Here is a 58311-nt window from a genome sequence, read left to right as displayed (position 1 = left end):
CACTCACTATAAGTAGTTCACAATACCAGCTTACATATAACAGTCAAGGTATATCTGTTTAGAACACACTTTTCTTTTACAATCTAAGTCTATAATTAACAATATCAAGTAATTAAACAGATAACAGTGTCTTTTCACTAAATAACTCACTCACAATACTTTCTTATAAAAGATAAAATATTACAGTGTTAACGCTATCGCTCCTTAAAACCAACTGTCGGAGGCAAGACCGCACCTCTAGTCTAACAACTCGCCTCTCAGGGACTTTCCCTTCAGGGGATTCACCGTAGGGAATTTTCCATGGTACACAACTAGAAGCTAGAGCTTTGTCTTGACATCGGTGAATCCCCCTCGGTACAGTCCCGTCTCAATTTACAACGCATAGCCAAATGTCTTGCCCCCTCTGCACCTCACCTCACCTCCTCTACACACCTCACCTCTACGCGCCTCTCATCTCTCCTCGTTACAGTCGGCCATCCTGTAACAATTGCACCGCAATTGGTGCACCAAAATTGCATTAGCTCTCCAGCAAATCTATAAGATCATCCCTAGTTACAACTTCCTCATCACTACTAGAATCACTATTTTGGGGAACAGAAGTGTAAGCTCTAAGAGAATCTGCAGCCACTATACCAGTGAACTTTTTATAGCCTCTTATTCCTTTGATACTTTTAATTTCATAGCGACCATTGCCTAGCACTTTAATAACAGTATAAGGTCCTGAATATAAAACTTGTAATTTAGTATTTACACCTTTAACATGACCACCACTAGGTGCCTGTTTCCATAAAACCAAATCCCCCTTACTAAATACTTTCTCTGCTTTATGTCTACTATCATATTGTTTTTTCATTATTTCAGCTTTTCGCTTTAAATTCTTACTAGCATTTTCCCGCTTCTGTTCCACCGTGTCTGTTTCATCACAATTTGCATGTAAATTAGGTAAAAGGCGACCCTTTTGACTGAACATAATTTCATAAGGGTGGTAACCTAAGCTTTCATTCAAGGTGTTATTGATTCCCCAGACAACATCAGGCAAACAATCAACCCACATGCTTTCATCTTTAGCACTAGTCCTTAATGCATCTAAAATAGTGCGATTATAGCGTTCAACCTGGCCATTCGCACGAGGGCAAGCAATAGCATTCAAAGTATGATGTATCTGATGTTTTGCTGTAAAATCTTTGAAAATTCTACTAGTAAAAGCAAGATTACGGTCTGAGACTATACGCTTTGGATATCCAAATAAACTAAACACATCCCTAAGAATGTTTAATGTTTCTACTGAATTCACTGTTCTACATGGTCGTGCTACAAGAAATTTAGAGAAAGAGTCTACCATCATAAGTAAGTATTGATAGCCTTTCTTTGTCTTAGCAAAAGGCCCTAAGTGGTCAATATGAATTGTGGCCATGGGAACATTAGGTTTTGGTATTGGGTGTAACTCACCACTTCGTTTACCATAGTCATTTTTACTATATGCACATTCTATACATGAACTAATGTATTTTTTAATAAAGCGGGTCATTTTTGGGAACCAGTAATCTGCTTTAATAACTTCATTACATCTTTTCAAGCCTACATGACCGATTTGATCATGAAACTTTTGTAACACTTTAAAACGAGCAAATGTGGGCACAACTAACCTGTCTCCATTTAGTGTTTTTCTATATAATCTTTCATCTTTAATTTTGTAATTACTAGACACCTCTGTACTACAATTATTATGTTTTAACTGTTCAATAATATTATGAAGTTTACTATCTTGCATTTGTACTGTCAAAAACCAATCATTCGCCGATATCTGACTGATATTTAAAGTGTCAAATTGATTATGGATGGGATCACATTCATTTGTTTCTAGTTGTATCGGACTCCGACTTAATGCATCGACGTGTTGCATGCGTTCTTGTGGCCTATATTCTATACTCAGATCGTATTCTTGAATTGTTAACCACCATCGTGCTATTCTCGGAACGATCTCTTTTTTTAATAATGTATAACGAACTGCTGAACAGTCTGTGACAATTTTAACCGGTTTCCCTATAATGTATACTCTAAAATACTTTAAAGATTCGACAACCGCAAGCGTCTCTAATTCATAACTGTGATAAAAAGATTCTTCCCGAGTAGTCACACGACTATAAAAATAAACAGGTTTTAATTCTCCATTTTCCTGTTTTTGAAAGAGAATACCCGCTAGGCCGTTTTTACAAGCGTCAGTATGAACTTCGCAATTTTGTACTGGATTAAATATCGCGAGAACTGGTCTAGAACACAATTTCTCTTTGAGCTTAGCAAAACTATCGGCTTGTTCACTGTCCCATCTCCAAGGCTGATTTTTTTTTGTTAAATTAGTCAATGGTTTAGCAATGATGGCAAACCCAGCAATATATTTCCGAAAATAACTACATAACCCTATAAATTGACGAATTTCGCGAACGTTTTCGGGTTGTTTAAAATTAGCAACAGCTTCGATTTTAAAGTTACCGGGTCTTATACCCTCAGCACTAATCTCATGCCCTAGAAATGTCACTTGTGACTTAAGGAAGGAACATTTTGACATATTTAATTTTAGGTTAGAATCTCGAAATTTTATCAAAAATCTTCGAAGTAGATCTATTCCTTGTGTAGTTGTTGATGTTGACAATAATATATCATCAATAAATGCTATTATATCGTTACTATTTACGGAATTAACTAGTTTTTGAACAATGCGCATGAACACGGCAGGGGCATTTGCTAAACCAAATGGAACCTTCATAAATTCAAACAGACCATCCGGCGTAATAAAAGCTGTTTTGTGTATAGAATCAGGACTTACTGATACGTTATGGTAACCTGAGTACAAATCTAGACTTGTAAAGCAGAATTTACCATTTAAACAGGCGATTTGGTCATCAATATGTGGCAGTGGAAACCGTTCTTTAACAGTGACAGCATTTAGATCGCGATAATCTACACACAACCGATAATCTCCATTTTTCTTTCGGACTAAAATAATTGGAGAAGCATATTGTGACGTTGATTCTCGAATTATATTACCTTCTAACATTTCTGATACCTTATTCCTAACTATCTGTCTCTCGCTATGTCCTAATCGGTATGGTTTCTTATTAATAGGTTTGTCTGTAGTCAAATTAATCTGCATTTCACCTAAATTAGTACAACCTATATCCTTATTAGAACCAGCAAAACAATCACTATATGACTTCAATAAAGTAATCAATTCATGCCTCTGAATGCTATCGACCTCTCCTATGTCAATGTCAGCAATATCAACACCACCAACACTCTCCTCACCTCTTAACGCACAGCTATTAACAGTAAGTATGCTCACCTCTGAAACCTCCACAGCATCACACCTCTCCGCCCTTGATATAGTACTGTCCCTCTTCCAGTGAATCTCTGCGCTCCCAAGATTGCATACTCTCACATAACCGCTACCATCTCGAATCATGCTACTTGCTATTGCATACTCCACCTCCCCAAGGCTGAACTGTCTTGATCTTGAACACATCATGCCTATTGGTTTGTCTTCTATGTAAACCTTCACCAAGCTATCACCTCTTGGGATTGTTATATCTTCTTCCAGCAATACCTTATAACTTGCAGTTGCCTCAATAGCACAGATAGTGTTCACTGGGTTAGTATTATTCATGCTTAATTCAGCTTTCAGTTGAGAAACATTCAAGTTGATATCGCTTCGGTTCAAGATTGTTTGTCCAATAATGAGAGCTATACTTCCCATTTCTACATCTGCAACTAATGCACTTGTATTCATTTGTATCTGATCAACTTTTATGTCAAAATTCACCTCTCCTTTTGCTTGGACTTGTGCACCAGTAAAACCACTTAGTCGCTTGAATGAGGGTTGCAGTTTCAAATTCAATGTTTCTGCTGCGGTCAATGACATGACATTCACCTCACTCCCTGTGTCAATATATGCTTTTGTCAATATGTTGTTTACACATACAGTTTTCACAAATGAATTTTTTGTTTCTGCTAGTATTTGTATTTTCTTAGTCATTTCTCCACCTGTCTTTTCTGCACACCGATTAGCTATGTGCCCAGTTTTACCACAGCGATAGCATTTTCGCATAATATCTGGCATAGTACACTGTGGTGCTGTGTGCCCGGGTTCCTTACACCGATAGCAAATCTGGGATGGATCTTGGGTTCCATTGTTCTTTGCAACCATTCTCTGTGTGCTCACATAATGGCCTTTATTAATAATTCTTGAAGATTGAGGTATCAATGTAGAGTTAGGCTTTTCTGAGGGTTTGTAACTGTCTAAAGCGGACAAAAATCCTTCATATAGGTCATCCGGGCTGCCACTCTGGAATGCTTGAGCATTAGCTTGCAGCTCTAAGGGGAGACCCCGGATGATACACGAAACAGCAGCTTGCCCACTTATTTGGCATCTGTAGCACATTGCTAGCTTCTCTTGATAGTACTTAGTCATGCTTTCACCCGCTTGTTTCTTCCTATTCATAAGCTCATCTAGGAGTGACGCATAGTCATGATATCTAGGGAAAGCTTTAGTTAGCTTCGTCTTCCATTCACTCCATGAATACTCGTATGAGTCCAATCGGTTGAACCAAGTGCGAGCTTGTCCTTGTAATTTTGATTGTAGATGAAAGGACTTCACTTCATCGCTCCACTTGTAGATCTCTCCAAGTTGTTCAATCTTTTTGATCCAACTAGTGACATTCATGTCTTTGTTTTCTGGATCAAAATCCGGTATAAGACGGTCTGCATTCACTTCACTGTTCTTAGACTTGGTCATTTTTTCAGACGCTAGATCATTTAGCTTCTTAGTCACAATAGACTCGACGACATTACGATACAGAACCTCCTCATCTTCATCACTTACTTGATCCTGATAAGCTTTTGGACGTTTCATCCGTACGAAGCGGCCGTTTCCTGACGACCTCTTCATCCCACCGCTGTCACCAAATATAATGTCCAAAAGATATAAATAAAACACTTTGATTAATTAATCTGTCTTTAATCGCAGATCACTCACTATAAGTAGTTCACAATACCAGCTTACATATAACAGTCAAGGTATATCTGTTTAGAACACACTTTTCTTTTACAATCTAAGTCTATAATTAACAATATCAAGTAATTAAACAGATAACAGTGTCTTTTCACTAAATAACTCACTCACAATACTTTCTTATAAAAGATAAAATATTACAGTGTTAACGCTATCGCTCCTTAAAACCAACTGTCGGAGGCAAGACCGCACCTCTAGTCTAACAACTCGCCTCTCAGGGACTTTCCCTTCAGGGGATTCACCGTAGGGAATTTTCCATGGTACACAACTAGAAGCTAGAGCTTTGTCTTGACATCGGTGAATCCCCCTCGGTACAGTCCCGTCTCAATTTACAACGCATAGCCAAATGTCTTGCCCCCTCTGCACCTCACCTCACCTCCTCTACACACCTCACCTCTACGCGCCTCTCATCTCTCCTCGTTACAAATTATTATCTAGTTATGTACTTACCGATGAAAGTTATTCTTTTGCACTTTTCCGTATTATTTGTATTATTTGTGCAATATCGTAACACACACGAATGCATATTTGATGCGTGTCACTATAAAACCATTAAAAAAAACCGCTCAACATACGCCATATGGCGTATGTTGAGCGGAACATAAGTGATGTAGGCGGTGTCGTCTCCATATATATTATATCTCAATGGATTTCAAAGTGTTTATACGCATTGTTAATACGAAGTAAATTAAGCGCTGCCCTATCATCTTAAACATATTATTAATAATTATTAATATAAAACATATTTTGTCACCATTTTTTTAACTGAAGAAACCCTTTAATTCGTCTATTGAAAAACAAAAAGTTCACAAAAAGGAAGTCGTAAAGATAGAATCAGTCCATAGCCAATTAACAAATTGCCGCCAATAAGTTTGGTTTGGCGCCAATTTTCAAGTCAACTGTCATTGTCAGTCAGCGAGTAGCGGCGCGGCGCAGCGCACGCGTACAAAACAGCTAATAAAATTGTTTACATTCCGTACATTCGATGCTTTTCGCCCGTCGCGTGTAGAACATGTATCAATAATAACATAAAACTTGCTTTTATAAATGTGATTGATATATTTTGTGGGTTCTACTGCTGTCGGAGATAGAATAGTATTGCTGGACGAAAATCTGTAAGTATTATTCAAATTTTAAGTTTGATTTTCACGTAGTAAAGGGATAGATAGATATTTTCTAAAGGAGCGACTTGTTGGATGTTGACTTATAAGATTTTATTGAATGAGACTTTTATTAAAAGGTTCGAATAACTTTCGTCGCACGTATTTAAATAATATTTCATTTTAATTTTATAAAGCATTAAAATAAATTTTATAACTTGAAACTTAATAGTAGCTATACTTATTTATTTAGGTACTGAGATGCAAGGACTCGTAGTGAAATCTTGCAAAGATAAAATTAAATTAAAACCTTATTTTCTTTCAACTTTCTCTCATATATACCTATAGGAACATAATATAATAGAATGTAAAAAATAAAAAATTACTTTAAAACCTTAAATTATTCTATTTATTTTTTTCTCTTTATCCATAAAAAACTGCTAAATAATTTATTGGATAAATTTGTCAAAAAAATAATGATAGTCCAATTAAAAAATTAACTATTTAGTATTTACTATATAGTTATTAACTTCGAAATGATTATCTAATAATACTTTAAAACATTTGATAAAACTGTAATTTTTTAAGAGTAGTAACTACCTATTCAGTACATATTCTACAATCTACCTATATTTTCATGGAATTCACTTGTCCTTATCGAGGAACGTTAGTTTCCCCTATTTTCCATCCCCTTTCCATTCACGCACTCTTTGAGGCAAAAAGTATTCTAAGTCCTTCACAATAGATTTTATAGTGACTCTTATGTGATTACGAATTTGTTAATCACATTCTTACTACCTATCTACTTGAGCTTTTCGTTATAATTCAACGATAATTGGTTGGTATTTACTCGTAAAACCATGCTATACATTACTTACTAGCTTTCCGTTGAGACGATATAAAGTTTCAGATAGGTAGAGTTACTTTAGTAGGTATTAACATTATTAATGAACAAGCCACTCCTCCCGGATATATCTAGGATAAAAAATAATCTAAATTAAAAATGGATAATGTAGCTTTTGACTCAGCAAATAATTTACATAATCTTTCGAGTTTAAACATTACGACCAATCTTATAAAAAAAATCATTTCAATGTTATGAAAATCGCGAAACTTTCGAATTAAAATAATTACCTAACCTTGACAATATCGCAAATGAACAAACAAGAGTCGCTGTCTAGCCAATGTTTCAGCTAGCTTAGCACATTTAGCAGCAGTTGAATTATTAGTGCAGATAATATAAAACAATACTAATAGTTATTAGCACAAGGCTAAAGACTCTCCGCCGAAGACCATCCAGCCACTCGCCTCCACTCGAGAGCTTCTCGAGGGCCAATCAACATTGTAAACGTTTTTTCTCTAGCTCTTAATAATCTATTAAGACTGACTTTGAATATTTTTAACTGAGGCTTTTGGAAGGACAGGAGAAGTCGCAATGAAAGATTTTCGATACGTTTATTTTAAAAGTTCAAATTGAACAAGCTAGATTTAACTGGGAGGAATTAAAGTGTTTCTTTACTAATGAATTACAAATTCGTATTTTTCGATATAAATCTCTCTATCATATATTTGGAAAATACAAACTATTAAGTTTTCGCCGAGAAAATGTAACGTAAAATTATAGTACTGTATAAATCGAAAAATTGGATTAATTACATAGTTAGTTGTAATGCATTATGCAACGTAAATTTTCCTGGTTTTCCTTAAAAACAAAAAAAGCTTTGCTAAGTTTGACGGAGGTAGGTAACTGTGCTTTGGCTTACCATTGCATTGTTACGCTCTGATAATCACTGAGGACACTTATACCTGATTGATAAAAAGCCTTCATGTCGAGCTATTTCACATTTAGATAAACACTAATGTTATTAAGCATTCGACTATTGCACGCCTCATAAGCGAAGCGTTGAGGTGGGTACTACTGTCACTTCGCGCAAAACATCTGATTTTTCAAACTTAAAATGTCTTTATGTATCATACATTGCACTTGTAAGATAATACATACACACACATATTAAGAAAAAACACTATTTTTAACATTCATGATATTTTTGATGTCATTTTTGTTATTTAAACTAGTTAAAAAACAGTTTAAAAAAGTTCTGTCTTGGACGTCCGTGTGTCGACGCCCCCCGCGAATAATCCGGTAATCGTAAAAGTGTAAATGTTCAGGAAAAATAAAAAACCATTTTTCCTTAATAACTCCATTAAACAACAAGTATCAGAGACTTTTAATATCGCATATGGAAGCTAATTTTTTCAGCTATCTGGTTATTTCAACAAAATTTAAGTAGTCCCAAGGGCTTCGTTATAATTTAACTGGATTCATTTTACTATACTAGTGTAGGTCAAGCTCTGGTCAGTAATGTCACTTACGATATTGTTCGTGTAAATTTATATTTTCGACGGCAACAGTAAAATCTTGTTGCGCTAATATTCGTGTTATTTGTTTTGTATACTGAACATTTGTAATAATCTATTATTTGGTTATTCGATTGTTTAACAGTAACGTACATTTTATTGTTATAACTATTACTGTTTATTCGAATAGTTTACTTAAGTATTATTTGATGATTATTATAGTATGTTTTATGAAATACAGGACATTTTAGTAAATGAAACAACTATGGATTGTTTCACAAAACACGATAGTTATTATTATCATAGAAAATAGACACTGCACTGAAAACACGACTATTACACATGATTACACAGTCATGAAAATTATACTATGGTCCTATTACAGTTAAAAATGTAATCAGAATCCTCATCAGAACCTCACAGAAGGCGAATCCGCCGTGACCAGTCAGTACTTGTGTGGTGTGGTGTGTGATGTCTTTTTCGCGACTACCTTGTATACAGCAGCAGCGCTTGGGAAAAAGGGCTTCGCGACTCCGGCCGTTCTTCCTACATCGTTTCTCCTGTCCCATTCGCTGATCGTATCCTGTCCCAAAATACGCTTGACGAATGAAACAGGACACAGATCGTAATCCGGTTTCCGGAAAGGGCGGCTCCGACTCGACGGCCGCAATCTTGCTGCCGTTCCTATAGACCCTGAAGACGTGGCTGTTCACCACGTCGGTATAAGCATCTATCAAGCCAAACCCCAGCTCTACTTGCTCTGCCGTATGTGGGTCCGTATCGCGGGTGCCATTCGTTCCATCTCCCTGTCCCTCAACACCGCCGGGTGCGACACACCACTCTTGATCTCATAAAGCGTCGAAGCTTCGAGTATCCTGAGGTCAAGAGGGAGAATCCCAGCCAACAGCATCGCAGAGTTCAGGGAGACAGTCCGATATGCTCTGCAGATCTTCTGGGCAAAACCCCGTTGAACGGTGTTAAGCCTCTTTTGGACCCCCATCTTTCCCGCTTTGGGTGCCCACGCTGCTGATGCATACAATATAGTCGGTTATATAACTGCGATATATATAGTCTTAACTACTTGGGGGTTAAGCCCCCAACTTACTTTAGCTCCTCTTGCTAATAGCTTATAAGGGGCGATTGCCTTTTTGCAAACGCTCCCGACATGGGCGTTGAATGTCAGGCCGCCATCAATAGTAAGGCCCAGTATCATCTATCTATACTTTCGAAATATTGGATGTCCACACTCCCCATTACAAGTCGTGGCCTGTCAAATTTTAATTTTCGTGTCGAGAGCAGGGCACATGTCTTGTGTGGCGCGAATTTTAGTTTATTTCTGACACCCCATTCGTCAATTTTCCTCAATGTGCAGTTTGCCTTCGTCTCTACTTCTAAAGCAGTATCTCCATCAAACACTAGCACAATGTCGTCGGCAAAAGCTTGACAAAACACATCCATCTCCTCTAACATCCACAGCAGAGGATCCAGCAAGAGGTCCCACAGGAGCGGCCCACCTATGGAACCCTGCACGCGCCCCTTGTTGGTCTCTCTACTCACTTCCACACCCGCATACCTAACTTTCACACCTCTTCCACTCAGGTATCTGCTGATCATCCGCCTTACGTTCCCCGGACACCCAACTTCGGCCAACCGAACCTTTATGGCTGGCCACCAGGCGCTGTCGAAGGCTCCCTCTATGTCTAGAGATACCACAACAGAAATCTTCTTCTCCTCCCTCTTATTTCTGATGTGGCTACCTAGTCTATAGAGGGCGTCCTCGGTGCTCCTCTGTGGCATGAAGCCATGCTGATGGGGGCTTATTTTGGGCAGCAGGTAGAACCTGAGTCGGACGACCAGCATCTAATGAAGATGAAGATGAAGGTTTCGATGTGGTCTATTCTGATGCCTGCCTCGTTTATCTATCAAACTTTCATCTCTTTTAATTTTTTCTAAGGCTGTGTAAATCATTTGCTCAGTAATAGAAAGAGTGTTTAAAAAAATACCTTGCATACTTGCACTCCATAATGAAAGTAGCGGGAAATCGATTTCTTAATAAAACCCCGAATAATCCTGTACTAGCACTTAATTAAATAATGTAGAAAACTTTTTACCTGAATAATATCGTAACAACGTTTACTGTCAAATCATATTGATATTATTTTTCGTAAAGATCTAAAACCATATTATTCGTTTCAAATACATTTTAATGTTATTTTATGGAATAAACGCGTAGTTTTTTATATCTTCGTAAATAAAGATAGAAAAATTCTGAAAAAAATTTACATGGTGTATTTTAACTTCTAGATGCCGAAAAACGCATAACATGAAGAACCCCGTAATAGGTCATTACCGGATTATTCGCGGGGGGCGTCGGTGTCTGTATGTGCGGATCCTTTTTCTTGTTAACACGATAGCGACCGAAATACTTTACTAATCGAGTCTTTTTTTTTCTCTTACGCTTGAGTATGCTCAGGAATAGAACCCTTTCATTTTTCAGGGTCTGATTCGATGTGGTTTAATTGTTATTAAATAAACAAAAATAATAATTAATAAATATTTATTAAAAAAAAATTATGAGGCGTGCACTTTTGGATTTTCCAAATTATTTTTTACACGCTTCATAGTGTAACTATCTATTCATACCATGATCCAGTTGAAAATATCTTAAGAAAATGAGCCAAAAAATTCATCAAATCAATTGAATTTGGCAATAGCATGAAAACAGGGAATTTGCTTTATAGATAATTGAATAATATTGTGAATAATAATATGATGTAGGTCACACAATACACAATATTATGTAAAAAGTTGACAATAAAGATTTTAATTGCGAGTAATTCAATTCTTTCCCGAGTTAATTATCTGCAAGCGCCATTAAATTATTGATTTGTTTTATAATAAACACTTTATTTTTATATTTAACGCTGAATATAAAACAACCTTATAAGTTATAATAATACTAGAGGTCCGCCCCGGCTTCGCCCGTGGTACATATTTCGCAATAAAAGGTAGCCTATGTCCTTTCTCGGGTATCAAAATATCTCCATACCAAATTTCATGCAAATTGGTTCAGTAGTTTAGGCGTGATTGAGTAACAGACAGACAGACAGAGTTACTTTCGCATTAATTATAATATTAGTATGGATGTTCATTTTTACAAAGCCACATCACGTTTCCTATAATGAGGGGATTAATAAAACCATTGCTAACGCTATAACAACATTAATTATTATTTATATTGTAAGTTCAGTTATTTCTAATTTCCAGTTTCGACATACACATACTAGTATCCTTCCCTTCCTGTAAAAAAAACCGGAAGAATATACCTAATTCAATGACAGATTATTCAGTCGTATAAAAAAGTATCTTGGATACTTACTATGGGTTTGTGTATATAAATTTGATAAATCAAACCTATTTTCCTATCTAATACGTATACATTATATTATTATGCCTTAGTATAAACACAAAAATCCATAATTTTAAGTTGAATACTTGAATACCTCTACATTTTTGAAGTACACTAAAAATTCCACTGCCACGTAAGTCATTCATTCTGTATCCCAAATTCCCAAGTGTATAATCCCAGTATTGCTTCTTATTTCTGGATACTTGAACTAATCATTGTTTAATAATAAACGTACTTCAAATCACGATTGTTTATGTATGGATCAATATTTCGGAACGGTTGGAAAACATTGTGAGAGAGCTCATAAAAATATCAGTGTAGGCTCTTACAATATTATATACGGTAACAAATAGACGGATTTTGTAACGGATATTCGTCGAGGAATTCTTAATTATTACAACTTTGTCTACTACAGGCTTAAACGTAGTTTAAATTCGACGATCGCTTATTGGATAATAAAATGTTTTAATTACTTCTAAAACAAATGGATATAATTAGGATATCAAACTGTATCGATAAGACGTAATGTGCGTATTAATTACGCATTATCGTCATAACTCCACGCATTAACACTAACTGCTTCAATATGGCGCTTAACCTTGTATTGTGGTATAGTATTAAATCGATTCATTATTAACTATTCATCGGTAAAATCTTTGGTACTAGGTGTTTTCTTATGCGTTGGTTGTCGTTGTATGAGTGTAGGTACATAAAGCACAGATTATTTTATTAGTTACTAGGTAGGCTTGAATTCGTTGAGCTTAGAGTCTCGTTTATAAGAATATTCTATTACCTACCCTATTTGTGATCAGTCAGACATTAAGCCGTCTTAGGCGCATAGAAACATTAGTATAAAGACACCTTAAGTCCTTCTAAGCCCTTTACAAAGTAGGTAATTTTACACCTGCACTCCACACTACGTACATTACACCTATGTTACTGATTAGCACACAATGGAGAAAAACGCGGCAACACTGGGGACACTTTCTCACGTCTGTCTTGTTGCATGGCTCATGACGAATCGGCTTTTGATGACGAAAATTCATTAGGAACAAAGGAACGATGAAGTGTCACGCCTTAACAATATGCGTGGAACCTTTTTATTATACACTTTTTACGGCTACTTTATTATAGAGGACATGCGTCATTGTATAATTTTTACACCTTATAATTGGTTCAAAAAGCCCAAGATCTCCGTAGTTGGAATAATTTACTAGCTCTTTGTTACCCAAATTATTAAATAATAGCCTTCGATTTGATGGTCTAATGGTAAAGACGATTAGGAAAATGTTATAAAAGAAAAATTGGTACTAGGAAAGGATAAATATAGATAGCGCTCTACTCTATATTTGAAATCTTTTAGAAAATATGTTACTTCTTATTAAAAACAATAGTGAATCGACTGGCAATCACTGCATCTATTTATCGTAACCGATACATTGTTATTCATAGAATATTAATTACATATACTTGTATTGTATGTATTTAGTGACACTGGCTTTAAATTCATGTGTCACGGTCATTTTGAATCGTTTATTTTTGTCATTGTTTCTATAAATATCTTTTATGATTATGATGGATGGAACGTTAAAAAATATCTTATGTAACCGATTTTATAACGGTTGACAGCATTTTGCTTGAAGGGAAAATTAATTAGTAAGATTATATCAGTGACGCCTGACATCCCGTTTTTACCTACTGTTTTGAGAAAGGCCGGACCTTAATCGAATTAGTAAACGTTCTAACCATTTATCATATTAATTCGATTTTGATTGTTTTAAAAATAGTTCTCTATCTCTATCTTTCTTACAAATTAGCCGTATTAGTAATACGGTAAGTACTTTTTTTGCAAACCTATTCCTTCACTTTTGTAACAAATATCGGTATCAAGAGCCATACTATGAAGGTAACCCGTTCTACCTATATCGTGGGTAAATATTGTAAAATAGGCAGCCACTAAATTGTTAAAGAAATCGATTAATGACCTTCCACACTATCAAAACATTCCGGTTCGTCTGAAACCGTAAGTGTTACATTACACATCTCGTGATTCCTGTAAGCAGGATATCCTCGTTTCCACGAAGATTGCAGCTTTTGCAATTGTCTCATTACCGCTAATGCTAATGCCTAGCGTGACGAATGCAATTTATTAAAACAGGCCCATTTGGAAATGAGGAACTGTAGATGACAATAGATGACGCTTTTCCCGTAAATATATCAGTCTTGAAATTCTATAGCGGATATATTCTGACAGTTAGGAAGTCGGAACCACAATATACAGATACATACAGTAAGGAAACTTCATACAAAATGTTCGAAATGGCTCCCCCCATCAAGCGTGTTTACAATGCAAGGGTATTGAGGGGGATCGATAGTAGCGGGTGACACATCCACAGATTTTGAATATAGTATGGAAAAAAGTTTAAAGTGATGTCAATTCACATTAAATTAATATCGATTGTTTCAGTTTGTAGCCCGTTCAATAAATATATTTGTAAATACCATATCAGACTACAAGTTAAAAAGAGACTATTTTTTAATTTCTATAGATATGGCAGTATGCTGTATGAGTTTTATATTATGTTGACATATTTTCTATCAAAATGATAGCTACAAATAGTACCTATTAAGAGTCCAGTCTGTTTAAAGATCGCATCTATTTTTTACGCAATCTAGAAGAGCACGAAAATATAAAAAAAGGAAACCTTAAAAAAATCTTGTTTAAATTTATGTGCATAATTACGTAAATATTAGGGAAGAAAAAGATAGATATTATAATTATTGTATTTTTATCGATACGTGGCGTCTCCACTTTGTCAAGCACTAAGCCTGTCAAACTATTTTCTTTTTCTTCCTAAAACAAAAAGGTAGAGGTTCTATGCTCGTATAATAATAATTTTAATTTATTTTTGCATATTTTGTGTTTTTTAATTTAATTTAATTTATCGTTTTAAAAATAATTTAGTAGGTATACCTACATACAAGTATTGTAAATTCTGGTTTAAAATAATTATTGAATATATGTATAATACAAATATCAAGCATTATAAATAATTTAGGTACATTAAATAGCCTTCGGCGTCCATAACAAAACTAGATTTCGAAATATAGCACTGATAAAAACGTATTTACTTTTACAAGCTGTATTAATTCGGATTGTTTCTTCTTGTAAATTCATATTTAGGCTACACCATTTTTGTATTTTAACGGGTTTTAATCTCCAAATTACCACAAAATCAACTGTGAAAAAAAGCAAACAGAAATATACAGGCCGAATTGATAACCTTCTCCTTTATTTTTCAAGTCGGTTAAATATCAAAAAGTAACAGCCCTATAGCTATACGTCATAATTTCATGGGGGGGGCTTAGTTTCCTAACTGTATGTACGTAGTATATATCTGTCAACTGTGTCGGAACTACGTATTTTAATAGCAATCGAAAGTAGAGTTGTTGTAGAGTCACAATAGAATTCTTTATCAAATTAGTGTTATAGGTAATTGTAGCATACATTCTCAGAGGTAATATCAATAACATAGAATATAATAAAAAAACGTTATGTTCAACAAGAGTCGCGATTTCTCCACCTGTGTCACAGTACATTCATCCAATCGATTGCGTGACAGATATATTTAATAACTTGGTGCGATGCGCAGGCGCACCGGCTGCATAACGCGCCGCTTTGTATGGCCCTTCCGGCTTCCATCCAATGATACAAGCGTATACTCGCTCTGTGCTAATAACAGGAACCGCTTATCACTTAAACAGACATAAGTATTATATTTCTTGCAAATATTTATTTTGGTGTATGTAACGTTTCATGTTCTAGGTATAAGATGGGAAAGGGGAAGTCCTGGCTCTATATTGTTTATAATTTTGGTGAACTTCGCGAATATACGTTTTGCGAAGCTACATGAAAGCTGTAATGTAGATTTTATTACAAACTGCAATTTAGCTCAAGATTATGTTTATGGAATTATTATTAAGCATGTAAATATATATGCTCTACTCTCTATGTTGTTCATATAAGTATCACATAAGTGTAGAGCTCAAGCATTTTATGTAGTATTCGTACATTTGTGATTTGTTACAAAAATATACCCAAGTGCGAAAGATGCTTGATTGGATAATTACTGCGTGGGTTGGAGTTTAGCCGTTCTTGCTATTCAATGTATACTGCTAATTGGAAATAGTGTTTTAAGTGTCTGAACATTTTCATTTAACATTTATGAGCACAGAAGTGTCCGAAAAAATCTACTGTCTGTTTATTTCGGTGTCAACATTTGTTTCTTATAAGTTACCATCTTGATATCTAATATCTAATATATGTTTGTTACTCTTTCACGTAAAAACTACTGAACCGATTACAATGAAATTTAGCACACACATAGAGGGTAACTTGGATTAACACAAAGGATAGTTTTTATCCCGGAAATCCCACGGGAACGGGAACTATGCGGGTTTTCCTTTGCAAACGCGGGCGAAGCCGCGGGCGGAAATCTAGTATTTAATAATTATCAAATCTTAACGTCTAATACATACATCTATATTTTACTTTAAAAAAAAGTAATAAGTAAGAAGAAGCCGCAATCTACTTTAACTTAAAAAGGTCAAAGATAAAAGCTAAAAGGTAGTCAGAACTGGGTTGGTCTAGTACGTGTAAACATTGAAAGCGAAGCACGTGGGTGCGGCATGAATGAAGCATTGTCGGTGCGGACAGCCGGATGCTACCAGCTTGTATTGTTCAGGCCGTGGGGACACTTAATAATAGAAATAATCAATAACCTTCTTCGTCTGCTAGCCTATATAGCAATGTCTTTGAATATGTAATTCTCCTTTGCTTGTTATTCAAAGAGACGTAAGTGGCGACGAATTTTGATGAAATGCTTAATATAGATAGAGCCAGATAGGGTTCAATATGAATTAAACTTATAATTGAAATAGGATATTTTTCATTTAAGTAAAATAAGGTCAACTACTGTAGTTATGTAAGACATTTATCAAACTTAATTAAACAGTCATTAATTAATGGAATTTTCCTTCCCGTTAGCTTCAAATTATTTCTTCAATTTCCTTTCAAGCTTCAAGTATTTGATGTCAAGTGCTTTCAGGAAACTATTTAGGTAACCTCAATAAAAGGGTAATTTGCTGAGTGCCAAAGAAATGCCAAATTGAATTGCGTCTTTGCTCAAGGAAATAAGAAATTTGCTCAAATAATAGAGAAATAAAATATTCCGCCAGAAGTGATATTGTAGGTTTACTGTTATCTAGTCTGTGGTCTATGTGTCTGTATGGGTCTTGGAAGAAAGCATTGGTCAACTTGAGAATAATTTATAGTGAAGTTTATATCTCCTGGAGGTACGCTGATAACGTGTTTGCATTATTAAGTGGAGCAGTAGTTAACGTCTGTTTCCTTTTAATTTGCAGAGCTATTTATTTGCTGTTTCTTCTCGATAAACGGAATTACGTAATAATGGTTGATTTGTAAAAAGCGCCTCGTTCGAAAGATTACCAGCTGTTTTAAACACGCTTTTTTGTACAACCCTTTATTTTGTGTGTAACCTTAAGAATTAGGGCCTCGTTCACCATCTCCAAGTAAAGTGTTGATTAGTTACTTCTTAATTAACGTTAATCAGCAAGTAAAGGTTACGAGTATCTTTTGTCAATTTCACAAACGAAAAATAAGCTCTTAACCTTCAACAAGTCCTTGAATATTTTGGGCCAAATTTTTATATTAATACCGGTAACATTTAAATTTACAAATGTTTTTTCGTTTTCATTGGTAACGAATAAATATTGAATACAAGATACCTAGTGTAGTTATAAGTTATTCACGGTTGACCTCAATTCGCAGCCGAGGGTGCCACCTGCCGCCCTGCTGCTGCTAAAGTTGGGGTGCCAGGGGTCGTTGAACTTGATTTCGATTTTACAGATGTCTTCGAATTAAAGTTGCACAATTACTATTTTCGCACAAGTTGTTTCGTGTGTGTTATGTCTTAAAGTGAAGAAAATATTAAGTGCCGTGAGTTATCCATGTGTTTAGTTTTAGTTTATCAGGCGTTTAGCCCATAAACGGAAACTTGTTACCTTAACAAAATTTACCGTTTTGGTTAATAGGATAGATATTTTTTAATTTTTGATGTAACTTTTATTTAGTCTAGATAATATTATTTCTCGGATCGTCAGTATCTCTTGATTTGTGCTTTTACTTTTTAACAAACTATTGTCCACAAAACCCGGTATAAAACGATACCTATGTGATATAGTTAAACATTTTATATATTGTTTGAAATGCACTTAAATATAAATAAGCTGCAAGTTAGGTTAGCTAGGTAAGTGCAATAAGCTAATGCAGTGCAGTAATAAAGCTGAAGTGAAGCGGTTCGCTTATCGGTTGACAAACATGCTTTATCTAAGTTTAACGTGCGATACGGATGGATATAACTAAGTAGTTGGGAGGTTTATATTCCACTATAATAAAAAATTAAGAGGCTTAAAAATGGGCTATGTATTACGTTTTTTAATAATAAATAAGACTAGTTTTTTTAAATATAAATGAAATTTCTAGTTTTTTGTAGCTTTTGATGTTATAGGTGTAAACCTATTATGAATGAATATCAAAAGCAAGAAAAATATTAGAAATAAGTTTTAGGTACATATATCGATATAATATCCTGCGATTCATCCTGTTATTCCTCACATAAATAGTAGGTTGCTACTTTCAATATTGACTTTAATTGTAGACCCATATTTTAAACTATTAAACATTTCACTTGTCAACATAAATAGAGCAATTGAAAACTCAGCATTAACAATTCTTTCAGTGCTCCAAATTTTATAGGTACATTTGGCTCACTCGAAGCACTCGAATTAAGTAGAGAGCTTTACGTAATACTCAAACGTTTCACTTACCCGCTCTATATGCAGTAAGAACTTAGTCCGCTCTATATGCAGTAAGACCTGTGCTAGTAAAGCAGCTCTTAGATGTTTCTATTTACGTATCTAAAAGAGCTCTTGGTAGAGCTAGATTGATTAAATTGCTTGCTGATACTTGCGATTTTATATGCGTTCGACATATTCAGACCAGTCCTGTGCGGTGGAAGAAAGGAAGAAGAAATTATGAAGGCGTAATTTACGTAAAAAAAATATAAAAGTTAATGCGAATAATACTAACTGGAATTATTCATTTTATGACTTACTTATACCTACGAAGTTGCATGGGTATTCAAGGATTGATAAAAATTATTCATTATAATCTGCTCTATTAGCTCTTTTTTTTATATTTTTATTTAAAATTTCATCTAACTCTAAAAATAAACGTTGAAACCTACGCTTAGGTATACTGTAGTTGTGCAAATACGTTTGTACAGGAACTAGAATATACGATAAGAATTATTATCAGAGTAAGATTGGGATTATAAAATACACCGTCTATACTGTATCTAGCAAATATTACCTAAATAGTATCTCGTGTTCTAGGTTTATAATATGCGAAAATATATGCACAAATGTATAAAGAATTAATAATAATAGTTTCCCGATTGAATTTCGTTTATGGCTTCGAATCTATAGAGAATAGCCAACTGCGCAAGAGATATTAAAGCACAAAAGTTACACGCACACATTATGCATTGAAACAAAGCATATTAATTAATTAAACAACTATAACTTGAAAAAAAGTATAACTGAATAAATTCGTTCAAAACAGGGCTTAAATGTGCAATTAAAATAAATACACGAGCAACGATTCCATTAAAATTAAAGTCACGTTAGTTAGGGCCGGTGTCAGTGGGACTGTGACCCTTCGGAACGTTATTCAAGTGTATGCTAACCCTTATGGATGAGGTCAGCATTCGTGTTTTGGGGTAAGCGGATTAACTAATGTTAATTCGTAACATTTAAATGTAAGCACACGGTTTTTGACTGCGACGTGCAGGATTTTTATTATATTATATGCTTTTAATTTTGCATGTATTAATATATATATAAAGTATAATAGTATTTTAAAAGTTACAAACATAAAACCCTATTATCTAGTTTTTCAGTTCATTTGTTAAAAAAAAATCATTCTGCTTATTAAGATACATAATTGTAGAGCAGCGATTTATAGAGCTTTCTAGTAAAAGAAAATACTTTACTTCCCTACCTACTTCGTGTGCAAAATATTTGGTATATGTGAGGAATAAATCGCGTCAACATGTAAGCACACATAAATCGTTATAAAATCAAACATCAATTTTTATTGACGTTCCCTACATAATATTGCATACTTGACCTCGTTGAAAGTGCCCGAATCCATTATTCCCTATCGACTAGTTCAATTCGTAAAACTTTTACGATCTGTCAGCGGCGCTGTGAAGATTTACGAGATGTTAACTGCATAGAGAAGTGCTTTCCGCACTTATCGGCCAAGGTTCCACAAAAATATTACTCACACATCATAGCCGCCATGAAAATAAACTATTTAGATGGCTTTAGTTTTTGTTGTTCCGTACAAAACTAGCTGTCTAGGAATCTATAAAATTATCTATAGAAATATTCGTACTTCAAATTGTAAAACTAAGTAAAATATTTTAATGCTATAATTTCTCAATGGGTTACGCCTTGGAACAAAAATATAAAACATTTATTTTTCCCTGTTTATCACAAAATGGTCGGAACTCTAAGTTTGCCTGGTGATGGTTTTTATACGAGGTTGTTGTTATGAGAAGTTATATTGCTTTCCTTATAAAAAAAAGAACTAGTATTACGCAAAAAACAACCTCGTAAAAGCTCCTCAGAGTAGTAAATAACTTTTATACGTTAGGCTCTGTAGCCTGTTATTATTTTTGTTTATTTGGTATATCTAATAAGAAATACATATATTTCCTATATTATGGTCCCACACCATGCCTTCCTCCACGTATCTTAATAAACTGGCTAACTATTGGCTATTATTTTGGCTTAGAAAATGGACCATTACACACAGCGAAGGTTTAGATATCGGATCCATTCACTACGTGTCGCGATGCAGCGCAGGTGCACCGTGATTTGATTGCTAATGCCCTGTCCACATGGAAACCTAACGACTGTTGCATTGCTCTCTGGAATTCGTAAGAGGTCATGTGTATGCGATTTCCTTCTAGAACCTTCTGGAAAACGTTTTGAATTGAAATTTGATGACTTTTATGAAAGATCAGCAGTGCAAACTTTGTAGGAATGTTTATTATTTAACTGTAATATTTGGAAAACTTTACTCCCAGTAAATAATATCTGTTTGAATAATGGAATAAAGAACAATATCCTTGTGTTCTGAATTTAGGAGAATAATGTTATTAAAAAAAAAACATGAAAATATTGTTAAATAGCTAATTGAACTTTGGAAAAATTTATTGAACGAAACATAGGTCCAGTAAAATCATAACACACGACATTTGATGCAATACTATTGATGAAGATTCGCATCAGGTGCACAAATGTTTAAGAATGAATGTGCAGACGGTCAATGGGTGAGTCAGATTATTAGCATTCAATGTAATAACTAATAACTGAATTAGACGCTATACAATTGATTCGCTCATTGATTGAGTTAGCACGATCTAATAACTAAATTTTGACTGTAGATTTTACGCACTTTTAAATCAATTGATGTCGAAATTATTATTATTAATTATGATATTAAAAATTGAATTCAAATGAAATTGTGTCACCGTTTAGATGTTGGGTAAATGTAAGTATTTATGTTCGTGTATTTAAAGATTTGCTAATTCATAAGTGTCTAATTAATGCACTTATTTTGCTGTTTTATAGAATATGTGAATGCTTTTAAATTGAAATGTTTTTTTTAAACGCGATTCATTCAACGTATTTATATGAATTCACATTTTTTTTGCAGCAGAATAGTTTATCAGAAATGTACCATACTCTTGGTATAAAGATAAATTCTTATTAGAGTACTTGTTATCAAGGACATAAATGTATTGGAAAAGAAATCACGAGCGACGATTGTCGACGTGGGTTCGCGTTACGTTTACTGAGTTACACTTGATAGATTCCTCGAGGTTGAATGCAATTTGATACGAAATAACACCCATTTATTCAATAAACAACGTGACCTTACCTTACTTTTAGAGATATCGGACCACAAAAAATAAAAGGTAGAAAATTCAAGTAAAAAAATTTAAGTTTTGATATCGTCTGTAAACCATATTTATTGATTTTTATGGCAACAGATTGGGATATCATTGATACATGTGAGAAACAATAATGGTCCATTAACAGAACCCTATGAAACGCCGCTTGGTATTTATATTATCCAACTAGAAAAATAATTGCTTATCATGACTGCTTGTGACCTGCTTTTTAATGGCAGATGTGAACCAACTTAATGGAGTTCTAATTCCCATAATATTGAATGTTATACTAATGTTCAAATCTAATTATATATTTGGCTATCGTTTGTCCAATTCTATTAAAGGCCTTGCGATAATCGGCGGCGTAATCGGTACGCATTTCTAAATAACATGTACTTACAGTGAATGTAGAGGAAAAAAATCGGTACTTAGATTCATAGTTGTTGTAGTGTTGTATTGGATACTTGTTTATAAGATCGTTGTTACAGAGCCGTGCCCGTCAGCAGCGGTGTGCGATGGTATGCGCGGGATGCGCGCGGGGCTGCTCCGGGCCGTGCTGGCCCTGCTGGTGGGCGCCAGCGCTGACGTCATCTTCAGAGTGCCGACTGTTGTGGTAGGTTTTGGTTTTATTAGTGGCATTTATCTCTATAAATACAAGTAAATACCCGAAGTATTGAAGGATATTTCTCTAAAGATCCTTCAATACTTCGGGTATTTCGCGAGAGAATTCGATAACCTTTCTGATTAGAAGGACAAGCAGATAACGGAGATAGATAGAGATATTCAACACGCAAATTTTATGACTATAGGTTAAAATGCGTGTTTTATTTTTATCTAAAGCTTTAAAATGAAGGAAAGTGGCATTCTTGCAGATCCTGATAAAATGTACTCCTACTTAATTGGACCTTTGCAAACCAAACAGAATCTTGGCACTAGCTTGCGTCATTTCTCTTGATTAGTTTAATTACTTTGTACAAATTAACTTGGTCGACATCCTTGTATATCCCCAAACTAAGGTATCTGTCGCAAAATTTATATTATGCAGTAAAAGTAAGGAAAATAATTTTATTGTATTGTATTATTTTTCCAAGATAAAATACAACTGACGTACAACAATATGTTAGACAGACTGTGGTAATATTTCCCAGCATTCAAATTAGTGCCCAGCAAAAAATGCAAAAAATATGCGACATGAAGTAATAGTACCTGCCTTAAATATATTAACTACAGGCTTTGCTTTGCTTTCTAAGGAATTATTTAAAAAATAAAACATTTAAGCACTTAAAACACGTTACTCAGGAATCATAGGAGCGAAGCAGAAATGAAAAATATCCTTGTAAGAGCAGATGAAGTCACATCTTTCAGCCTAATTTCCTATGAAATGATTCTTACCGCGCGGCTTTGTCCGCTTTGTAGAAAACTTAACATAACCATAGAATAATAACTAGTAGCTTGACTTAACTATTAAAAAAACCTCATCACAATCCTTTACGTAGTTTTATAGATTTAAATGTAGGGATGGACAGACAGCAGCAGCGACTTTATACAATGTAGTGATGATGCCCCACAGGTGCATCCCATATCAGTAGCCAGACGTGTAGGTATCGAGTCGAACGGCAGCCGAGCCAACGACAGCGAGGCGTGGAGCGAGGCGGAGGTGGACGTCAGCTACGAGGAGTACTTCGTGGAGCATGACGTGTCCACCGCAGATGCGAAGCGAGCTGCTGCGGCGCTGAGGCTCGATGATAGTGAGTACATTTAGGTGTTATTGAGCTAACATGTTTCTAGAGTTGTATATAATCCAGAATGGCAAACAGTCAGGTAATTACCCGACTGGTGTAGACGAACTAGTGAGATGGAGCGGATTACTTAAGTTTCCACTTATCCTCTATTTTATTATGAACTGTATAATAGGGAACAGTAAATTGCACCATAAATTGCATTTATAAATTTGTAAAATTTTAACAACATATTTTTGGTGCATTGTTACAATATAAAGCGTCCTACTGCAGTTTTATAAGCCATTGAAAAAATACCTCTGATGCGTAAAATCCACCCCATTCGGCGTAGGTATAATATTTTCACATGAATGCACCAAAATTAAAAACTTGAAAAGAATCCTCATTACATTTATGAGACTGAAGTGAGTAAAGCGGCTAGCACGTATTGTATGAACTTGTTCAGTTACCATAGTTGGAATAACTATGTTTCTTTTTCATTTCGCGATGTTCCCGCGTGAGTCAGTTTGTATTGTGTAATTGTAGTTTTAATTAAAGCTCGCAAGCACTCGCATTCATTACATGTCAAGGATGATTCAGGATTGTGCCTGGTATTCTCTGTAATTAGAGATTTAGAGTGGATTTGAATTGGGGTTTGTTTCATTCAAGTTAATGACGTAAGTCTGGGTGGTATTATAGGCCTTGCATATGACTTTACACATTGACATATCGGTGTATTTAAGCATGAGAACTGTTTAGAATCTAGATTTATTTATATCAATTGAGCCACGTTAATTTCTACATCAGGCATTTGAACTTCGATTTTTTCGATTTTCTTCGATTTAGTTTTACAAAATTCAAACGGAAATTATACTCTATGTAGAGCATTCTGCGAATCTCAGAAAATTTAATGCAAATAAAAATAAAATACGAACAAATTGCTGAATTCAAAGTCTACCCATTAAATAATTTCCATGAACCTCGTAAATAAATAGCAAAGGGCTGTTGAAAATAAATAAATTTTAATAACAGTATGAGCAAGCGGCTAATTGGTCAATTCGCGTTGACATCGCTCGAGACAATTAGCCGAGTCGTTAACGCAAGTAGTGGCTGTAAGGTGATATATTTATAGACTTATAGTGTAATTTAAAAATTCTAGATGAAAGACAGATGTAGGATTCCGTATCGAAAGGGTCTGTCTATCCGTCTTTATCGTAGATAGATAGAGATAGTCGAAAGTTTCAGAGGTGATTTGCAGTTGTTAGCTTATTTGTATGGAACCCTGTGACGTAAGTCCGACTCGCACTCTACCGAAATTTTTGAAATTCCAAGATCTTAAAAATAAATAGCTAAAAAGTTTGATGTTGACATTCGTCTTTGGAACCATCTTCTTTTAAAATGATTTCAAAGGTATTGCGTGTTACGTATCTATCATCTAGATACCAGACACTTAAAAAAATGGAAATAATACAAAAATATTCTTCTTTTATCATTTTACACGTCAACAAATTGTGTACTATAACTTTACAGAATTTACAAAGGAAATGACTGGTGACTATTGTCCGTCATTAAATGCAATTTAATTCAATTTTATATTGTGATATAATGTACGTGCATTTGAACAATTTTTCTATGACACTAATTTATATAACAATGCCAACTGCGCTAGATAGGTAACTCCACTACTTGTATTGCGTAGCCGGACTCCGGAGTCCATTGTGAGGTTTAAAGTTAAGTTTATATATAGGAGTAATACAGAAAATTATGGAGTGCAAGTCGATTGAATAATATCTGCAATTCTATTAAATTAAAATGATAACTGACTTTTCGATTTAGGGCCGATTTTTCAATGCTTGGATAAAACTTATTCGTCGAATAATGTATAAAACTAACATTTTAAAAACGTATTCTTTGGCCGTATTTGACAGTTTTAACCATGGATTTAAAAATCGGCCCTTAAACCAAAAGGTGATTAGTTTTTATACATTGAAAATAAAGCTGCACAAAGTAAGGTAGTTGAATCGCAATTGTGAACAATTCTGCATTTTTGTAAATATAAAATTAGTTCAGGAAATTCTATAACGTAGCACGAAGTAGCAATTAACCCCTTAGAAACAAGGTCAGAAGTAAGGTCAAAATAATAATTTTCAGTCATAAAGTTACAGGGCGAGATCTCATTAAGATTAGCGAGTCACCCTCACTCTGAGTATGATTCATTTTCACACAATCACCACTCAAAGGTAAGAAAGAACCTTTGAGTTGGAGGATTATCAACTTATAATTAAGTTTACCTTTCAGCAACCTTTCAGTACGAAGAAAGTGAAACAATGTACCTTGCTAATTGATGACGAGTCTGTTTAGATTGCATTTTTGTGTCATTATGTCTTATTTAACTTGAGACAAGTTTATATGATAAGATATATTTCATGCAAATTGGTTCAGTAGTTTAGGCGTGATTGAGTTACAGTCTGTCTGTTACTTTCGCATTTATAATATTAGTATGGATTAACACCCAGACACAGAGCAAACATCTGTTCATCACACAAATATTTGCCCCGGGTGGGGATCGAACCCACGACCTCTGGCTTGGAAGGCAGGGCCATTACCAACCAAGCCAACCGGCCAGTCGAGTTAAAACTTGTGGAATCAAAACGTGTAGAGCGTACGCTTGGCTCTGCAGTAGATAATAGCTTTTTCAGAGCACGCCTCTTAGTCGCAGATGGGCAACATTAAAAACACAAATCCATACTAATGTTATAAAGCTGAAGAGTTTGTTTGTTTGTTTGAACGCGCTAATCTCGGCAACTACAGATCCGATTTGAAAAATTCTTTTGGTGTTAGATAGCCCATTTATCGAGGAAGGCTATAGGCTATTATAATATCATCACGCTAAGACCAACAGAAGCGGAGCACTGCGGGTAAAACCATGGAGCACAGCTAGTTACAAATACCGCAGCCCAGATTATTTTATTATCGTAAATAGCACAGCTGGCAGCCCTAGTTGCCGCCCAAGCTCTCCTGTGTATAATGCCTGTAATATACCTGTAATGTCGCACAAGGCCGAGCCTCTCGTTTGAAGAGTCACCGTTATTGTGTTCACGATCCACAGCTATGATAATAGACTACAGAATACAGCCTATGGTAATTTTTCATTCATTAAGTTATACCTATATGCTCATAATTTTTAAAAGATAAACCGTTGAGAGTATGGTTTATTCATAGAAACTGTTACCATAACTTGTAGAATATGTAAAGATTAACATTAAGAACTTTAATGTTGAAAAATATACCTTAAATGTATGTAACGCAAACAAAAGAAATGGCTAAACTATTTTATTTTCTGAACTGATATTATTCTTTAGCCTGGCCTAATAGATAGGACAAAAGCGTTGCCTCATTTTTCTGTATATTGAAAACAATAAAACAAAGTAAAGTACCAAGCCTTTATCTATAAATATGATCGTAAAGTATCTGGGTCAGAGGGTGACTTCCGAGTGATTTCATGATATGACATCACCCTAGCGATAGCCAAGGGGATAATGTGACACATATAGGGGAATCAATTTAAAGATATCAAATTATTTTATCGCGCAAAAATGTACGAGAAATAACTGCAAATAATATAAAAAGATTTAAGCCCTTTTGCTGAAGTAAAAGGTATATTACGTATGTCTTTGACGAGAAGAAGTTAAAATATAAAAACGACCACGAAAATTTAACTTTTGTGCACTAAGAATGTAATTGTCGTACCAAGGATAAGTTTTGAGACAAACTTTATTCATAAAGCAAAAGCAAGCTTTTATTTAAATAAGATTCAGGTTTTAAAATGTTTCTTTTAGTTATAGGTATCCGTTATTTTTTGGAATACATACAGCTAAATTTATATTGCAGTAGCCTATTAGATTAATTTATCTGGCCTGGTCACTTTTTGTGTACAAAATTTTGTGTAACTTCTAACCACATTATAAGATTAAGGATATTTTTAACACTTAATATTAATTTAATCAGTTGACAATTTTTCCATCACCATTTGTATAATTAAAGGCAAGAAAAAAAAGGAACGTTACAGTTGAATCACGCAATTAATCACAAAATGTACATAATTATTAACTATTAACCTTCAAAAGAAAGCCTCTTCATTGCTAATTGTAATTGATATGAATAGTATTAGCTGCTTCCCGTGTCTCAATGAATTCACAGCAATTATGTTGAATGGCCGCGGCCTGTAGACACAAGGCGAGGTTGGAGGCGTGGTGGTAAGGTCGAGGATCTACAAGATGTGACGTCCTTTGGCATAGCGGACAAGAAACGAGAAATAAATATAATTTTCAGTTTGCTGAATTGTTGTTCGCTAAGTTTACTTTTTAAAGATTTTCGTCATCTGATTTAAATATTATAGTAATTCATAGCAAAAATACAGTTTTTCTTTTTCAAAATGTACCTACCTACACGATAATATGGTTTTGAATTGAGGTTTATGTACGAAAAATATCGTTCTTTCAAATATTTGTGCATTAAGCGCGTCACACACGGTGAAGATACTATAATATTTTATCTTAAGATACTGTTATATTTTATATTACAGTATCTTAACGCATCCGGTATCAGCGTTCGGACCATCATTTTTCTTTTTGTCATTGCGTACTAAGACCCCTGTAGAACCGCCATCCTGTTACAAATGACGCGAAATTTTGTGGGTCATTTGTAACAGGATGGCGGTTCTACAGGAGTCTTAGTACGCAATGACAAAAAGAAAAATGATGGTCCGAACGCTGATACCGGATGCGTTAAGATACTGTAATATAAAATAATTTGGAAAATCCAAAAGTGCACGCCTCATAATTTTTTTTTAATAAATATTTATTAATTATTATTTTTGTTTATTTAATAACAATTAAACCACATCGAATCAGACCCTGAAAAATGAAAGGGTTCTATTCCTGAGCATACTCAAGCGTAAGAGAAAAAAAAAGACTCGATTAGTAAAGTATTTCGGTCGCTATCGTGTTAACAAGAAAAAGGATCCGCACATACAGACACACGGACGTCCAAGACAGAACTTTTTTAAACTGTTTTTTAACTAGTTTAAATAACAAAAATGAAATCAAAAATATCATGAACGTTAAAAATAGTGTTTTTTCTTAATATGTGTGTGTATGTATTATCTTACAAGTGCAATGTATGATACATAAAGACATTTTAAGTTTGAAAAATCAGATGTTTTGCGCGAAGTGACAGTAGTACCCACCTCAACGCTTCGCTTATGAGGCGTGCAATATAACAGTATCTTAAGATAAAATATTATAGTATCTTCACCGTGTGTCACGCGCTTAACACTGTTAACATTTTCGAATTGACCATTTTAAAATATATTGTGATATTCTTTCCTGATGTATTTAATTAATCTGTTTAGTGTTACATGATACGTCCTCTTAGTTTCCGTAAGTTATTTTCTGTATTAAAAAATTAAAAATGTTTCAATGTTTTCACCTTAGTCTATCATATGCGTTGTAATGAATGTCCTGCTACGTACTTTGGTTATTAAATGACACAATGCGTTGTAACAAATGCACAGACACGCCCTCCGCGACCTTGGTGACCATAATTGGGAGGGAAACCTTATAATTTTCGGTGCGACAGTCAGGGCTGTGCAAATTGTGATGAACTTAATTATGTTTCATCATTAGCGGACCGGAAAATTAATGTTCTCCATAAATTACCATTTACAATGCCTAATGATAAATTAGCTGAAGTGAGGTGTGCAATTGTTATTTGTTACGGAATGAAGAAAATAGTCGAGAAAAAATAAATCGAATTTAAATTGGCTCATAAGTAAAATCTCGACTTTTTAATTAGCTGTGAACTTCATTTATTGAAGTCGTTTAATCATAATCTTCTTAATATATATAAATCTTGTGTCACAATGTTTGTCCTCAATGGACTCCTAAACCACTTAACCGATTATAATAAAATTCGCACACCATGTGCAGTTCGATCCAACTTGAGAGATAGGATAGTTTTAAACATGTAGGTACCACGGGCGAAGCCGGGGCGGAACACTAGTATATTATTATAAAGAAAAGTTTATTTACAAACGTATCGGAAGTTTTTATGCAGTTACACATTTAAATATAATATGGTTATATAATATGTGGTGGTAGTGACTTCCTGAGGCTCTGGTTACTTTATTTCCATAGCACGAGGGTGGGACTTCGAGTTCGCAAAAACATCGTACCAATATATTTTAATTAAATAAAAAGCTTCTCTTGTTATTCAGACATGGAAACATCTGACTTGCGTTACATATAAATTCAATCAGTATAATTAATTTTCACCATTTCATTAATTGCACTAATTGTAATGGATACCTAAACTGTAAAGCTATGTTACCAATTTCGAAAATTACTTGAAATCGCTGTTCAACACAGGTAGCGAGAACTAGTGACCATTATGGTAATAATAAAATCTCTAAATATTTGTATTATTTCGTAGAAGAATAGAGGTGATACATACGATATTATGTATCTGGTAAACAGTGAATATGTAAGGACACATACATTTGCATAACTTTCGTATGGTAAACAACGTAAGCACACTATCGATTCAGTCTATTTCCAATAAACAAGTACAGTATAAACCCACGCAAATATATTCGCAGATGTCTGGAGACAAATGTTTACTCTCCCAAGGGTAGCTATAAAAGCCGCAAGTGTGCCAAGTGTACCCACGCTAAACGTCCACTCTTGTTAGTTGTTTCACTTAGGAGACCTTGGCACAAAGTTGCCGTTAGGCACGCTCGGGATCTTCCAGTAATTGCACTATTTCTGTGCCCCAGTGGGGGCGGTCCACACTAAACCTCAACCTTCAGTTAGGAGGGTTACTTGCGCCCCTTAGCTTTGAAACGCGCGCTTTAAGATTTAGAAATTAAGCTTTGCGAGCCCTCGGAGCTTTGCTTTCTAGTGTATACAAAAAGACTTTGTCGAGCGATGTTTTATATTTAAAATTTCTACAGTTGTACATATTGTTTAAATTTTTATTAACATTTTAGTTTTAATCATTAATCCCTATCTATTATTAAATAACTAGCGCTCTGCATGTTTATCTATAAATCCCAGTCTGTTTCAAATTTCAACTATAAAAAGGCAGACAGACAGAAGTAGGTACTACTTCATCAATTATTGGTACAATTTGTCACGGTATCGTTACTATTTTTTATATGTATAATTCTCCAAGGACTTAAAAAGCGTAGTCTCGTAGTCACGGTTGAATGAAATTTTTTCATCAAATAACCTTTTTGCGGCGTCTATTACGTTTTGTAATATTTCAACTAAATCATCGTTACAATAAATTTTGTACGTAATTTTATTATGTTGTTACTTTTCATTTCCTATAGTTATACAGTGAGCATATCAATAATTTTAGCAAATTGAAAAAAAGTTAAGTTCCTATAGCTGTTAGAATCTTGAAAATGATTAAAGGGTTTCTGCGCTATTTGCTTCACTTATATCGCTGTTTGTGAAGCTCTACCATGTGTTACAGCCTCATTCCATCCAACTTCCATTTGCGTCTAAAATAAGAAGAAAGAGAAAAGAAGTAGCAAAATGACACAAGTATAATTACGTGACTTGTAAAAGTATGCAGCTTTACAGGTAAAAAGGATCAATATTGCAGGTCCTTGTAGACATGCGTGTAGTGCCCGAAACAGATTGCAATCAATAGTGCATGCAATATTTCACTTGCAGGCTTTTGATGCGCTTAACGACTCACCGATGCATTTGATACGTCTTGACGAGTACTTACGTTAAAACATAAACTTTAGAATTTAGATGTGAACCTGTCTAAAAGTAAATTGAAAATAATGCCAGATTTTGTTCGCTTTTTCAAATGATTGTTTTTGTAATGTATAGTTTGATTATGTGTAGTCACTTCGCAACATTAGAATTTCCAATGAGATCACATTTTTATTCTAGACGTCCTTTAGGAAACGGAAATAGAACAATGCATATATCAATATGACTAGAATGGTGTGAATCAAAGGTGAAGCGCTAAATTATACATTTTAACTTGAAATGCGTTGTAAAAATTGTTTATTTGATAATTTAAATTGATACTCTCAGATGATTTATTTGGGAAGGTTGTAAACTCGCAGCCTAAAATTAATTTATTAAACACATTTTACGCTTAGGGATGTGTGTTGGAAGGTTTTATTGCAGCAAATACGTGTTTACATTCCTAAATACATAGCAGGGGTAAGGTTAAGCTATGTGTTTATTTGTTTTTGTTGGATTAAATATTGTGTGTTTTAATTAATTTGTTTGAAGTAAATGTTTGATTTCAAACGTATGAAAGTCTTCAGAGACCTACGAATACTAAAAAAAAAGACGGGTTGCACTCCGGAAGTGCCGGCAGAAGTGAAAACTTGATTATTAACGTTGAGCATGTTTGATATTTTGGAATGGTATCCGTCTTACGCTTTTTCGATCAGGTCACGTGTCCTGACGCGAGTTTAAGATTTTATACCCATAACAGAAAAAGTGCTCAACGCCGCTAAAGAAGTTTTCATTTCAAAAATCTAAAATCTGCGTTTCGACTTCCACATTCCAGTCCCAGAGACGCAGGACGGGTGCGGCGAGTGCACGCGGCGCGAGATGGAGTACTGCGAGACGCGCGTGCTGGCCGACCACTGCTGCTGCGAGCGGCGCTTCCTGCCCGAGCCCTTCCCCTGGCTGCCGCACACCTGCTACATGGGCCCGCACCGCTGCAAGCCGCTGGCCCACGACTGCGTGCGCTATGTGCGGCTCAGGGACTGCTGCTGCTATAGGCACCTGGCTGACCGATGTGAGTGTCGATACTACACACACATGCTCTACACATACCATTCTACACGCAGTAGCATAACAACAAGTAGCATACACAACACGCGACAACACACGGCACACAACGCAATACGCGACTATACACAGCACATAACACGCGACACCACGCAGCAACAATTTAGTTTTCTAATTTGCAAGAAATTTGAAACGAGCAATTCACACGACTAGAATCGAAAATATTCTTATTCAACCGGGACAATCTCCTGGGACGAATAACCGGGTTTGCAAATTGCATGTTTAGACATTCTAAAATAACTTGCTGCACTAATTTCGACGCTATTACAACATTTAGACTGTTTTTTCAACTTTACCTTTACTACGTTTAAATCATTTGCTCGTAAATGTTTTATAGGAGCGTAGAATTTACAAGAGAAAAATGTCGTTTTCTATTTTTCACAAAAATCAAGATTAATAAATAGGTACAGTTTTCTTGGAAAGTAAAGATTTTAAATGTTTAACTAGATCACAGTATTAAACATACTTAATTAGTTTGAGATCGAATCGAATACATACTTATCACTTTGTTTCCGAATTATGAAATGACTTTATTATTTCTAGAAAACGATTAAATAAAAATGTTTATTAAAAATCAATTAAATTGTAGGAATTCTAACGATGTTTTATTTCAATACTTTAACGTATATTCCAGGGAAGGCAATCCTATCGCGTTCCAGTCGGGTAGGCGTGGGCGGAGTGTCCCTACTCCTCCTGTCCATGCTGCTGTTCGTCGCGTACTTGTGACCCGCGCCGCCGCCCGCGCGCGCGCCCGCTCACGTGTGATACACTGCGGCGTGTGCACGGGGGAAGAGATGGTGTGTGGTACGCAGCAAGCAATGGATGCTGATTGGTAAGTTGTTTGGTGTAGATAGCTGGTATTGTAGCGTGTATTACGGCGCGGGTACCGGGGAAGAGCTGGTGTGTGGTACGCAGCAAGCAATCGATGCTGTTTGTTGTGTTGTGTTGTGTTGCTTGCGATACACTGCTATTGGCATAGAAAATATACATAGCTGGTATTCCGTATTAGTGTGTATTACGGCACGTGTGTGAGAAGGGATCTGTTTGGTGACGCGCAATGGATGGTGTGTGTTGTTCGACGTTCGTAGCCGGTATACTGCAGTGTAAAGGGGTTAATGTATGTTGAATTGTATGTGATGGGCAATATTTATTGAGTGTGGTTCATTGCTGTTGACATACATTTCAGGTACTGTAGTATCGTGGAGTGTGTTGATGAGTGTGGTATGTTGCTGTTCACATACATTGCAGGTGTTACAGGGAGCAATGTATGTTGAATTCTACATGGCAGGGCATTGGGCAATATATATTGAGAATGTTGTTGGTATGATGAATAAACATGAATATGCAGGATAATGTATGCATACTATAATATTATGTATATGCGGTGTGCGTGTTGGTTGGAGTATGTTTGTGATACATTGCTGGCAGTTGTGGTCTGTTGTCTAGAAGAGAAGCTATGTAAGTTGGATTGGATATATTGACAGTATAATCCCACCAAAAACATTTTCATGTAAAATGTTGCCAAGACGAGCCCATATGACTCGCACTGTCAAAAAGTTATCAGATCTCATGTAGAGCCAAGCTTCTAACACTACACGCCCTAACTCTACAAGGCCTAACTTCACAAACTCTACACCTTAGTCAAAATATGTGGCTTGGCCATTTCGCTACATTCACATCGGCGTAAGGTGAAAAATTAATTCACTGTTCATTACTTTTGTGTTATACAATAGTTCTTGTAGTAACGAACGGCCAAGCCACATATTTTGACTAAGGTGTAGAGTTTGTGAAGTTAGGCCTTGTAGAGTTAGGGCGTGTAGTGTTAGAAGCTTGGCTCTACATGAGATCTGATAACTTTTTGACAGTGCGAGTCATATGGGCTCGTCTTGGCAACATTTTACATGAAAATGTTTTTGGTGGGATTTCATTTCTTTTTGTAAGTTGTTTGTAACAAAAATTTTTTTTATTTTTTTCTTCTTTTTTTGGGGTGTATTTCTTGCACATCAGAGACGCCTTTTTTATAGCCCACTCTCTTGTCAAGGACAATTTTTTTTTATTTTTAGCTACTGTGTGGAGTGTGGACGTAAGAGGCAGGAGACGTTCGCAACACTTCTATTCATTCATATTTATATGATCTGATCTGAAGTAAGTATATGTCTCAATATATGTCGATTAAATTTTTAATTTTTTTTTTTAACAAGGAGTACCTATACATATATATATCTAGGGGAACCAAGTTTTAGATTATTAGATTAGACCTCTAGCGTCATCAAAATTTAATTTAAAATTACAGGTCTCATACAAACTCCCATCCCCTAGTTTAAGGGGTTGGGGGATGAAAGTTACAAGTTTTATATTTTTTTTGTTGTTTGTGTGCTAATACTAGCTTACATACAAAATTTCAGCTTTCTAGGACATTAGGAAATACCTTAAGAATTTTGATGATCATCAGTGAGTCAGTGACGAAATTAGCGTTTTTTAGATATAAATAAAATCTGAAGTATAAAAGCTAATGTAATTAAAACTTAATATGTTCAATAAGTCCGCTATTGACAATATATCCCGAAAATTTTGTTGATCTAGCATAATCCAAACCCAAGTTATGAGGGTTCAAAAAAACGTCGAAGCGCTTCGAGAAAAGGTAGGTAGTGCCCGTGCGCTTCGCTTTCGCTTGGCTCGTCTTGGCGGGGGCACTACCGTGCCCCCAGATGTTTGATTAACGATCATGCCTTTTATTCTAATAGCGAACGAGTAATGTAAGAATGACAAAGGCGTCGCTTACTTTGTGAAGACTCGATGTTGATTGATAATGTACATTGCTGCTTTTAATCGCGAAATATCTTTTATTGTATACGCGAGTAAGAAAGAAAGAAAGAAAGAAATCCTTTATTTCAACACACACAACTCACGAGTACAGAGTAAGGAATGAATGTTCAACGAATGGAGAAATCCGGTTTAATTATATTATGATCTTTCATAAACTTGGGAAGTATATGACGAAAACGATTGTATTTAACTCTGAATATAGTTTTAAATTTAAATCCAAAGTAACTACAAGAATGAATAAATGTTGTACCAGAAATACATTTGTCTTGGTCTACAGACAATTAAAATCGAAAATAAAAAAGCTTATATGAGGTTATTAATTATTAATATTAACTCCAAGGAATTGCAATGTATAATATTATCTAGTACAAAATCAGTAGAATCTTTAAATAAATAAAAAAAATCGATTATCGCACAATTTTTCCTATAACTTCTTCTAGAATCTAGATGTTTATCTAACACTATCTTACTATGTCGAGTTGTAAAGACGTAAAAGTGAAGCTTTCTGTAAATAGGTTAAGAGCTTTTCCAAAGAATTCGCATAAAATTATGTATTTTTTTGCGCCTGTTGGAAAACACTTTACGAGGTTCTATTAAATGTTTTTTCAGAAGAATATGCGAAAAGTGGATTTTTTTTAATAATAAGAATACACATAAATAAAATAAGGGAAACTAACGGTGCATTTACATCAAACGAGCGAATGCTCGTTCTTACCCCACTATGTCAAATTCTTTTGGTGAAAACAGTCGTAGAGCATTCTTTAGTTGTTCTTAGTGCGTTCGAAAAGATTCTATGCAATGTTCTAATACTGAACAACACTGAATACGAGTTTTCGTTTACACTGAAAGATTACGAAAGAATGTTCTTGTTCCAGCCTTAGCTGTATGTTCGTTCGTTTGATGTAAATGCACTGTAATAAAGTGAATATAAATTACTATTCTCTTCTATCAAATAGCTTACGTTTTAATTGTAATGAAAATTAAAGTTATAAGTACTAAGAACACATAAATTCATGTGATATGGGATACAAGCGTACAAAATGCGTATTATTTTTGTAAAGCTATCAAATAGCAATATTTACTTCTTACTTCTAAATATTTAATTATATATTTGACAAAAATAATGTATAATATTTTATCTCTGGGGTGATTTTTAATATATTATTATACTTACAATTATTTACATAAATTTCTCTCTTTTGTTATTGACATAGCATTAAGTATAAAGCCGTCTACTCACGTGCCTGCCGTAGGGGCAATATTGAAACAATCTCGGTTGCTCGGCGGTCGGAGCAGTTTCAGTTGTTCTAGAAATTGCTTGCATATACACATCACAATTAAGGAGCCAATTAAGGGTCCAATTTAAAAGTTGCCCCTGCTGCAGGTACGTGAGTAGTCGGCTTAAGTAAATTTTATTTGTATTTTACTTGCTGTATGATGAGAAATTGAATTAAATTATTATTTAAACGTTACCTTTTAAGTTGTATGTTTCTGTATTATATATATTATGAATGAATTGTATAGGTATTCTGTTTGAATTATTATACTTAATTTACCAATTCAAGAGAAACTATGTGTCATCAAAAATCTTAGTTTTGTATATTACCTAGTTTAAAATAAAGTTTTTACACAATATTTGTTCAGAGAATGAATGAAATGTATTTAAAGATCTATATAATAATTTAAACCGAAAAAAAAGGTATCCATTGCTGCTTTACTACAGTATTATTTCATATCTACTATAATAGAGCAGCAATGGATAATGATAGCTCCAAAGATCGGGATTTTGTTAAAGGTTAGTTTATTTAATGTTTTAGTTAGTTTTGTTGACTATTTATTATAATTTGAACGCCAAAGGTGTATTAGTTAAATGTAAATATCGTAGAAAATGCTCTGTACCAGTCAGTATTGAGAAGTAGCTCTAGCTTGCACATTCTTATTATTGTGATAGTCTTGACGATAAATTATCAATTAAAAATTTATTTTTCTTTTAAATTTATTAATAGGGATGACTAAGGAAAATCATGCATCAATTCAGCACTAAAAAAGTTTTGTTTTTAATTAGGTAGGTACCTTTAATGCATTTAACTTATAGATTTTTTTTTGTATAAATATCGGTTGATTTTATGACTATTTTCATTGTATAAAAAATAAATTTATTTTAACGTGATCTGAAATGAAATAAGAAAATGTAGAGACAATTTTAGGTACTACTTATAATGTTCAAATTGATGCACAATTTTACGAAATTATATTTCTAATATAAATTATAACATACATGTAAATAATATGAACTATTACAAATGTATTTTGACTTTCAATTGAAATCATTATTATCTATATAATAGATTCCGAAATAAATTGTGACAAACGAGTTACCAACCAAAATGTGTTTTATTTCTTTACTTACATGCTTTTACCTTGAACATCCTTTGATTTTAATAAGTATTTTGCCTATTTCGTTGTTGGTTGTTGAATGAAAGGCAATTAGAAGATCATTGTCATTGCACAGTATCATTGTATATCAATTACAAGTATCTAATTCAATTAGAAAAGGACTGAATCGATCGATAAAAAATTAGCTAGAAAGATTGAACTGAATAGTAATAAAGTCTGTCTGTCTGTCCGTTCGAGGTTATTTCTTCAGGTGAATCTGCAGTACATAACTAGTGGCACTAAATTAATATAATATTATGTACGAAGATAAAATCTATGAACATGGAAAAGTGCACATACCTCGCATGATTCGTTATAATTGCAATAATTATTAACATACAGTAAAAAAAGTACAGATTTAAATATAAAACAATTATTTTTCAACACGCAGACTCACTCCCTTTATGCAATGCATTTGTTTTGGACAAAGGACATTGTTCTAGTTTTGCTTTATGAAAAAACATTTAAAAAATAAACAAAAATAAATTACCTACATTACATTAATTTTATATTAAGGTAAGTTTTAAAGATTCATTGATTATCTACTTGATATTTAGTATTATTATGGCAGCCATGTTAATATAGACACAAAAATAAAGAGTTATTTCCCAAGAAATTAAAAAAAATATTATACCTACATTAAAGACAAACTTTACTTGTAAGTAGTAATTATAGTCCCTACAAGTCACCGAAAATATTAACTTTTCAGCACACTTACATAAACTGTGTATTGAACTATATCAATGTATTATTATTTATGTATTACCAAAGAAAAATGAGGACATTAGACCCCGAAAACTGGTACAAAATAAACCAAAGATCTTATCGCAATCTGCCCTTATTTGGGTTACATCCCTCTGCCGGAGAGACGCGGCTCAGAAAGAGCTTTGTAGATGCTGCTAAGGAGTTCTATCGTCATAGTACTTGTGTACGATTGTTGTATAGACAAAGTACAGGACGTTACGGGTAAGGTACTTTGTTTTACTTTGTGTCATTATTTTTTTTTTACGATGCAAAGGAAATGTTTCTGAATCTAATCGTAAAAAAACTTGCATAACTGTGTTGGTACTTGGTATATTATATAAAATAACCAAAAAGCTCTACTTTAGGCTAACTTTTTGGAAATAGATGACAATTTACTCCGTATTTTCGATTCTCGTCAATTATATAGCTAATATTGACGACTACAACTCAACTCAACTCAAACATTCATTTATTCAATTAGACTACTATTTAGTAGCACTTTCGAATCGTCATTACATAGTATTTTTAACATTTACACTTTCCCAAGGCCACCGTTTTTAACTTATTACCCTTAACTTTACACTATTTATAACGTTATAGTTGTGTCAGTGATATGGATGACTACCTAATTAACATTTCAGCTATATCTACACTATCGTCTCTTTCCTATTACTATGCTTCGGTATATACACACTCGTGATAGACGTCGGTCACATGCTCGAAGCGCCGAACATCGAAGTGAGTCCGCACGTGAAGCGGCAGCAGCCAGGGCTCCTGGAGTTCCCGGCCATAGCGCTGTGCAGCTATAATGTGATCAGTCGGAAAGCCACCACCAACTATGCGAAGATACTGTTAGTATTTAAGAAGTCTAGAATTGACTAGGTATAATAAAAAATATTTTAAAGAGGAGAGATTGTTTGTAGCGATTTAATTAAAAAAGATTGGTAGAGACCAATTAAATAATTATAATATCATTTGAAAGCTACAACTTACCACGTGACGTCCTGCACAATGCAGGAATCAATATCATAAGATTTATAGCGTTTATATATTAGATCTACATAGTTATTAATTTGTAACAATACCTAACTATCTAACTCTCTACGAGAGTCGGAAGTTTTTATTATATTTTAACAAAAACACGTAAATTAAGTAAAAGCAATAAATACACGTATAAGACATAAGTGACAGTTAAATAGCCTTAACTTCCCAATTTTGATACGAATTCATTTAAATATTGCAGAAATCAGCGGGATAAAAACAAAACGTTCACTTTAGATGAAATAGAGAGTAACCTGCTTGCGTATGGCGGGCTCGTGAGCCGCACCAAAACTAAGTTCAACATGAACTTCATCAAGTTCCTGGATAGTGTCGACCAGGAGACTAACGTTACCAACATTTTGTTAAAGGTATCCTATCGTTTGCATCAGCGATTGCGAAAAAGGTAGTAGAAATTTAGAAAATAGATAGCAGCACTACACAAAGCTTTTCAAGAGAAATTCCAAAATTATGTTTAACTTTTAAATTTTTGATAGGTTATAGAGGAAAATGATTTTATAGACATCTTATTTGGCGTAAACATCTTTTACATTGAATTTATTAAATTTAAATTTACCATATAATAAGTCGGTAGAGATTAGAAAAAGATAGATTTCAATAAAAAAGGTCCATATTTTAAATTCTACTTTACTATAAACTAATTAATAAATGTACAGTTATCCCCCGACTGCGGCGACATGCTGGTATACTGCGAGTGGAAGAACAAGAGCATCCCGTGCCGACACATCTTCGGCACGCGCATGACGCCGCACGGCTTCTGCTGCCTCATGAACTCCAGATACGCGTCAGCTTTTAGCTATCTAGCTGTTTATATTAACCAACCCTACATTAATATTATAAAGTTAAAGGGGAAGTTATGGTTTGAATTAAAAATTAATTTTAACGTTATATATACAACTTATCACGAGAAACTAATATCAAAAATTTGAAAAAATATTATTTTTGAGGGCAAGCAAATTTGCGTACATTGTCTACATATTATAATAACAAAAGTAGCTATGTCTGTCTGTCTGTCTATTACGCAATCAATCTTAAACCCGAAACACACAGAAGACACCAGTTCAACAATCTAAAGTTTTAATATGTAAGATGTTAGAATTATTTTAATTTTTATTTTAGACCAGAGGATTCGTCAAGAAAACCAATGTATTTACACTCACACAACTACGGCACCGGCCTGCTGGTGGTCGTGCAGGAAGATGTTGATGACTTCATGTTCCTGCGGCGACTGGGCACAGATACTGAAGTAATAGTTTAGATATAATAAATTTATTTAGAAATGATTTTATCCTGGGTAAGACGTTAAGATAAAATGTTTAAATTACTTATATATGATTTTGGAATAATACGTTGGTAATCCTTATTTATTCTACTAAACATAGATACAGGGTTAATGGTTTAGTTAGAGCGTCTTAATTTTTTTTTTTACATTTAACATGAATAATTTTTTGTCATTTTCTTTAATAATTATTACTGTTTCGTTATATTATTAGGTGATAATTTTTGGTGGTAACCAATATCCGATTCAAGACAGTAGCGGCGTGAGGTCATTTCCAGCTCCAAAAAACTATTTGGTCAGCGTCAAACTGAAAACACGGAGACAAGATGTATCAAGTGGCGTCATTTTTGATGAAAATTTGGTATGTGAAACTCGTCTTATTATCTTTTGAGGCTTTTTCGAACCTATATTTTGACATCTGGTTTGGACTTTTTCATCTTTATAATTTTTCCATATAATATAATCATATCTATCTAGGAGAAATAAATACATGTTAGTTATTTTTAATTCGTAGTTTTCAGAAAAAAAATACCTATAGGGAAAATAGTTCGTACATAATTATGCATATAAAGCGTATAATAATTTTAGTTTTTACGTGTGTTATCGTTACAGTTACAGTACGATATTCAAAATAAAATCTATTTAAATTGCCCCGTGCGACGTGAATAATGGAGAAATAAATAGATTAATGAACATGTTTTTGTATTTCTACAATTAGTAAGGGATCAAGTATTCATATGTAAATTTATAAATGTGTAATAAAAGTAAGATCCAGATTTTTTAAATGAGTAAGTAAGCCTAGTAGAATGTAAAGACTTCCTTAGAGCGGCTGCGTGCTACACTTGTCACTATACGTGTCTTTAGAGCGGCTGCCTCTACGTCACTGTCTATATGTCGCAGGCAAATTGTAGATTTTCGCCGTTTACAAACGGCGTCCGTCACTTTACAAACGCACTTTATATGCAGAGAATTTACTTTTTCCAAAATATGTCCACTGAAAAAAAAACATTTGTCAGCCGATTTAGGTTAAGTTAGTGTTTTTTGAAATGTAACTTGTTAAAAAAACACTAACTTAACCTAACCCACCCTCTTATCCAAACCAAAAATTTCTGATTACGAATTCTCTACATGTTACAAAATGCTGAGCGTTTGTAAACAGCGAAATAATACAATTTGCCTGCGACATAATATACATGTCCGTAGAGCGGTTGCCTCGCGCACGGCACCCCCGACCCACTCTGCCTGGTGCGGTGCCGGCGCGGCGCGGCCGAGGCGCTGTGCTCGTGCGTGCTGCCCGCGCTGCTGCCCGCACGCACGCACAAGGTCTGCACGCCCGAGTACTTGAAGTGCATCGTTAAACATCGAGGTGTGCTGTGTTGTTCAAATTATGAGACATTAATCCACCACTATTCCCTTTAAGAAGTGTTAAATTTTGGATATTGCTATTTTATAAATTTACAACGGTTTTGTTACTGGGTACAACTGTATAACTGTACACGAACAAAAAATCTCGGTGCACAGAAGCCGAAGGCCTTATCTTCAAAGTTTATAAATTAATTTTCTAAATATATTTTCCCACGATTATGGGCCACGAAGCATAGCCATTTCTGGAATTATATTATTTATCGAATTAAATTTAATTATAGAATGTTAAGCCTTCTTATCTAATATCGACTAAATACTATAGTTCTACTAAATCGCATAAAAATCCTCTTAGTTAGTTACTTCGTTTAAAAGAAAACAACATTTATTTAAACAAAAATCACATAATCCCCTCCTCAGAGATGTTCCTCCAATACTTCCCCGGCTCCTCCCTGGCGCAGGGAGCGGCGGAGGAGATGTCGGACTCAGTGGACTGCCGGCACTGCCGCCCGCACTGCGCACACACGTACTATGAGGCTGGGCTCACCAGGCAGAGGGTGGACACAGGGGAGAGATACTTTTTGGATAACTACACGTATGTTAGAAATAACAGTTTAATACAATTTTCAGTCCTAAAGTTATTAATTCATCTGACTCTATTTTGCTGCTGTAGAAAATATATGATGAGGAGATGGATTATTTATTATTGATGTGATATTAAAACTCCGACAAGGATCGGCAAGATACCTACTTTGCTCTCTCATTTTGTCTTATTAAAAAAATTAAACCTTTCCTAGCCATACAAAGAACAAACCATTAAATTATTTAAAGTTAAAAGTATTACATATTACTAAGGTAAACTTAATTGTGAATTAATAATATAATCGACACTGAATTTAGTTTAATATTCTTATTTATAAATATTGATTAAGTATTCACTGTTTTAAAATCTCATCATTAGTAATTTCACTAATTACATTTATTTTGTTTCCAGTAAGAAACTAGTAAATTATCCAAACTCGACAATGGTCCACATTTACTTCGCGTCAGACCGACAAGAGTTCTACAGCGTTGGAGTTACTTACCGCTGGTTCGACTTTGCAAGTAAATTTCTTTTGTATAGCATAATTATTCATCCAAAAATATTTTTAAATTGCTTAGGACATGAATAGTTTTTGTAAAATAACGTTTTTATGATTAGATTAGTTTATAAATTTAAATTTCAAACTAAGATTTCAAATCCATACTAATATTATAAATGCGAAAGTAACTCTGTCTGTCTGTCTGTTACTCAATCACGCCTTAACTACTGAACCAATTTGCATGAAATTTGGTATAGAGATATTTTGATACCCGAGAAAGGACATAGGCCACTTTTTATTGCGAAATATGTACAAAAATATTATGTAGTAGTTAATAATATCAAATCTTTTTTATTTCTTACTTTTCCGTTTTTGAAGTCGGTTGTTTTTAACGCAGTTATTTTTATTTAATACTTTTTAGTGTATTTTTCAACACGAATCAAACGAGCCCAAACTCGATAAAGTTGAGTCAATATATTACTGAGTTCCTATGGCCACCTTCCGATTCCATCATCAAATCAGCTTCATATCATGATAATGTTTCATCGCTATAAAATTTACATACGTATATACAAAATTTCAGCTCAATCGGTTACCGGGAAGTGAATCAAAGTTGCTTGCTACATATCAACTTAGTCATCGAGTACAAACAAAAATACTCATAAAATAAAAACTACTGGGCCTATCCGAAAAAACATACGGTGTACGGTGCACATACATAAAAAAATATATACCGGCCGAATTGATAACCGCATAAAATCGCATGGAGAGCTTAATTTTCATTAAAGGCTCTAATCGCACGGAAAGCTAAATTTTCACAAAAAAGCTCTAATCGCACGGAGAGCTTAATTTTTACAAAAAACTCTCATCGCACGGAGAACTTAATTTTCACAAAAAGCTTAAATCGCACGGAAAGCTTAATTTTCACTAAAAGCTCTAATCGCACGGAGAGCTTAATTTTCGCAAAAAGCACTAATCGTACGGAAAGCTTAATTTTCACAAAAAGCTCTAATCGCACGGAGAGCTTAATTTTCACAAAAAAGCTCTAATCGCATGGAGAGCTTAATTTTCATAAAAAGCTCTAATCGCACGGAAAGCTTTATATTCACAAAAAGCTCTTTTCGCACGGAAAGCTTAATTTTCACAAAAAAGCTCTAATCGCATGGAGAGCTTAATTTTCACAAAAAGCTCTAATCAAATGAAAAGCTTAATTTTCACAAGAAGCTCAAATCACACAGAGAGCTTAATTTTCACAAGAAGCTCTAATCACACGGAGAGCTTAATTTTTATAAAAAGCTCTAATCGCACGGAAAGCTTAATATTAACTAAAAACTAATCGCATGGAGAGCTTAATTTTCATTAAAGGCTCTAATCGCACGGAGCTTAATTTTCACAAAAAGCTCTAATCGCACGGAGAGCTTAATTTTCACAAAAACTTCTAATCACATGGAGAGCTTCATTTTCACAAAAAGCTCATATCGCACGGAAAGCTTAATTTCACAAAAAGCTCTCATCGCACGGAGAGCTTAATTTTCACAAGGAGCTCTAATCCCATGGAGAGCTTAATTTTCACAAAAAGCTCTATTCGCACGGAAAGCTTAATTTTCACAAAAAGCTCTAATCGCACGGAGAGCTTAATTTTCACAAGGAGCTCTTATCCCATGGAGAGCTTAATTTTCACAAAAAGCTCTAATCGCACAGAGAGCTTAATTTTCACAAAAAGCTCTCATCGCACGGAGAGCTTATTTTTCACAAAAAACTAATCGCACGGAAAGCTTAATTTTCATAAAAAGCTCTAATCGCACGGAGAGCTTAATTTTCACAAAAAGCTCTAATCGCACGGAGAGCTTAATTTTCACAAAAAGCTCTAATCGCATGGAGAGCTTAATTTTCACAAAAAGCTCTAATCGCATGGAGAGCTTAATTTTCACAAAAAACTAATCGCACGGAGAGCTTAATTTTCACAAAAAACTCATCGCACGAAGAGCTTAATTTTCATAAAAAGCTCTTATCGCACGGAGAGCTTAATTTTCACAAAAAGCTCTTAACGCATGGAGAGCTTAATTTTCACAAAAAGCTCTAATCGCACGGAGAGCTAAATTTTCACAAAAAGCTCAAATCGCACGGAGAGCTTAATTTTCACAAAAAGCTCTAATCGCGTGGAGAGCTTAATTTTCACAAAAAGCTCTAATCGCATGGAGAGCTTAATTTTCACAAAAAACTAATCGCACGGAGAGCTTAATTTTCACAAAAAACTCATCGCACGAAGAGCTTAATTTTCACAAAAAGCTCTCATCGCACGGAGAGCTTATTTTTCACAAAAAACTAATCGCACGGAAAGCTTAATTTTCATAAAAAGCTCTAATCGCACGGAGAGCTTAATTTTCACAAAAAGCTCTAATCACACGGAGAGCTTAATTTTCACAAAAAGCTCTAATCGCATGGAGAGCTTAATTTTCACAAAAAGCTCTAATCGCATGGAGAGCTTAATTTTCACAAAAAACTAATCGCACGGAGAGCTTAATTTTCACAAAAAGCTCTCATCGCACGGAGAGCTTAATTTTCACAAAAAGCTCTAATCGCACGGAGAGCTTAATTTTCACAAAAAAGCTCTAATCGCATGGAGAGCTTAATTTTCATAATAAGCTCTAATCGCACGGAAAGCTTTATATTCACAAAAAGCTCTATTCACACGGAAAGCTTAATTTTCACAAAAAAGCTCTAATCGCATGGAGAGCTTAATTTTCACAAAAAGCTCTAATCAAATGGAAAGCATAATTTTCACAAAAAGCTCTAATCGCACGGAGAGCTTAATTTTCACAAAAAACTCATCGCATGGAGAGCTTAATTTTCTCAAAAAGCTCTAATCGCATGGAGAGCTTAATTTTCACAAAAAGCTCTTATCGCACGGAGAGCTTAATTTTCACAAAAAACTCATCGCACGGAGAGCTTAATTTTCACAAAAAGCTCTCATCGCGCGGAGAGCTTAATTTTCACAAAAAACTAATCGCACGGAAAGCTTAATTTTCACAAAAAACTAATTGCACGGAAAGCTTAATTTTCATAAAAAGCTCTAATCGCACGGAGAGCTTTATTTTCACAAAAAGCTCTTAACGCATGGAGAGCTTAATTTTCACAAAAAGCTCTAATCGCACGGAGAGCTTAATTTTCACAAAAAGCTCTAAACGCATGGAGAGCTTAATTTTCACAAAAAGCTCTCATCGCACGGAGAGCTTATTTTTCACAAAAAACTAATCGCACGGAAAGCTTAATTTTCATAAAAAGCTCTAATCGCACGGAGCGCTTAATTTTCACAAAAAGCTCTAATCGCATGGAGAGCTTTATTTTCACAAAAAGCTCTAATCGCATGGAGAGCTTAATTTTCACAAAAAACTCTAATCGCACGGAGAGCTTAATTTTCACAAAAAACTAATCGCACGAAGAGCTTAATTTTCACAAAAAGCTCTAATCGCATGGAGAGTTTAATTTTCACAAAAAGCTCTAATTGCACGGGGAGCTTAATTTTTCACAAAAAGCTCTATTCGCACGGAAAGCTAAACTTTCACAAAAAAGCTCTTATCGCACGGAGAGCTTAATTTTCACAAAAAGCTCTAATCGCATGGAGAGCTTAATTTTCACAAAAAGCTCTATTCACACGGAAAGCTAAATTTTCACAAAAAAAGCTCTTAATCGCACGGAGAGTTTAATTGTCACAAAAAGCTCTAATCGCACGGAGAGTTTAATTTTCACAAAAGCTCTAATCGCACGGAGAGCTTAATTTTCACAAAAATCTCTAATCGCACGCAGAGCTTAATTTTCATTAAAGGCTCTTATCGCACGGAGAGCTTAATTTTCACAAGAAGCTCTAATCACACGGAGAGCTTAATTTTCATAAAAAGCTCTAATCGCACGGAAACTTAATATTCACTAATAAAAATAACTGCGATATAAACAACCGACTTCAAAAACGGAAAAGTAAGAAATAAAAAAGATTTGACATTATTATTTACTACATATTATTTATATTATGTGCTATTTATTAAAAAGGTTTGATGTCGGTGCACGGGCTTAATACTAAGTGCTTAATGTTCGGCACCAACTTCAAACCTATTTAATAAATAGCACATCCATACTAATATTATAAATGCGAAAGTAACTCTGTCTGTCTGTCTGTTACTCAATCACGCCTTAACTACTGAACCAATTTGCATGAAATTTGGTATAGAGATATTTTGATACCCGAGAAAGGACATAGGCCACTTTTTATTGCGAAATATGTACCACGGGCGAAGCCGGGGCGGACCGCTAGTATTTTATTAATTTTTAAAATTGATCTCATCGATTTGTTTTCTTTCCTTAACTTCTTACTAGATGGCGCTATTATAAAATACCAATAAATCTTAAAATAATTTTCTAGTGTAAAATCTCTATACATTATGTATACTCTATATATTATGTATACCTGTCTTAATTTTCCAGTATACATAAGCAACCACTGGATGACAATAGTGGGGATGGGTTTAACAAATTTCTGGGAAGTGATCTATTTCACCACATTCCGGTGGTATCACCACTATCAACGACGCAAGGAATCCATGGAAACGACTTATGCTTTTAAACATTTATAATTTCAGTTCAAATCATTGAGATATATACATATGGAAACGACACCGCATAAATCACTTATGTTCCGCTCAACATAAGCCATATGGCTTAACTGCACGCTCATTTTTTATTTGTTTTAAAGTGAAACGCATCAAATATGCCTTCGTGTGTGTTACGATATTGCACAAATAATACGGAAAAGTGACTTACACATAACTTTTCATCGGTAAGTACCTAACTAGATAATAATTTTTAAAACTTAGAGCAAAAAATGGCGCACAGACTTTGTTCGTGGTGTCTCCTCCATACGTATTATCTCAACGGTTCAAATATAGCTTTTTTATGATTAAAGATCGATTTGTTAAATAGGTAGGTAATAATATAAGATATTATTTGTAAAATATAAAAAAAATCTTGTAAAGGAAATAACTATTAAATGCTTCAAAATTTTGAGTTTGTGAAATGCGTTTCAAATTAGAATATGCCATGATAGACCCGGGCCGCGCCATGTTGTGACGTCATTTCTGTCATGAAAATTATGTACGTGCTTGTGTACGTGTAATGTGTATATGATTCATTTAAATAATGCGTACCTTAATGAATAGTTTTAATAATAAGTTAAACAATTCACAAAAAAAAAAGAAAAAAAAATGTTTTTGTTGCTGTCCATACTTTACTATCTAACTTTGACAGATCAAGGTTATTGACGCGTATATTCTTATTTGAAACGCATTGTATATGGCTTGGTATACTCATTGAGAGGATTAATTATTTCTGCCTTTCAAAATAACAACATAATGATCCTCATTATTTCCAATAAAAGGTTTATAAAATGTTATAACGTCTACTAGTGATTGCTGATAATAAATAATAAGTTTTACATGAAATAAATTGATTACGAACTTTGACCATTACAAATGTGGTCAGGGCCTGTATAATGTAGGTACTTGAAAATCTAAGGTCTTCAATTTAATTTGCGAAATAGGTATCGAAAACAAGAATAAATAAGCGCAAAGTAATAAAATTGTCAAGTAATTTGAACAAAAATATATGTATCAGACTATAAAGTTGTTTTCCTTGACTTACCCATGCTTTCTTCCGCGTGCAAACTATTTCTCCTCAACACAAGATAGGTATATAGTAATGTTTCTACAAATTCGAGAAGATTCGACAAATATTCCATCAATGTTGTTTTTATAACACTTTTAGGCAGAAAATCCAAAACTAATATTTTTCATTTTGAGAAAGTTTCAAATACTAACTTACGTAGTTACATATTTAAAATAGGAGAGTAATCAACTTAATTTGCTTAGTTTGTCAATGCAATGGTCAAATTAATTCATATTTGAACTGCAAATTAATGGATAAAGCTGTTTGTTTATCACCATTGTCACAAGTTTAAACAGAATTAAGGCCACGTTAAAATACCATATTGCAAAAATTGTTGATGATGCAAGTTCGTCTATAAGTACCTACCGTATTATTTTACCTACTTGTTCTTGGCTGTGAAGCGTATTTACAAACTATACATAGCCAGAACGCAACCATAGGAAACTGCTCGTGTATACTTTGTAATGCTGTTTTTAAGTTTGTTATTACAAAATATACACGAATTTTGCGTACTGATCGTGTATACTTTGTAACGCGGATGCTTGCTTCTTCTTTCCAAACTATACACGATCAGTACGTAAAATATACCTACTACACCACTTACGCTTGAGCGAAATAATAAATAGGCGTAGGCAATCAAAGACTTGTACAGCTATATCTATCTACTTTTATTCTTCTTGATTGATTCAGTAAAATATGGAATATAAATATTATTAGGTTAGCTTAGAAAAATAAATAGGTAACAGATATAAGGGTTACCTATGGGTTAGGTTAGGTTCGTGTTTTTTTTTAACTACACAAAAATAGCCGTCGCCTCGCAACCGTCTTCTTCTGGACTTATTAGATTCAATCTTACATTTTAGCACTATTGTCAATTGTAAGTCGTGCAGTATAGTCGGGAACGAAGACACAAGCATCCTTGATACAAAAAATATACGATCAGTACGCAACATTACATACACAATACACATGCATATTAATAATAGATTTCAAAATAATTTGGAAAATCCAAAAGTGCACGCCTCATAATTTTTTTTTAATAATTATTTATTAATTATTATTTTTGTTTATTTAATAACAATTAAACCACATCGAATCAGACCCTGAAAAATGAAAGGGTTCTATTCCTGAGCATACTCAAGCGTAAGAGAAAAAAAAAGACTCGATTAGTAAAGTATTTCGGTCGCTATCGTGTTAACAAGAAAAAGGATCCGCACATACAGACACACGGACGTCCAAGACAGAACTTTTTTAAACTGTTTTTTATCTAGTTTAAATAACAAAAATGACATCAAAAATATCATGAACGTTAAAAATAGTGTTTTTTCTTAATATGTGTGTGTATGTATTATCTTACAAGTGCAATGTATGATACATAAAGACATTTTAAGTTTGAAAAATCAGATGTTTTGCGCGAAGTGACAGTAGTACCCACCTCAACGCTTCGCTTATGAGGCGTGCAAAAGCAATACAATAATATAAGCGCGAGCAATGGAAAGACGCCGCGCTTACTCCGAAACACACGATTAGTCCGCATGCGTACTGGCGCTGTATATTTTGGAGCGCTATTCTTACTTACTTCACTACAAAGTATACGCGAGTACTTGCGTACTGCTGTTGTATAGATTGGAAGAACTTTGTGAAAAAGTTATTTCCAAACTATACGTGATTAGTTTCACACCGTTGCGTACTGGCCTTGTATAGTTTGGAAAGACGCGGCTGTGAATTAGTTCTTAAGACATTCATTAGGATTTATGTACATACTCTAATTTCGATTTGATGAAATATAATATTTTTATGAATATTTTGTGTTAAGTAATGTTTGTTTGTTTTAATTACAATTTTTAAATACGTATGTTAGCAGGATAAAGTAAGGATATCAAAAACAGACAATTTGCACACGTTATATCTAACCCTTATTTATTCACATACAAAAAATACGAAAGTCGCTTGTAATTAATTATAATAACCCATTACAAAATATTATCCATTAGTTGAACTGCACGGGGTCTTGGGGCACTTCCGTTGTGGTAGTGGTGCCTATGGTGGTCCCCTTCGAACCGTCGCCGATTATCGATGGAATCACCTGCAATAAAGTCAAATTAAATATCATCAATATGAGGATGGGCGATATGTATGTTTATTTAAATTATTGTTTAAATATTATAATTTTGGTGAAGTTTTTTTACAAACTAAATCCGAACACAATTTATCTTCCCCTTCCTCTACCCTCACCACACATACAACAAACATTTACCTATCCCACTACCTGTTCTCCGATCATGACGAGGACCTGTGCGACCTTCTTCAGCGCCTCCAGGTCCTGCAGCGTGGGCAGGAGCCGCTCCGGGGCGTCTGGCCGCGCGTGCGCCCGGGGCAGACCGGGCAAGCGGTCAGACTCGTGGGGCAACTGGGAAGTTTATTATTTTTAAGAATGAAAAAGATTATTAAGATTAAGAGAACAGACTGTAAATGTTATCAAATAAAAAATCAGGTGGCTTTTTGGTTTTCTACTTACTGAATTAGTTTATTCTTGATTCGGAATATTGTTTCTCTGGACAATAATTAACATCAAAATACGTGTTTATGAACTTATGTATGATATTATGTATGAACTTATGTGCTATATTAATATTAAGGTTATTTCAACACGCAACTTTTACTTAATTTGCATTCTTTTCTTTCTTTAATAATACAGGAATTATATTTTACTATAATATAAACACGTAAAATATATTTATTCTAAGAAAATATTTAGGTTACCTTAAATTAAATCAAAATAAAAACATAAAATTCTCAAAGGTTCAAAACAACTTACAGAGAATGTCTGGACGGTCGTAACAATGAATGCAAATAAAAGAAAACATTTGGAAAACTTTAACATTCTTCTAAGAAATGGCAAAAAAATATTTCAAGCAACCTTTATAAATGTAGAAGACATGCAATCGGTTTGTATATACAGAAAGAATAATTTGTCTTATATTGTAGATTTATATATTTTTTAAAAACAAGAATAACATACGTTCAGGTACAAGAAAAGCGTAATATTTTAAATTTGAATGAAAATGTAAAAATGAATGTCTTAAAGTACCTACTGTGACAAAGATTTAAACGATTATAGAGCGGCTCACTTTTCAATCGAAAAAAAAAAACATATGATAGAGTTCTTATTATAATAATCGCTAAAACTAGACACTTAGACACACTAAACATGTCATAGTACTTACTTAAAAACATTTTTACAAAATTATGTTATATTTTCTCGATAAGCACCTAAAGTCATAATACATCAAGCGAACCCCGGTGCGTGCTACTAGCTCATTCGGTTATCTCCAGCTGACGTGCAGGAACTGCTCAAATAACAATTTTGTTGATATCAACGATTATCCGCAATTTTATTGTATCTAAGTACTAAGTAGCCTCGAAGAACACTAGGGACACGCTAATAAGTTGTACATAAATCTAGACGTTTTGATTGATAGCACAAAGCATTAATAAATAATAACTTTAAAATCTAAACCAAATTTGATGATTTTGTTTGATTTTTAATATTATTCATACATGATACTATCGATCGATATTGTTTTTATAGTGTTAAAGAATACCTAAACTCGTAATTAACATTGTCTACTTGCGTCTTAATATGTATTAATTTTGTAATAATGTATGTAATTTTTGTAATGAATATGAATGAATTGTGAAATATTAATAATAATAATGTGAATGAATAACAAATGAATTGATCTTAATAAAATAAAATTAAGAAGACATAATATAAAATGTATATCTAATGAAAAATGTATTTGCATGCCGTTGAATAACGGCTAAACATGCTGAAATAATGTATCTTATTCTTAACACCTATGTATACCATGTTTACTTGCAAATAAATGATTTATTTATTTCATACATTTTTTACTGTAGTGAGACTAACTAACGCGTCTTGTGTTCCTTGACACATTAATTAGTTCATTGATTACTTACTTTTATAAAACGGGCTGATTCATTTCACATTACTTTTGATAAAGAATTCATAAATCTATATATCCTAATAGAATACCCACTCACTCTTGACCTAAAATAATCACTGAATGCTATAAATATTGGGGGTTCGTGTGCAATCCCGTGACACCGGTTCAATATTTTATTTTGGTTATTATTAATAGATTTTCCATATTTAAATAATTTATTATGCTCTATGATAGAGTCTATCGAGATTCTACTACGGTTTACACTGAATATCCAAACTACATTTTCCGGTTAAAAAAACCGCATCTTTTAAAACTTCACAGAATTGAGGATATTAAATTGAATTTTACAATCATCAAACAGACTTATAAAGGACAAGGTTCTAATACAAATTAGAATAGGTATATTCTGCGGGCGCCCAAAGCATGTAAAAAATAGATGTCTCTTTTTGGAAGCTAATCACGATCACAAACAACATCATAACACGTAATATTCTTTGTGTAAACCCTATAATATGTAGATTTATTGCCCGCATAATATGGCCATTATAGAAGAATCGTTTTATTATAATATTCGGAAGTACGTCCATCGCACAAGGCTCGCTTGTAAATTGCCCAATCGGAGCGACCTCGCCACGAGCATTAGGATTGCATCTGTTATTGTTATTTACTTCTAAGTTCACTCCAATGTCGAGTGGGATCTTGATAAACATTTAACACTCATACATCGTACATAAACTATAAACTGCTAAGTAGTCGTTGACCGCAATTTCGTGTGCGTGGAGTAAAATTTATATGCGTGACAACAGAAAAACGCTCGAGTTTTTCTCGATGCTATAAACTGGCTCTATCATCATCTAAAACATTTTCATTCCATTTCATTCCAGTGAAAAATTCATCTTAATGTCTATTCGTTTACTCGTTCGTTTATTAGTAGAGATTACCTTCTAATAAAACAAATGAATTCATTTTTTTATTACGAAAGCTTTGTTTATTAATAACACAATAGATATATTATTCATGATCGTAAAGGTTATAGACATTTCCATTTTAAATAAAATGTATAATTTAATATTTGTACATGTACATATTGTAATTGCGTGCGCGATCGAAGGATTTGGCCTTAACCGTCGTTTGAACGATTCACAAAACACGCCTCCGACATTGAACTTTACGCTTAGCAATAATTTTAGTTCTTCAAATGTTCAATAATAATCGATACAATCATTTGGTACACGGCATTAATAGTTACATTAGATGTAAATGCAAATCTTTAACTAAGGTCAAGAACATTTTAGATGTTTTTCTTTTACTACGATTACATCGTGAATTATAAGTAAGTGGGTAGTTATTGATTATTATTTTTAAATCACGTTTCTAAGCTTACAAAATATTATTTTATTAAATCACTAAATGGTAAGTAAATATATAAGTAAATATATATTGTAAATGAATATTGACGCGTGTAAATAGGGGGTGGAAAATGCATGGACTTTACGCTACAATGTATCGAAGCTGCGGGTTGAAAGCAATTAGTTTTTTTTTAAGAATTGAAAACCCGTATAATTATATTGTACTTGTATAATATGAATAAAATAATTATACAGTAATTTATCACTTGTGTCTCTGATAATCAGCGCTACGCGGTCACCAAGCAATTACCTAGTTAATTTGCACAAAAACTCTACCACACCTTCAAGTTTCAAGTTTTTGTGAATAAAATAATGGCAAAATATTAAGTTGGTGCAAAAACATAGGTATTATAATAATTTGATAATAACATTTTTTTCTCTATTCACATTTTTTGTTTTATATTGTTGAATTCTTTTTTCTGATGATGTTTTTCAAAACTCATGATATGATTTGTTTATCTAATCTGTGTCTATCTTAAAATTACAAGTGCCTATGTAATATACCTATTTGAAAATATACGTAAAAGGTGTTAATTAAGCCATCAGGAACATTATCAACATGCCTAAATAGAATATCAAAAGATTCTACGCATTATGTGATAATGCCCATTTCAAATTCACCATTTCGTCACAATGCAGAGCGTGTCATACATGTTACTACCGACTACCGACCTCACCTGCCTCTGGATACGTCACTGCTATTTTTTCGTAATTCACTGGATTCTCCATAAATTATGAGATGATTATATGATGCCCATGAAGGTCTGAGCCCTGAGGGTCTTGTGAAACAAAATAACTATCTAAGTAATTGAGGCCAATACCTTGATAGCATCGAAATAGTTTACTGATTTTATCGAACTAAAAATATTTGTGAACTATTGTTTTTGAGTTCGCTTAATGAGGTATTTATAGAAAGAAAATCGCGATACAATCTTCCTATTGTATTTAATTAGGCCAAGAGCAAATTTAGTACAATTAGTATTTAGTAGCAATTAGGTATTATTTTTGGTAAATGGTATGCTTTAATAAATATGTAATTGAAATACTATACTCATATCATAACAAATAGGAGGCAATCCATTTAGAAGTAGCTAAATCAAGTAAAATGTATTATTCCAGAAGGTCTCTCATACATAGAATATCAATTTGTATTTAGTTAATTACATTTTCGAGTTCGTCGCACTAGCGAAGGAACAAAAACTTTTGTGTAGTAACTTTTGTATAGTATCATAATAACGGTTTATTTTTTGCTACATAAAATTATTATAATGACTTTATTCCAATTATTATTCATTCACTTATGTACTTAGGTACTTTAAAATACATACATACTAATTCGTACTATAACAGGGGATTTGGAAAAGATAAATCAAGTTTTGCATATTAAATGATAATCACATGATAATATGTATAGCATTATGAATCGACGAGGATTGCAAATCGCTGACCTTACCCGCATATTTAGCATAAATTTAAAACTTGTTTTATTTCCGGAAGTGCATCTGTTTAGAATCCTTGGATTAATACAAAATAACATTCTATTAACATTTAATTGCCCGCGGAAGCTTCGCATGTATTATTTATAATATGTTTGTTCCTGATTTTGTCATCTCCATTAGTTTTTAGATTAATATAATTATTTAACTATCAACTTAATTACTATTTTGTACCTAGTTTATCGAATACTTACATTTATAAGTTGAACTTTTAATACCTTTTATGGGGATTATACATAATATAAGTATCCCATGTGTTAATCTTATTACTTAGTTTTACCAAAATCCGATTAACCTTTTTTGCTTGATTGAGTTACAAACACGAGCATTGTAATAATATGTACAGTTTAACTTTTATTATTTTTCCGTGACGCCTAGCACAAATAGCATTAAGTACTAGTACTTTAATAAGGCTTCTAAAAATATGAATAATTATATGTATTCATATTTTTTACTTGATATCCTTTTCAGCATGCAGCTGTTATTACAATTTAAAATGCAGATATAATAAAAACAACGTTTACCTATATTGTGATAACCGGATAGATACTGTTTGTGGATCAATCAACCCTCGGGGCTTAAGAACTGCCGTAAATGGAGTTAACGATATTAAGGTTAATCATCATCTTATCGAAGGAAATAATTATTTGCTAAAAAGGACTGAATTTAATGTGTGTATAATTATGTTCTTTTTTGTAATCACATATCTAGAATTTTTATATTCACCAAATATAGAGCCTTCGATTTTGATCCTTAAATAGTCCTAATTATAAACAATATTCTAATCATCTAATTAATGTGATAGCTTATATGGATAGTTCATAGATGTAATGTAGGTACCTTCTCTTCCACGAAAAACTTCTAGGATCGGTGTGAAAGATTGATTATATTTCGGGATATCACATAGGACAGTTTTTATTCGGGTACCATGTGTGATGTGAGTGAAGAAGGTAGTACCATATGCTTCTTATTTTCATCCTGACCTGACCTAGAATAATAATTCTGTTCGTATTTAAACTAGATACAACTAATCTATATTGAATTGTGATACATAATGCGCAGAAGTCAGAACGTCTGAACCAATTCATTTTTGATGAGATTTTACGTCATCTAAAATATACGTATCTTTTAGTAGCCATAACCAAAACTTTATCAGACATCCGTTATTAATTAGTTTTAAACGACACATTTAATTAATTTTATCTCGTATTCGTAGACCTTTATCTGTGCCTTTATTTTGCTACCAATCTATTGTTTATCAATTGCATTCGTGATTCTAAGAAACGAATTATTTTCAGTGGTCGTAAATAATTATACATTAGGTATTGTTGTCTACTAGCTTCTGTGGTATTAGCGTGTGAAGATCAAGGCCTGTGTGTAGTGTGGTCGTGTGTGCAGTCAGCGATGTTGGGGGCAGCAGTAGCGGTCGCGCTGCTGGGAGCGGCCGGCGCGTGGCTGCCGCTCTCCACCACCCTGGACTATCTGCTGCGAGCGGCGTCTCAGACGTGTGCGTTATTTTCATTTTTTAATTTGTGTCTTTTTATGTGCGCGCGGAATTAGCAGTTTTTTTTTTCGTGTTCTATTTTTTTGCGGTGTGGTCTAATTTTAATTTTAAATAAATAATTCTACATTTATAAGCATAATAATTGTTAACGTATTTAAGTAAATTTTTGTTGAAAGTGTGAAATCTACATTAATCTATTCAAAAGGAGATGAATGTATCATTGTAAAATAATAGTGCTTCTATTTTCCGATTGCATTTATGCACTTAAAAATACGGAAAAAGTGTACAAAAACAATGTTTTCGTGTAGAAGGACATTATTGTTTGTGGTGATAATCTGTGGCAGCGCCGGCGCATCCTTGCCGGCCGCAGCTGTAGACGACCTGCTCGTAGTGGCTACTGAATCCTGTGGGTTTTGGTTATCTGTTCTTCATTTCATTCATCAGTTTGGTTTAAAAATTATACAAAATTACAAAGTTTTGTTTTTGAAGTGAAACTTCTTTATCGGGGTTGGAAAAAAATTTAGTGTAACATTTTTTCGTTACGCGTGACATTTTTCCGTTACGCGCCATCTTTGATTCGACGTACTTCTGTAAAGTTGCATAAAAATTAGGTCATGAAGAAGTTTCACTTCTTACGTGTGAACACTAGTACACGCACACATTTTTTTTAGTGCTCTTAAATATTGGGATTATTTCATTAATTTTATCAAAAGGAATTGCATGCAAAAGCTTGGGCTAATATATATCTTTATTTTGGTAGTGTATAAAATATAAATTA

At 34.0% G+C, this 58311-nt stretch overlaps 3 protein-coding genes and 1 long non-coding RNA gene across 6 annotated transcripts in view; 3 read left to right on the top strand and 1 right to left on the bottom strand.

Moving 5' to 3' along the window:
* Nucleotides 1-5987: 5987 nt before the first annotated feature.
* Nucleotides 5988-35516, top strand: LOC149480203 (uncharacterized). Of its 2 annotated transcripts, XR_016317084.1 has the most exons (6): nt 5988-6180; nt 22530-22654; nt 23612-23789; nt 32364-32597; nt 33285-33482; nt 35395-35516. XR_016317084.1 is itself a non-coding variant. In XM_089706962.1 (5 exons), exons 2-5 carry the CDS (start codon nt 22562-22564, stop codon nt 33374-33376), a joined length of 597 nt encoding a protein of 198 aa, XP_089563088.1. In that variant the 5' UTR covers nt 5988-6180; nt 22530-22561; the 3' UTR covers nt 33377-34134. The 2 variants fall into 2 exon arrangements, 1 of the variants encoding a protein (XP_089563088.1); XM_089706962.1 differs by lacking the exon at nt 35395-35516 and having other exon boundaries at nt 33285-34134.
* Nucleotides 35517-38687: 3171 nt separating this feature from the next.
* LOC149480202 (uncharacterized) lies at nt 38688-48967 on the top strand. Its single transcript, XM_089706427.1, has 10 exons — nt 38688-38878; nt 39298-39507; nt 39900-40065; nt 40372-40499; nt 40835-40961; nt 41209-41355; nt 42198-42360; nt 42777-42951; nt 43351-43460; nt 47918-48967. Exons 1-10 carry the CDS (start codon nt 38688-38690, stop codon nt 48064-48066), a joined length of 1566 nt encoding a protein of 521 aa, XP_089562553.1. The 3' UTR covers nt 48067-48967.
* Nucleotides 48968-51057: 2090 nt separating this feature from the next.
* Nucleotides 51058-55242, bottom strand: LOC149480201 (uncharacterized). The gene is made up of 3 exons (XR_016316987.1): nt 55211-55242; nt 51423-51563; nt 51058-51239 (listed from the first exon to the last, which is right to left on the bottom strand). It is a non-coding gene; the product is annotated as an uncharacterized LOC149480201 (long non-coding RNA).
* Nucleotides 55243-57405: 2163 nt separating this feature from the next.
* The window catches only part of LOC149480200 (lipase member H-like), a 4437-nt gene continuing 3531 nt past the window's right edge, over nt 57406-58311 (top strand). Inside the window, exon 1 of one of the 2 annotated variants that reach the window (XM_089706748.1) lies at nt 57406-57536. In XM_089706748.1, the coding sequence (XP_089562874.1) occupies nt 57434-57536 (103 nt within the window). In that variant the 5' untranslated portion in view covers nt 57406-57433. The other variant, XM_089706747.1, reaches the window with a different exon arrangement.

The sequence above is a fragment of the Colias philodice genome, chromosome 18 (genome assembly GCF_061535455.1).
Source record: "Colias philodice isolate Cphi_HAF_F1 chromosome 18, ilColPhil1 Martin Lab GWU primary, whole genome shotgun sequence".
NCBI classification, from domain to species: Eukaryota; Metazoa; Arthropoda; class Insecta; order Lepidoptera; family Pieridae; genus Colias; species Colias philodice.
The sequence above is the reverse complement of the archived record's forward strand: the minus strand, read 5'-3'. Positions and strand labels throughout refer to the sequence as shown.

Bases quoted from the DNA above. Each gene is read 5' to 3' on its own strand.
- LOC149480202 (XM_089706427.1), top strand. From the start codon at position 38,688: ATGAGGACATTAGACCCCGAAAACTGGTACAAAATAAACCAAAGATCT. The intron at 40,066-40,371 runs GTATCCTATCGT...ATAAATGTACAG, and splicing joins TTACCAACATTTTGTTAAAG to TTATCCCCCGACTGCGGCGA. The intron at 41,356-42,197 runs GTATGTGAAACT...ACATGTCCGTAG, and splicing joins TCATTTTTGATGAAAATTTG to AGCGGTTGCCTCGCGCACGG.
- LOC149480203 (XM_089706962.1), top strand. From the start codon at position 22,562: ATGCGCGGGATGCGCGCGGGGCTGCTCCGGGCCGTGCTGGCCCTGCTG. The intron at 22,655-23,611 runs GTAGGTTTTGGT...GATGCCCCACAG, and splicing joins TCAGAGTGCCGACTGTTGTG to GTGCATCCCATATCAGTAGC. The intron at 32,598-33,284 runs GTGAGTGTCGAT...CGTATATTCCAG, and splicing joins TAGGCACCTGGCTGACCGAT to GGAAGGCAATCCTATCGCGT.